The following is a 65,286-nucleotide window of genomic DNA, read 5'->3' on the forward strand; positions in this document are numbered from 1 at the left end:
GGTCAAATCAACTTCTGCACGAGCTTTCAAGTCATGGATCCTGGAGCTGCAGGATTGATCCATGTCAAAACACCTGGAAACAGAACGGACAGGTCCAAATCAACTTCTGCAGGATCGAGTCATGATAGATCAATGATATAGCTGCAGGATCCATGCCAACATGCCTACAAACGGAACTTACAGGTCCAGGTCAACTCTAGCAAGATCCTTCACGTCATGATAGATCCCAGAGCTACTAATCCAGATAAAAAATGAATAGGAACTGACCGGTCCAAATCAACCTCTGCAGAAGTTAATGGATCATGTAGCTGCAGGATCCAGACCAACACGCCTGGAAACAGAACTGAGGGGTTTAAATCGAATCTAACAGAACTTTTAAGTGATGCTAAGTCCTGGAGCTGCAGGATTGATCCAGGTTAAAGCACCTAGGAAAATAAGGGACAGGTCCAAATCAACTTCTTCACAAGCTTTCAAGTCATGATAGATCCCAGAGCTGCAGTATCTAGGCCAGCACGCCTGAAAATAGAACTTGCTGCTCCAAATCAACAGTTGTGAAATCTTTCACGTGATGAAAAATCCTAGAGCTTCATCTCAAAACACCTGGAAAAAGAACGGACAGGTCCAAATCAATTTCAGCAGGATCAAGTCATTTAGCTCCAGAATCCGGACCAGCATGCCTATATAGAAACGGAACTGAGAGTTCCAAATCATCTCTAGTAAAGATCTTTCATGTAGATCCCAGAGCTACATTATTAATCCAGATCAAAACACTTTGAATAGGAACTGACAGGTCCAAATCAACCTCTGCAGAAGTCACAATAGATCATGTAGCTGCAGGATCCAGACCAACACGCCTGGAAACGGAACTGAGTGGTTTAAATTGAATCTAAAAGACATTTCAAGTGATGCTAAGTCCTGGAGCTGCTGGATTGATCCAGGTTAAAACATCTAGAAAAATTAGGGACAGGTCAAAATCGACTTCTGCACAAGCTTTAAAGTCATGGTAGATCCCAGAGCTGCAGTATCTAGGCCAGCACGCCTGAAAACAGAACTTGCTGCTCCAAATAAACAGTTGTGAAATCTTTCACGTGATGAAAAATCCTAGAGCTTCAAGTCAAAACACCTGGAAAAAGAACGGACAGGTCCAAATCAATTTCAGCAGGATCAAGTCATTTAGCTCCAGAATCCGGACCAGCATGCCTATATAGAAACGGAACTGAGGGTTCCAAATCATCTCTAGTAAAGATCTTTCATGTAGATCCCAGAGCTACATTATTAATCCAGATCAAAACACTTTGAATAGGAACTGACAGGTCAAAATCAACTTCTGCACAAGCTTTCAAGTCATGGTAGATCCCAGAGCTGTAGGATCTAGGTCAGCATGCCTGAAAACAGAACTTGCTGGTCCAAATCAACAGTTGTGAAATCTTTCACGTGATGAAAAATCCTAGACCTGCAGGATTGACCCAGGTCAAAACACCTCGAAAAAGAACGGACAGGTCCAAATCAACTTCAGCAGGATTAAGTCATTTAGCTCCAGAATCCAGGCAAGCATGCCCGATATAAAGACGGAACTGACGGGTCCCAATAAACTCTAACAAGATCTCCCATGATAGATTGTGGAGCTGCAGGATTGTTGCAGGTCAAAACACCAGGAATCGTAACTGACAGTTTCAAATCAACTTCTGCAGGAGTCATGATAGATCATGTAGCTGCAGGATTCAGGCCAACAGGCCAGGAATGTAACTGAATGGTCCCAATCGATTCTACAGATCTATCACGTCATGATAGATCCCGCAGCTGGATTGATCTAAGTCAGAATGCCTGGTCAAAATCAACTCCTGCCCGTGGCATTTGATTTGGGAACGGAATGGAGAACTAATATGATCTTCATTGCAGCCTATGGAAGAGAGCGGGTAAATCAAGGCAAAGTGTGTTTGCTTTCAAGAGACCGACTACTGTTAACAAGGGATAAAGTGGTATCCAACCATTCATTTGAACATTAACTTCAGGCAAGTTTTTGGTGTTTGAACTAATTCTAAACTTAGTTGACTCAATCAATTATTGGTGGAAATTCTTAAATCTCTCCAAGGTCAGAGATATTTATGTTGTAAGTACCCATGCTCTTGTAACCGTTCTTCTACAAGAGTGACCTCTTGCTAAATGTTAATATTGTTGAATTCCTTCCTAGGGTCGATCTTTTACATAATTATGTCTAAGTTTATCCAGAATAAATATGGTTTTCCAAATGGATGAATATTGGGGAGGTTCTTAAACATGCAATAGGTATTATTATACCAGTAATATAGAACCCATAGATATAGTCTTTGGAAATATGAACCCTATCATATGAGCTAGTTTGATTTGTGCAACGTTTTACTTTTTAAGTACCTCTATGATTTACACACATCAATAATCTTACCTTACGGCTTTAACCATTGGTTGCTACAGAAAAGATATTACTTGGCAACTGGTACTTCGCATGGGCTTGTACATGTAAACATGGTATAATTGTTCTTGGGTTATTGTGATTAATGCTTTAATAAAAGATGCGATTTATAGAAATTATAATTATAAAAAAGATATCTTATAATAATTGGTTACCATGGAAAATGTTACTTAGCAACAGTTGCTATGGTGCTCTCTCTGTCTACCTATGGAAGCATTCATCACATGAGAAATCTATGGGGCAGATTTGATTTCTGAGCTATTCCGAGTAAATAATAATGATCTGAACTAAGATAAAGAATTTGTTGCTACGGAAGAGGGTCACTTAGCAACCGTTGTTATGAATAAATGGATCAAAATTATTGTGATACAAAGGAAGATGCTTTAGCTTAAAATTTTGTATGACATTTCACCTGAAAAAAAGGGTTACTCAAGCCCAATTAAGCTTAGTTGCTAAGGTAAATATGTTACCTAGCAACCGTTGCTATTTTTGATGAACTCACGTTGGCATCCCCTGCTAAAAATGTTTAGAATAACTTTCTCTACCTTTTTGCCGATTTTCATGCTTGTACCATTTTCTGAACATTTTTTTCACCAATCACCTGGACTATATTGCTATACACATGCTTGACCAAATTATTTTCAGACACCCCCTAAACGAGTTGTTCTGTGTTCCAAAATAAAATACCCCAAAAAACGGTTTTCGCGGGCTTCACTTACACATTTTGGGTCCAAAACAAGTTGCCGCCGGTATATGACTCCTAAACAAATTTTGTACGATCGGGAATCATTTGCACTATTATCCTAACAGTAATACAACAGTAAACACGTTATATTGGATGGCTAATTTTTTATACTAGCTTATGGGATACGGAAAAAAATCAGTCCTTTGTCCAATACGCTCTCGTATTGATGCAGACCACTGATGTAGACAATAATGTGCACTTATAATGCATCGCTAAAACACTCTTTATAGATAACAATCCATATCATCAGTATTTATTAATACTGATTACAATAATTGTCAAAATCATGATCAGTTATCATTATAACTGTTTTCGTATTGTTAAAAATCATTAGCATTATTATTGCATTGACGCCCAATGGCGACAATGCATTGTTCTTGTTCCATATTCCTATTCCGTAATCTTCTTCTTCTTCTTCTTCTTTGCATTGACGCCCAACGGCGACAATGCATTGTTCTTGTTCCATATTCCTATTCCGTAATTGCATTGACGCCCAATGGCGACAATGCATTGTTCTTGTTCCATATTCCTATTCCGTAATCTTCTTCTTCTTCTTCTTCTTTGCATTGACGCCCAATGGCGACAATGCATTGTTCTTGTTCCATATTCCTATTCCGTAATCTTCTTCTTCTTCTTCCACCAAAATCCCATTTGTTTAACACATGGTTTTGTTAGCTCTACCCTGACTCCGTCCCTCATCCAAATTCATCCAAATTTGGTACACATGTTGTCCAGCATCCTTAGTTGTGCCTCTCGTCTTCCATTTTCCAAAATCACTCATGCATGACCATCCAGGCGCCATTTTGTCCATTTCAAGTCCATTTGCATACCATTCTTCATTCTTTCATATCTCAATTATCCTGCATGCTACAGACTTCTAACAAATTGCTATAGATAGTCCAAGAGTTTCTCTATCATCTGCGACGCATAAACTGACCTTCAAAATGCCATCTTCATATCCTTAATTCAAATCCGAAATAGCCTTCCTTCAAAAACTTCATATTTATTGAAATGTAAAGTAAAAAAATCGTAAAATGGCCATAACTTTCTTGTTTTGATTCATTTTGAGCTCATTTTTTCAGGAATTGATTACGGTATCATAACATACATGCTACTGAGTTTTCACGCATCATTGATCTTCCGTCATTGAAATAGCGCCCTCTAAAGTTTCAAAAACGCTTACCTTTGAATGCTCCTCATTGCGTCATGCACGGCCAAACCCGTACCCTTTTTTGAATTTAAGGTCTTCAAGAAATGATCTTTCATGCCATTAAAAAAAATATATACCTTACAACTGACCAAATATCTCAAAAATGCTCCCGAAAATCAGCAAAATACCCAAAAATGCACTTTACTGCAAGCACAACTTCAACTTGCTCTTGTTTCCTTATTATTGAAGCTAATTCTTTCTAACTTGGCTGATATGAGTATTGATATATACTTCAACCGTTCGTCAACCTTTTGTAACAGAAACTGACAAAAATCTGACGTCAGCTTCAAATTATTGTGCAAAACCTTCATTTTTAATGTCTTTCTTTATATGGCATTTACTTCCGGTCTATTGCCTGCCTACAAATAAAAGTGGTATCAATGTCACCGCATTGGAATACTCTTTCCAGTGATACCAAATACGACATAGGTTACAACAGAAAATTTCAAGATAAGTCAATCTGAACATATGGTATACTGCTCACAATGCACACATTTTCAACAACCACGTATGGGGCGCCAAATGGTCTAAATAATTTTACTCGAGAATGTAACTTCCTATGGAATGCAAAATGTGCTAAAATCCACTTTGATTAACATGTAATTTTTGTTAGTCCTCCCCTGCCACCGTTCCTCATCCAAATTCATTCTAATTTGGTAGACATGTTATCCATAATTAGTGACCATAACTTTAGAAATAGCGCCCTCTATTGCAAAGTCTTAAAATAGTTGGATTGCCATAACTTCCTTGTTTGAATTTATTTTTGTCTCATATTTTCAGGGTTTGCCAATTGTATCATTTCACATAATCCAACTGTGTTTTCAGCATCGTTGACCATTCCTTTAAGAAAAAGCGCCCTCTAATATTTTGAGAATGTATATCATCTAGAGTTTTCTCTCTATCTCCTTCTGTTACTTGCCCTCTATTAAATCAGAGGCGTCAATGCATGTACATCGTTCTGAAACGATTGCAGTTCTAGTCTTCTTCTTCTTCTTCTTCCACCAAAATCCCATTTGTTTAACACATGGTTTTGTTAGCTCTACCCTGACTCCGTCCCTCATCCAAATTCATCCAAATTTGGTAGACATGTTGTCCAGCATCCCTAGTTGTGCCTCTCGTCTTCCATTTTCCAAAATCACTCATGCATGACCATCCAGGCGCCATTTTGTCAATTTCAAGTCCATTTGCATACCATTCTTCATTCTTTCATATCTCAGTTATCCTGCATGCTACAGACTTCTAACAAATTGCTATAGATAGTCCAAGAGTTGCTCCATCATCTGCGACGTATAACTTGACCTTCAAAATGCCATCTTCATGCCTTAAATTCAAATCCGAAATAGCCTTCCTTCAAAAACTTCATATTTATTGAAATGTAATGTCTAAAAGTCGTAAAATGGCCGTAACTTTTGTGTTTTTATTCATTTTGCGCTCATTCTTTTAGAAATTGATCACGGTATCATAACATACATGCTACTAAGTTTTCACGCATCATTGATCTTCTGTCATTGAAATAGCGCCCTCTAAAGTTTCAAAAACGCTTACCTTTGAATGCCCCTCATTGCGTCATGCATGGCCAAACCCGTACCCTTTCTTGGATTTAGGGTCTTCAAGATATGCCCTTTCATGCCATTTAAAAAAATATATACCTTACAACTGACGAAATATCTCAAAAATGCTCCTGAAAATCAGCAAAATACCCAAAATGCACTTTACTGCCAGCACAACTTCAACTTGCTCTTATTTCCTTATTATTGAAGCTTATTCTTTTTAACTTGGCAGATATGAGTATTGATATATACTTAAACAGTTCGTTAATGTTTTGTAACAGAAACTAACAAATTGCTGACGGTAGCTTAAAATTATTGTGCAAAACCTTCATTTTTAATGTCTTTCTTTATATGGCATTTACTTCCGGTCTATTGCCTCCACACAAATAAAAGTGGTATCAATGTCACCGCATTGGAATACTCTTTCTAGTGATACCAAATACGACATAGGTTACAACAGAAAATTTCAAGATAAGTCAATCTGAACACATGGTATCCTGCTCACAATGCACACATTTTCAACAACCACATATGGGCCGCCAATATGGTCTAAAAAATTTTACTCGAGAATGTAACTTCCTATGGACAGCAAAAAGTGCTAATATCCAATTTGATTAACATGTAATATTTGTTAGTCCTCCCTGCCACCGTTCCTCATCAAAATTCATTCTAATTTGGTAGACATGTTATCCATAATTAGTGACCATAACTTTAGAAATAACGCCCTCTATTGCAAAGTCTTAAAATAGTTGAATTGCCATAACTTCCTTTGAATTTATTTTTTTCTCATATTTTCAGGGTTTGCCAATTGTATCATTTCACATAATCTAACTGTGTTTTACGCATCAGTGACCATTCCTTTAAGAAATAGCGCCCTCTAATATTTTGAGAATGTATATCATCTACAGTTTTCTTTCTATCTCTTTCTGTTTCTTGCCCTCTATTAAATCAGAGGCGTCAATGCATGCACATCGTTCTGAAACGATTGCAGTTCTAGTCTTCTTCTTCTTCTTCTTCTTCTTCTTCTTCCACCAAAATCCCATTTGTTTAACACATGGTTTTGTTAGCTCTACCCTGACTCCGTCCTTCATCCAAATTCAACCAAATTTGGTAGACATGTTGTCCAGCATCCCTAGTTGTGCCTCTCGTCTTCCATTTTCCAAAATCACTCATGCATGACCATCCAGGCGCCATTTTGTCAATTTCAAGTCCATTTGCATACCATTCTTCATTCTTTCATATCTCACTTATCCTGCATGCTACAGACTTCTAACAAATTGCTATAGATAGTCCAAGAGTTGCTCCATCATCTGCGACGTATAACTTGACCTTCAAAATGCCATCTTCATGCCTTAAATTCAAATCCGAAATAGCCTTCCTTCAAAAACTTCATATTTATTGAAATGTAATGTCTAAAAGTCGTAAAATGGCCGTAACTTTTGTGTTTTTATTCAATTTGCGCTCATTCTTTTAGAAATTGATCACGGTATCATAACATACATGCTACTAAGTTTTCACGCATCATTGATTTTCCGTCATTGAAATAGCGCCCTCTAAAGTTTAAAAAACGCTTACCTTTGAATGCCCCTCATTGCGTCATGCATGGCCAAACCCGTACCCTTTCTTGGATTTAGGGTCTTCAAGATATGCCCTTTCATGCCATTTAAAAAAATATATACCTTACAACTGACGAAATATCTCAAAAATGCTCCCGAAAATCAGCAAAATACCCAAAAATGCACTTTACTGCCAGCACAACTTCAACTTGCTCTTATTTCCTTATTATTGAAGCTTATTCTTTTTAACTTGGCAGATATGAGTATTGATATATACTTAAACAGTTCGTTAATGTTTTGTAACAGAAACTAACAAATTGCTGACGGTAGCTTAAAATTATTGTGCAAAACCTTCATTTTTAATGTCTTTCTTTATATGGCATTTACTTCCGGTCTATTGCCTCCACACAAATAAAAGTGGTATCAATGTCACCGCATTGGAATACTCTTTCCAGTGATACCAAATACGACATAGGTTACAACAGAAAATTTCAAGATAAGTCAATCTAAACACATGGTATACTGCTCACAATGCACACATTTTCAACAACCACGTATGGGCCGCCAATATGGTCTAAAAAAATTTACTCGAGAATGTAACTTCCTATGGACAGCAAAATGTGCTAATATCCAATTTGATTAACATGTAATATTTGTTAGTCCTCCCCTGCCACCGTTCCTCATCAAAATTCATTCTAATTTGGTAGACATGTTATCCATAATTAGTGACCATAACTTTAGAATTAGCGCCCTCTATTGCAAAGTCTTAAAATAGTTGAATTGCCATAACTTCCTTTGAATTTATTTTTGTCTCATATTTTCAGGGTTTGCCAATTGTATCATTTCACATAATCTAACTGTGTTTTACGCATCAGTGACCATTCCTTTAAGAAATAGCGCCCTCTAATATTTTGAGAATGTATATCATCTACAGTTTTCTTTCTATCTCTTTCTGTTTCTTGCCCTCTATTAAATCAGAGGCGTCAATGCATGCACATCGTTCTGAAACGATTGCAGTTCTAGTCTTCTTCTTCTTCTTCTTCCACCAAAATCCCATTTGTTTAACACATGGTTTTGTTAGCTCTACCCTGACTCCGTCCTTCATCCAAATTCAACCAAATTTGGTAGACATGTTGTCCAGCATCCCTAGTTGTGCCTCTCGTCTTCCATTTTCCAAAATCACTCATGCATGACCATCCAGGCGCCATTTTGTCCATTTCAAGTCCATTTGCATACCATTCTTCATTCTTTCATATCTCAGTTATCCTGCATGCTAAAGACTTCTAACAAATTGCTATAGATAGTCCAAGAGTTGCTCCGTCATCTGCGACGCATAACTTGACCTTCAAAATGCCATCTTCATGCCTTAAATTCAAATCCGAAATAGCCTTCTTTCAAAAACTTCATATTTATTAAAATGTAAAGTCAAAAAATCGTAAAATGGCCATAATTTTCTTGTTTTTATTCATTTTGAGCTCATATATTCAGGAGTTGATTACAGTACCATATCATACATACTTCTCAGTTTTCACGCATCACTGCTTTTTCGTCATTGAAATAGCGCCCTCTAAAGTTTCAAAAACACTTATCTTTGAATGCTCCTCATTGCGTCATGCACGGTCAAACCCGTACCCTTTCTTGGATTTAGGGTCTTCAAGATATGCCCTTTCATGCCATTTAAAAAAATATATACCTTACAACTGACGAAATATCTGAAAAATGCTCCCGAAAATCAGCAAAATACCCAAAAAGGCACTTTAATGCCAGCACAACTTCAACTTGCTCTTATTTCCTTATTATGTAAACTTATTCTTTCTTACTTGGCAGATCTGAGTATTGATATATACTTCAACAGTTCGTTAATGTTTTGTAACAGAAACTAACAAATTGCTGACGTCAGCTTAAAATTATTGTGCAAAACCTTCATTTTTAATGTCTTTCTTTATATGGCATTTACTTCCGGTCTATTGCCTGCGCACAAATAAAAGTGGTATCAATGGCACCGCATTGGAATACTCTTTCCAGTGATACCAAATACGACATAGGTTACAACAGAAAATTTCAAGATAAGTCAATCTGAACACATGGTATACTGCTCACTATGCACACATTATCAACAACAGAATTGTACACAGTGTCTATTGCATTGATAAACTCAGTTCATGCATGCACATCGTTCTGATATGTACTTAACACTGGGTTACGTTAATGAATTGTCAGTGAATTTGTATGCTTATTTCTACTACACTCTGTACGTCTTTATCTCTCTCTCTCTCTCTTTGTTCAGCGGCCACATGGTCTAAAAATGGACGAAATCTGTTTGACTCGAGAATGTAACTTCCTATGGAAGGCAAAATCTGCCAAAATCCAATTTGATTAACATGTAATTTTTGTTAGTCTTCGCCTGCCTCCGTTTCTCATCCAAATTCATTTTGATTTGATAGACATATTGTCCATAATTAGTGACCATAACCTTTAGGAATAGCGCCCTCTCGTGCAAAGTCTTGAAATAGTTAAATTGCCATAACTTCCTTGTTTGAATTTATTTTGGTCTCATGTTTTCAGGGTTTGCCAATTGTATCATTTCACATACTCCAACTGTGTTTTATGCATCAGTGACCATTCTTTAAAAAAATAGCGCCCTCTAATATTTTGAGAATGTATATCATCTAGAGTTTTCTCTCTATCTCCTTCTGTTTCTTGCCCTCTATTAAATCAGAGGCGTCAATGCATGCACATCGTTCTGAAACGATTGCAGTTCTAGTTATTACTAGTATTATCATCTTTATTAAGTGTTATAATTTGACCTTTCATTATTATAATCGTAATTATCAATTAAAATGGTGACATGATCATGAAATACAATAGATGGCACTATCACTACTTGTATGTTGGTCATTATTGTCATTGAATATGAACAATAATCTAAATATCTAATTTTATTACAGAAAAGGCTATTAAAAGTATAATAACAAAAAGTCTTAAAATTTCAAGGGTTAAAATCATAAAGGTCTAGGCCAATGCTCTGAAAAAGTATGCCTCAAGGCCAAGGCCGATTATCAATGCACTACAACACTGGCCGGAATAAATTGATTTTTTTTTGTCAAATGATACTCCTGTTTATCATTAACCAGTGATGTTATTTGTCAATATTCTGAAATGTTAGTTCATTGACCTCTGCCAGCTCGTGATGGTATACTGTTAAGACTTATGATACACGAAATCTGTCTAGAATATCAGGGTACCTTGAAAGTCAATACCAAATAACCCTTTTTTACTAAAACAATATTTATTATGAACAAATGATGCAAAACTTCAATTGTATATTTCAAGGTCGTGAACCTTCACGTCATTCAGCTCTAAATGTGTTAGTAGAAGTCAAATATGAAAATTTACATCTCAATTTTAAAATGGATATTATGACAAGATATGTCAATAGTGAAAGGTTAATGCTTTAATCATGTTTTTAAAGTGCTAGTATCAGATAAGTGTTTGTACTACTACGATTTTAATCATGAAAGATTCTCACGATGGCAGAAATTTTCATTTTGGGGGCAAATCAGACGTTTCCTACCAATTGGATTTATAGACTGGTACTTTTGGGGACTGTGGTGATAATTGATAAAGGTCTGCAAGCGTAGACTATACTTTGTTATTACACGTGACTACTTGCATGGAGAAAGTTATGGCTGCTGTCAAGATGACGTAGTAGTGATCATCGTTGTTGCATCTCACCTAATAAATGTCTGTTGTATATACGTTTAAAGAACTGCCTACTGGACTTTTGATTTATATAACCTAAGTTCTAACCATGGTGTCAGATCCTGCATTATTATGTTGAGTAACCCACCGAGCTTTGAGATGGAGGAATCATTGAAATCAGGCCAGTTCATTCCATTTTCTCCCTAACCCCAGTGAGGAGAGAGATGGTGAAAGAAAAAGAGCTTATTGTATTGTGTATCAGTGAATGACCATTGCTGTATGTGTGATGTTATGTCCATAGTAATTGGCTATGTCGTTGTATGGATTTGGAGTGCATGAATGTGCCTGGCCAAATTACAGTATGACGGACAGTTAGCGTGACGTTTATGGGACATGAACATTACATCTCAGTGAAAGTAGTAATAATTGAGCAAACATAATTGTTGGAAAGATACATATTCTTGCTAATTATTATACTGTTCATGAGTATATGCACAAGTGATATTGGTATGTTAAAGAGGGTGGATAGTTTTGGTAAATTCCTCGAAATCGGCCTGTCACCATTCTAATTAATTTGTATGTAATATGAATGTGTATGCCCTAAAACAGTCATGATGTAGATGATATGAAATGAAATGGTATTTTTCATGATAAATTATGCTCTTTTTTGTGTGAATTTAACACTGCGGGGATACCCGATAAAGTTTCAAAGATACCATAGGCCTAGGTCCTGCGGGCGGATCACCACTGCTGCCGTGCGTGTGCTACGCGAGAACGACAATGTAGTCCGCTACACAATTTAGTTGTCACTCAGCTCAGTTTACAATTACAAGGCTCGTTGATGTTGATACATTGCGTTTTCCTTTTTTTTTTCTTGCATCAGATTAGACTTTAGATCTAAAATCCTCGATCGCATATCGATATTACTTTACGTTACATGCAACATCACTCTGTTTTCCTACCTTCCTTGCTCTTGCCTCGGCTGGGGCTTGCATTCGATAAACAACCCGATCGTCCTCATTTAAAAAAAAAGAAGTGGAACCACGGTGTGATACGCTGTTGCACATAAATATGCTCTCTAACTGTCGATATAACACGGGAACAATTTGTAAAACTGAATATAGAATGAATACACAACTGGCACAGAACTGGAAAAAAAACACATCTTTTCGGTTCTTCTCTGACTTCCCGCGTGTTAGTCTCGGCTCATATGTTGTTTCAGATCGTTTAATAAAAAAAGTTTATTCTATGATTCTGATTAATAAAGAGAAAAAAGGGGAAATAAAACCAACAGAAAGAAACCCTTACAAACGAATTTCCAAGATTATGCATCCTGTTTTATTTTTTGGAAATGCACCGATTTCTCAATAAAATTATATACAAACCGTCTTTGGGTTACCAGTATTTGAATTTATAGACTAGCTTCACTATGCACGTTGGCTATATGTATCGGCCTGGCCTATGGGAATTTCATTCACTTGCATGATACGTGTGTGTGTGCGAGGCCGGGATGTGTGTTTTTGTGTTGAAGAATCACTGCAGGTTACGTAAGGAGGTTTGCCCTGCACGCTGAATTTATACTGTACTCGTAGTAATAAAAGGTCATGGACAGTTCAGTCCACTGGTTGTACACGTACATGTAGTTAGAATCCATGCAGGATATGCAAATCCCTGGTCCATGCATGTTCACTTTTCTCAGTCACTGATGTTCTGTCAGGAGAACATATGAATTCATCTCCTACCCAGAGATAATCGAGCTCTAACTAAAACTGAGTATGTAATCATTGTCCAATTTTGGAAAACTGGCAATCCTATGGAAATAGTAATGAACTTGTACATAAAGTTATGGAATTTATTACAGAACGTCACCGGCAATTGCCAACATTTTGTTCAAAACAAGAATATATATATATAAACAGATAAACAAAAACAAAAGAGTATTTTTTGTCAAACAAAACATAAAATGACATTCAGTTTGAAAGTATATTTTTCCAAAATTTCACATGGTAAACCACTAACTAAATAGGCCTGCCAAAAAAATGAAATGTTGGTCGATCGTCATACTTTTCTCCATATTTCTGTTTTCTCCTTTCTCTTTATAACTGCCATGGGGGGGACACTGCATGACGCCATATTACTGTTATGAATATCTATCTCACTTTTCAGATCTCTATGCATATATTCAGTGATCGATGTGCGCAGATTTTACCTTCTTATAACTTTAGACTGAATGAATATATTATTTTTATAACGTGTTTTTTTGTGGGGGCGGGGTCATTTTCATATGGAAAAAATGGCAACGGTCACTTGATCTGCAACTAACTGTCCTATATCCACATGAGAAGCATAGCGATCAATTGAACGGAGTCCATCGCAACAAAAAAGTTTATTTGAATAAAAAGAAAAATCCAAGCACTGAACATTTCATCAAAATGGGATGTAAACTTTTTTATGATCATAATTTCACATAACAGTAATTTATATGCACATCCTGGTCTGTATATGACTGACGCCCTGACGACGTGTATGAAATATGACTATCTAATTTCCTCCTCATTGAAATGTGTCAAAAAGTGTTATTTGTTCCTGAATATGTGGATAACCGTTGTGGATTACATTTTGATGGTTGCGTTCAAGTTGGTCCTTATTTTCAAATATCTAAAACTATTCAAACAATTTCTTTTCTTTCATTTTACATCCGGTTTTCGTGGAATTTTCAAAATTATGCAGTGTTTGATTTTTTTAATTAATTGATTCAAATCAATACTTTCTGGGGTGGACATTGAACCATGTGCGCAATGCAAAAATAGCAGGGACAATGATTTAATTATAAGCACATTGTTCCAGTCATTATAAGCACAAGAAGAAGAAACTGAGAACGAGAAGGAAAAATTGCAAGAGAGAAATTAGTAGATAAAGAAAGAAAGAACTGAAGAAGGGGGAGGGGCTAAAATCGCGTCGTTGGGAATTTCTTCTGACAACGATGGCCTCAAAACTTTATTGCAACTTTCCGTTTCTAACTTTACAAACAAGTCATGCACATACACATGTACGTCCCTCATTATAAAATGGATAAATATCAGGATATTGTCAATCGGACTGTATTTATGAGAGAAAAGCTAAAAAAAAATATGGTGCGTTATCGGCCTAAATTATTAATTGCAACATAATTCATAGTGCATTGAAATAGGACCTGGCCATGGAGGATGATCTATATTGTTACTGGGGGTGCTGTGACAATGCTCAATGTTCATTTTACCCGTTCTAATAAATAAAAAAAAATCTTACTTGACATCTAACACGAAACGAGTGACCATTTCAAACTTTCTTCAAAACGTAGAATTTTATAAGAACCTTTTTACTGTAATTTTTGAGCTTGCCTGACACATTCATTCCAATTTGATATTGACTGAACATTATACTGATAAATCGTTCTTGTCCCAAGATTGCTAAGAAACAAACGTTGTTCATGCACCTATACCCTGGTCAAAATAATGGCAATGGGTACATGCTCAGTTTCAAGTTTCCAATTTGCACCTTCCTAATGAGTCTGAGCAGAAATACAATTTAGTAAAGAAGAACATAGCTCTTTTAGAGGCATCTTTACAACTAATATATCGGAGACAGACATGGTACCAGGGGCGTCGATCCATTTTTCAGATTGGGGGGGGGGCAAAATCATTAATGTTCCAAAGGCGCTCGATCGTACAAAACACTCACCCACACACCACACACACACACACACACACATAAATATATATGCATATATACATATATATATATGACTCATGAGACCCAGACACGTATCTCACAAATTAATGCGAGCGCGAAGCGCGAGCTGATATACTGACAGGAAAAGCGTGCCTGTTTAGGACTGTTTGTAGTAACTCATGAAGAGGATGCATATCTCACTACACAGATAGTACGAGTGCCGAGAGTGAGCTGAAATTTCCTTATATTCTGACCTGAAAACTTGATATTCTAAGCATTTTTGGTACCAATGATAAGATTTGTATCTAAAAGAACAATAGATGCGAGCTGAAAATTTTGATATTTCGATCTGAAAAACAGTTTAGTGGACATTTTTGATGAAGAACAAGATATATATCAAAGAAAGAATGATTGCAAATCGAAGCAGAAGTTCTTAGAACTGAAAGTGGGACATTTACATTCACCTATTTAATCATGAAAAGTATGGGTTTTTGCTACAGAAATGATGCGAGCGCGAAGCGCGAGCTGAAAATTTGTATATTCCAATCTGAAAAGCGGACATTTTGAGCACGATTTTAAATAAAGAACGAGTTGTGTATCACCATCTCGCTTGCTGAACATTACAATCTTGTTTTTTTAATGCATATCCGGAATTATTGGGGGGGGGGGGGGGCAAAATGATATGTTTGCCCCCCCCCCAATATTTTCATTGGTGGGGCGATCGCCCCCCTGCCCCCCCCCCCCCAGGATCGACGCCTCTGCATGGTACCAGCCTTCGCTGATGGGGGTGGGGAGGCGGATTTGTTTCTGCCATATTTTTCCCGATTGGCAGCTAGAAGCTTGATTTGTGTACTATTTGAAGGGGAGCACCACTATACCTTTATTCTTAAAAATTGGCATGAATATATGATAATCTCATAAGCTTTATCTAAATAGTTCGAGCGCGAAGAGCCAGCTAATTTTGTTTTTTAAATTTTATGTGTTTTGTCCTAAAATTTGATCAATCTAGGCAATTAATGTTTGTGGTCCTAAACAAATTGTGTATGCAACTAAATAATTATTGCGAAGAGTGAGTAGAAATCTGTAATATACGTTTTGATCTGATCGAAAGGGACCTTGTCAAGGACTTTTTGCATTTAACAATGAATGCGTTACATGTTTCACCAATCAAATAGCGCGAGCGCAATTTTTTTTACCTAAAGAAGGGAACTCGAAGGCTTTTTTTTGTAAACGCGAACAGGATAGGTATATCACTGAACAATGATGCGAGAGCAAAGCGTAATAGGTAGGCGTATAGGTATAGAAAATAATATAGGTATATAGGCCTATTACCTATAAACCAATCAAATTTTACACAGCGCGAGTAGAAGATACTAATATTCAGACCATAAAAGTGACATTTTTACAGAACACTTTCTAAAAATCAATTTGTAACTTTTTGAATTAAAGTTCGATTACTGAGCTGAAGTATGTTCTGAATACAGACTTTAAAAATTTGATACTTCAAACTCCATATTGTGCATGATATGTAAATCACCTAGCATGCAGGCTATGCGAGCACGAACAGTGAGCAAAAATTTTATAAAGTGACATGAAAGATTTGTTTATTTTCCAAGTCTTACTCATTTTATTTCATTCATTCGTCTTCCTTCTCTAATTTATTTCACTTATTTCTCCCCCCCCCTTTATTTTGGTTATTGCTCCGCCAAAAAGGGGGACGATCCGTCGACCTCTGTGAAAGTTTAAAGTGAAAATATTCTGTAATGATCATGATGATGACAGGATCATGTATAGGCAAGGCTTACAAATCCATGGGGGCGAAGCGGCCACTTATAGCCCCCTCCCCCTCTATTGGCGGCGAAAAGGGAAGCTATGAGAAAAAGAGGGAATGAAAAGATGAGTTAGGGAAGAAAATTATAAAAGAAGGAAGAAAGTATCATAAAACTTAATCGGGAAGGGATAGATAATAAAAAAAGAAATAGTTCATAATATAAACAGAAAATTTGCTCACGCTTCGTACTCGCATTGACTTGAGCGACATAACAATCTGTTCAACATGTTCAAGAGGATATCAACTGCCCTAAACTATTTTTCAAGTCTAGTCAATAAGTACAAATTATTCTGCTCACGATTCGAATATTAATTGTCTTTTTTATTCAGCAATACACATACTCTTCATGAAATACAAGAAAAGTTCTAAATTCATATTCCAAAATATCAGTTCGCGCTTTGCGTTCACAAATTGCGTTCAATATCCGCTTCACAATTCTCCCATAGTGCTTGAAGGTAGCTGAAGTAACATTTCTCTATCATTTTTCATAATACCATATTCGTGAATTTTCATATACACCAAAAAAATTAAGATATACCCTAAAATTACATTATACTGTACAAAAAACACCGAGAACGAAACATAAATAACCCACTACCATCGATTGATATCGAGGACATGACCTCTTCCCCCTTTCAAATAAATTGAGATCCATTTACGCGCATGCACATCTAATACTCCCCTCTCCCCATTTCTCTCCAAAATAATACGAGTCCGATACCCTCCAGGAATTGCTCGGAGTTCGGGGAGGGGGGGGGGGGGGTGAGTGTCGATCCAGGGGGATAGGGAATACATTAACTTCCCTTAATTCGACAGTCATAAGTTTTTTATGAATTATAATGACAAGTATGTTCATGATAAGGAGGGAGTACATTATTATGATCATAATTCTGGTACCATCGAAACTCCCGCTAGCATTGCTGATATAGTCCTTTTAGCACTTATTAGACTTGGTCTTCCCCCATCATGGTGCATTTGACCCCCCCCCCATTGAAGAGAAAAGAATAGTAAAAGAGAAGGGTGAAACATGAGTATCACGTCAAAATATATCACAAAGTTATATTTTTGTATTGAATTCAAATGGTAAAAAAAAGATTGCTCGCTCGTAGCTTTTCAATAGTAATAATTTTATCCTTTTATGCACTCGTGCCCCCCGTACAAATTTTGGACTGGTTATGGAACTGACCACCCCCCTCAAAAAAATAATCATAATGTTAATAAAAAATATATAGGCCTTAGACTGGTTATGGAACTAACCACCCCCCCCCCCCCTTTAAAAAAGTAATCATAATGATAATAATAAATTATAGGCCTAAATGTAAAAAAAAATTAAATACTCCCATCAGGGACCAAACTTAATTGTGTCAGTTATCCAATCCCATGAAAACCGACACTGGACACCCATACATACATGGCAGTAAAAACGAAAATGGGGGGGGGTGCATGGGGTATGCCCCCAAATTCTTTGGCTAGGATTTACCATTTAATAACTAGGATAAAATGCTGGGTTGGTACCTCCGAAACCTCGCCGAAATTCAGCAATAACAAATTAGCAAGCTATTCCAGACATTATGGCACATACGTCATCACATTTTTTTTCCTCCCGTTCTTTTTTTTTATACTCCTCGATCGTCAATCCGGAGGTGTTTTTCTGGGCCTAATTCCACTTTCCACTTTTCCTTATCCCTTTTCTTTATTTTTAAATTCATCTTCATCGTTATCACATAGGCCGATCCAGGGGCGAAGTACCCTGGTCCCCCTATATAGTGGCGGAGCAAAATATCACGATACAAGTTTTTCGCTCGCGCTCGCACTTGCATGTTTGATGTCGAGATACAAATCTTCCTCAACAGGCCGATATGGTATGCTAGCTAGCATTATTTATCAAGTACCCATTCTCTAGTACTCATAATCTCATGTATTCCATAAATTCTCAAAATAATCCTATTCAGGTCTAATTGTCAAAACATATATATATATATATATATATATATATATATATATATATATATATATATATATATATGATATACAAAACCTATTTTAGCTCGGACATCGAGCTGTTGTTATTTTGTTTGATTTACATTTTTTAATTGCAGCCGTAATCCGTTTTATGGTATCATTATCAATGCAGCTCACGCTACGCGCTACCTAGCAATTTTTGTCAAGTACCCATTCTCTAGTACTCATATATTCCATAAATTCTCGAAACATTCCTATTCAGGTCTAATTGTCAAAACCTATTAGCTAGCGCTGCACGCTCGCAATTTGATTGGTGAGAAATTTAACTCTAAAACAAACTATTCAAAAATTCTTTTATGACAATTTATCAAAATTTTCGGTTCGTGATTTGTGCTTTCTATTCATAAATACGAAAATGCTTAGAATATCCAATTTTCCGAACTTGATATCAACAAATTTCTCGCTCTCATCGAGCTTATGAGATAATTAACAATTTCATGAATTTCCAACAATTATATTGTCCTTTTTTCAGAATGTCGACAAGTTTCAGTCTCGCGATTAGGGAGACTAATAGGACGATAATTACCATTTTCATATGATGACAAAAAATAGAATATCAGCTCGCGCTTCGCGCTCGAATCTTAAGTGCGATCTAACTCCAATTTACAATTGTCATTGTCAGTGTTTGAATCTAGTGCTTATATATTGACGTTTTCATATCTAATATCAAAAATATTCTGCTCGCACTTCGCGCTCGCATTATAGATGTAGGAAGATTACCTAGTTAGACCCATCTTGTGTACCGTTTTTAGCTCTAAATCTCAATTTTTCCCATCGCACTTAGCGCTCGTATTGTATATACCCATCCAGTTCAGGATTAAAGAAAATGCATAGAACTGTAGAATGCCAATTTTCTTAGTTTGAATGTCAAAATGATCGGCTCTCACTTCGCGCTCACATTACTCGATTTTTGAAAATAGGCCTACATGAATGTATCGTCATGGCTATACTGCAATCAGAACAGGTCCCCTTCTATCAGGCTAGCGCTTCAGATTCATGTTCGCAGTAGTTATTAGTTAGATATACGAATCTTGCTCAGGATCAAAATCACTACTAAGAACGTTTTTTCAGGAAAAAATATGACATTTCCAAAGTAGCTCTCGCTTTACGCTCGCACTATTGAATAGGGGATTATAGGATTAAACATTTATGCTGTTGAGAATAAAGTTGACTATTACAGGGGCCGCGGAATGGTTTTCAAGGGGGGGGGGCTGACCATTAAACAATCGCAATCATATGGTAATTTTTACGTTTTTGTACACGGTTTTGGAAAAAATTGGGGGGGGGGGGGTAAATCCCCCAGCCCCCCTCCCCTCCCGCTTATAGCGATCGATCGTGGAAAATATGGGTGACCCCCCCCCATATTGGCGAAAGCTGGATACGCCCCTGCTATCATAATAGCTCGTTCCATTCTAATTTCCTGTTTCCTTATTCCTCATTTCCTTCCCCTTCACGAGACAAATTCCCGTTCCATTTTCCAATTTCTTATATATATATATATATATATATATATATATTTTTTTTTTTTTAATCCCCATCATTTATTAGTATTTCGCGATTGTCTCACTTGCAGGCCTACATCTCTTCATTTTCCTCTTTCCTTCCCTTTCTTCTCGCCTTTCTTCTCTCCATGTTCTTTCTTTTCCTTTTCTTATCAATTTCATTGTTTTCTTCTCTTCTTCCTTTTGTTTACCTTTCATTTTCATTTTCTTTTCTCCCTTTTTCCCATTTCTCTTTCCCAATGCATGCGTTGAAATATGACGTGAAAATCATGAACACAATCATCGTACACCATACGTTGTACACGCAAAAATGTGTATGTGACTGTTTTGCTCAGCGAGCGTGCCAATGTCGATCGCAGTGTAGTTCAATGCATGGAGAAGATGTATCACGTGGTTCAACCAATCTTGCACCTTTTCGTACGAGAAAAATTGTAGCCAAAATTTTCACAGAAACATCTCCAATACGTACGTTTTCATGAACATACGTTTACATGAACGTAACATGAAGGTAACATGTGAACTACAGGTTGGACGGACAGCATAAGGGTAAGAAGGTCCATATATTTGTTATTCTCTATGCTAACCAATCTATTTTCGATGTTACGTTGCCTGTACTGTGCTCGCTGGGGGAGAAACTCGACGGATGCATTGCTGTAACAGCTGATTGACGAGCGTACACGGAATTAGCAGACGATACTCGCAGGGATATTTCGGGTTGGTAAAAGTGGAATGACCAGCGATCGACGAAATAATCAGTCGTGGACGGTAGTGGGCGCTATGTGAGTGCTCGTAAATTCAGCAAAATTCAGCGAGGAAAATGAAGTCATTTCTCAGCATTTATTTGAAATTTTGATATTTCCAAGAAGAAATATTGTCAATTTCTCATTGAACTATTATCAGCAATTGTTATTCAATGGAAAAGATCCACTCAAGCGCAATTTTTGTATCCTTTACCAACACTATCCACGAGCTTTAAAGTTACTAAACTAAAAAGTAAGACAAAGTTACTAACATTAACGATACACAGAAACAAAGACAACAACAGACAAAATGACAAATCTAAGTCAACCTCTTCCACTTGACTTAAAGGGAAATATTTCCGAGAATTGGAAATAATTCAAACAAAAATTCACTCTATACAATGTTGCCTCAGGAATGTCAGAAAAAGATGACAAGTCACAAACATCAATGCTTCTACACGTAATTGGTGATGCTGCCTTGGAATTGTATAATACGTTTGTATTTGCCGAGGATGAGAGCATGAAGCTTGAGAAAGTGTTGGACAAATTTGAGGAATATTGCATGCCAAAACGTAATCTAACGTATGAGAGACATAGATTTTTCACAAGATCACAATTAGAGCATGAGAGTGTTGATCAGTATGCAACTGAATTGCGAAGTCGTGCACAGTCGTGTGAGTTTTCTTCGTTGAAAGAGAGTCTGTAACGGGACAGAATTATCTGTGGTATCTTAGATGATGGTCTAAGAGAGCATTTGTTGAGGCTAGATGATCTCACATTGAGTTCAAGATAGATACTGGAGCTCAAGCTAACACTCTCCCTGAAACAATCTATCACAAATTGAAACCGAAACCAAAACTACAAAAAGCCAAAGTGAAGTTAACAGGTTACTATGAGACTAACATTCCAGTAAAAGGTCGTTGTTATGTCCAAATGGAGTACAAAGGAATTAAACACAGTGTTCAATGTTTCATCATTCCTGGAAATCGTCAACCATTGCTAGGTCTCAGAACGAGTGAAGACTTGTGTCTAGTAAAACGCGTCTGTCATGTTGATAAACAAAAAGAGATAAAAACAGGCAAAACTGTAGTGCAAGATTATGACAATGTATTTGTAGGATTAGGATGTCTTCCAGGCAAACATCACATTACATTGAAAGACAATGCACAACCAGTTCAACATGCATGTCGCAAAGTTCCATTTCCACTCCAAAAGAAACTAAAAGAGGAACTAGATAAGATGGAAAACATGGATGTAATCAAACAGGTTGATGAACCGACAGATTGGGTGTCTTCTCTTGTTGTAGTCAAGAAAAAGAATGGTCAACTCAGGGTCTGTCTAGATCCGCGTGATCTTAATCGTGCAATCAAACGAGAACACTATAAATGGCCTTCTAGAGCTGAAATAACCTCTCAATTTGCTGGAGCCAAGTATTTCAGTAAATTAGATGCATCAAGTGGTTTTTGGCAAATCCAACTAGATGAAGATAGTTCCAAGCTTTGTACATTTATCACTCCGTACGGAAGGTATAGATTCTTGAGACTACCTTTTGGTATCTGCAGTGCTCCTGAAGTATTTCACAAGATAATACATAACTTGTTTGTAGATATACCTGGTGTCAATACCATGATGGATGAGATAGTGGTATGGGGACGCACTCAAGAAGGGCATGACGATCGTCTGAGAATAGTTCTAGACATTGCACAAAAATCAAACCTGAAACTCAATCGAGACAAGTGTGAGTTCAATGTGAACCAGATGACTTTCATTGGTGACTTGATCAGCCAAGATGGAGTCAGACCAGATCCTAAAAAGGTGGCTGCCATCAGAAACATGGCAAGACCAACCTGTAAACAGGACATACAAAGGTTCTTGGGGATGATAAACTACCAAGCAAAATTCATTCCAAACCTATCAACAAGGTCAGCACCTCTACGTATTTTGCTTGACAAGAAAGTAGAGTGGATGTGGGAAAATGAACAAGAAAAAGCATGGTGCGAACTGAAAGAAGCTCTAATGAGTCAACCAGTGCTTCATTTCTATGACTGCACAAAACCCACAAAGATATCAGCTGATGCTTCATAAAATGGACTAGGAGCAGTTCTCCTACAGCAACATGAACAAAATTGGCATCCAATAGCTTACGCATCAAGAGCTATGACTGATGCAGAAACACGTTACGCTCAGATAGAAAAAGAACTCTTAGCTATCACTTACGGATGTGAAAAATTTCATCAATATATCTATGGTCAAAAGATAGAAGTTGAAACAGATCACAAGCCACTTATCCCATTGTTTGTTAAGTCATTGGCAGATTGTCCTTTACGCATTCAAAGATTACTAATCAGAGTACAGAGATATGATCTGAAAGTGTCATATACACCTGGAAAGTACATGTTCACTGCCGATACACTGTCACGAGCAGTAGATCCAAAAGCAGAATTGAATGTTGAAACTGAAGAAGATATCAGAGTCTATGTAGATATGATAGTACAAGCAATGCCAGTAACATCAAACAAAAGACAAGAAATTGTTGAAGAGACCAAAAAAGATGTAGAGCTTCAAGAGTTGCTAGCCACCATCAGAAATGGTTGGCCAGAAAGTAAGCAACAATGTCCAGCTAGAATAAAACAGTACTGGAACATTCGAAGTGAACTCTCTGAAGCAGATGGAATCATATTCAAAGGTTCTAAGACAGTAATTCCAACTTCCATGAGACAATATATACTAAACCAAGTACACGAAGGTCACTTAGGCATTGAGAAATGTAAGAAACGTGCTAGGGAAGTAATCTATTGGCCAAGAATCAATGCAGACATCACTGAAATGGTCCAAAATTGTACTTCATGCCTAATGTACAAACCAAAACAACAGGCTGAAAGCCTAAATCCACATGCCGTGCCTAATCGTCCTTGGGAAAAAATTGCAGTAGATCTATTCACTTTGAACAAAAGAGAATATATGGTCGTCGTCGACTACTACTCCCAATTCATTGAAGTATGTACTTTGACTTCAACTACAAGCAAGGCCGTGATTAATCACATGAAAGCGATATTTGCTCGTCATGGTACACCATGTGAACTGATGTCGGATAATGGTCCTCAATTTGCAAGCCAAGAATTCAAAAGCTTTGCAAAAGAATGGGATTTTCACCATACCACATCGAGTCCACATTATCCACAATCAAATGGCCTCGCAGAAAATGCTGTGAAGATTGTCAAAAATCTCATACTGAAGTCACAACACAGTGGACAAGATATCCACAGAGCTTTAAAAGTCTATCGAAGTTCACCAACAGCATGCGGAAAATCTCCAGCAGAACTTCTGTACAATCGTCAGATTAGGTCAAACCTTCCCATGCTTGATACTTTGCTCAACAACCAACAGATTGATACTAAATCTGTGAGGGGAAGAAAGGATGAGCAGAAGGTGAAACAAAAAGAGCGATTCGATAAACATGCTCATGACTTGCCAAAGCTAAAACCTGGAGATCATGTGATACTCCAAGACATGAAAACTAATACCTGGTCACAACATGGTATCATAAAGTCTGTCAATAATCATAACAGATCATACCAAATCGAAACAGCCACAGGCGAGATACGTCGCAGAAACAGACGTCACCTCAGGCCAGATCCCAGACACCAAGCCGAGTCTATTCCATTACCAGTACAGGATGACTTCGAGCTAGATGACAGCGCAGAAGCGGAACCAGCATCTGATGTTCGCGCATCTTCGTCACCATCCCGAACAACCAGAAGCGGACGAGTCGTTAAACCGCCAGATCGTTTAAACTTGTAAATAGAGGAAAGCGAACTAAACAGAAAAACTTTCGCGTTTCGTTTTGTAAATAGCCACATGAGTTCAAAAATAACTTTGAAACTGTAAATGGTTTGAACTCTAATACAACCCCATGATAACTGCATGATTGCATGTGCATGATATAAATTTGCATGTTAAAGTTAATCAGCAATACGGGATTGAATTTATCGCTATCACAAAACTCAACAGATGTCTCTACTGGTTCAACGAATTGTCGCATCATACAAACAGCAAAATTGAAATATATATGAACTGTAATGTTGCATGTTAAAATATTTGACAACGACAGTACTCCAGCTTTAAGGGGCAGAATAATCCCCTAGTACTGTTGTAAGTGTACAGGTAGTCCACCCTGTCACTCTGTAGTTTAAGAAGTATTATATATGTGTATATAAACCTCTTTAAAGAAAGGGAGGTGTGGTGATAATTGATAAAGGTCTGCAAGCGTAGACTATACTTTGTTATTACACGTGACTACTTGCATGGAGAAAGTTATGGCTGCTGTCAAGATGACGTAGTAGTGATCATCGTTGTTGCATCTCACCTAATAAATGTCTGTTGTATATACGTTTAAAGAACTGCCTACTGGACTTTTGATTTATATAACCTAAGTTCCAACCAGGGACTTCATGGAAATGCATTGTGCTGAAATTAATTGTACTGCAATATTCTAAAAGTTTATTGACCTTTGCCAGCTCTCCTGGGTCAAAGGTCGAAAATTATAATACACACAAATCAGGGTGACCAGACGTCCCGTATTTCCCGGGATCGTCCCGTCTTTTGCTCCTCTGTCCCGGTGTCCCGACAAACCCTTCCGGGTTTCAGAATATTGAACAAAATATAGTTAATATATCTAAAAGTGAAGAATTTTCATCAATTACCCAACATATGACGAAGCAGAAACAACAATAAAATTGATAACTGTCAACTCTTGCAAGTTCTGCGGTGATTTTCTTGCTAACCCAATACCTTGCAAAGGAACTGGCCTCCTGCATGTGTGTGACAGGCTACTAGCTCGGCATGTAGGATCGGAGCAGATTTCAATTGTGCAAACAATCTCACAGTCATGATAAACAGGTTTCACACAAAAATAATCACAAAATCGGCGGGAAATTTGTATAAGTATATTTTGGATTCTCAGATTACTGATTTGGCGATGTAATTGGAGGAACAAGTTTTAATCTAACTAGATCTAATTGTTTCATCTAACTAGATCTAATTGTTTCAGCTTTCGTTTTGAGTCTTGTTGTATTTTGTGATCATGATGCGAGCTTGTAACTGGGATGGGAGAGACGGGGGGAGAGATGACTATGTGTAATGCCGCGTTGTTTCATCTAATTTTTAAATTTGACTATGTTTTTCTTTTAAATTTTATTCATTCATAAAACATTTTAGTCCTTTAAAATAAAAAAAGTATATTAAAAAACACCAAATATCATTAAGATTTTTGTTAGATTCTTGGATTTGTTTGTCTGCTTGAAATTTGATTTTTCCCTCTTTTTCTTTTCTGTCCTTCTTTCTTCATCCTTCTATCATTCTTGCTTGCCCCTTTTTGTTCCATTTATCTTTATTTCCTGATCCTTTCTCTCTCTTTCTGTTCATTTTCTATCTTTCCTTCTTTCTTTTTACTTATTTTTTTAATTTTCTTTCATCGATCCTTTCTTTCCTTAAACTTTTATTTGCTTCCTTCTCCCTTACTCTCGTTCCTATTTTCATTATTTCTCTCCTTCCATTTTTTTCTTTCATTCTTTCCTCCCTTCATTCTTTCCTCCTTTCTTTCATTATTTTATTTTTTTCCTTCTAATTATTTTCCCTTCTTCTTTCTCTCCCTCCTCCCTTCTTGTTTTTTTCTTTCTTTATTTCTTTTTCATTCTATGAAAGAAACCTTTTTTGTTCCTTCATTATTTCTTTCTTCCTCCTTTTGTCTAATACTTTTTTGGCTTTCTGTCGTTCATTTCTTTTCTTTCCAATATTATTTTGTTCACCTTAATAATAATAATAATAATGCTCAATTCTTGTATAGCGCATCACACATAGCATAGCATGTCCCTATGCGCTTAAAGAAGAAATAGTGAAAGGTATATAAGAATAAAGTAATCGAGATATTTAGATTGGACCATTAGTTCAGTTATTTTTTTATGCATTGAAAAGATATGTTTTGAGGGATCTCCTGACTGTACACAAATCACTTTGGTATCTCATTGAATTTGGTAAAGCATTCCAGAGGACGGCAGAGGCATGGGTAAAAGCACGCTCACCATATGACTTTGTAAAGACAGAGGGAACAACAAATAATGCTTTTGAGCTTGATCTAAGATTTCGGGATGGCTGGTAATAAGAAACTAAATCAAGTAAATAGGACGGGGTAATTTTATAAAAACAGTTGTGTGCAAAAACTAGAAGTTTGAATACAATCCAGGAACGGACAGGGAGCCAATGTAATTCTGTGAGAACTGGACTAATTGCTTCATACTTGCGTGTTCGTGTTACTAATCTCGCAGCTGAATTTTGAATGGTTTGAGGTTTTTTAATTTGTTTATAGGTAATCCTGAAAGGAGACTATTGCAGAAATCAATGTGACATAAAACAAAAGCATGTACCAATTTTTCAGTGGTGGGTTTGTCCAAGAATTCACGAAGTTTACCAATTTTGTATAAGGCATATGATGCAGAGCGACATTTTCCCTTCCTTTCTTTTGTTTCCTTAATCGTTTCACTTTTGACGGAAACCTTTTTTCTCTCTTTTCTTCTTTTCTCATCCTTCTTTTACTCTAACTTTCTTTTACATGATTTTTTTTCCTGGATTTTCCCCTTCATTTTTTTCTTTCTTTCTTCTCAATTCATCTCTTTTCTTTCCTCATTTCTTTCTCTTTTTTTCATTCTATCGTTCATCCTCCCTTCCTATTCTACATATTTTTTTAACAGTCTAACACTGTCATGACTGCGTAGCCTTCTTTGTTGATCTTTTTTAAAGACCTGGCTCGGTCGATCTCCTCGTGGAGCCTCCTTTGTCGATTGTCCCGTATTTCACTTTGTGATATCTGGTCACCCTGACACAAATTTTCTCTCGAATATAAAGACGCCAAAACAATCAATATTAAATACATGAAGCTATTTTTCAACGAAAACATGTTTACCATGTTATGATAATGCAAATACACCAATATTTTGATATTTGGATTTGGGTTACTGAGATCAATGTGTAATATCAACACACTCAATCTGGAATAATAGTAGTAACAGATGATAAAAAAAGCCAAAAACATCATCCACCACTACACTCTATTCTACCTTCAGCAGAATAGAGTCGAGCTGGAAGGCATCCCTTTCTTATTTTACATCGATAGTATACTCATGAATGTTAATGAGTGTAATGGACAGAATAGGCCTATTTCATGAGGTGAAAGATGAAATGATCAATTCACCAAGGCGTAGCCAAGTTTAATTTATCATTCATTTCACCCTTCACCAAATGAAATATTCTGTCCATTGCACGAATGATTATATGTTTAATTATTTGGTTTATATGATACCTACAAATAATTTTTTTTAATATGAAGTTTATGAATTCCGATGCAAAATATGCTCGGTCTGTTGATTGTCGCGTACCTACAACATGCGCAAGTGCAATGGACAAAATCGTATGGATACAAAATTGCACGGTTGATGACGTCATTGTAAAATGGGCTGAATGATTGATATCAACAACCAATTAAATGACAATGATATATCAATGTGTCATATAACCATGTCTTAACATTATGTTACATACAGAATAAAAGAGTGGTCATTTCGTATAATGACCAGTACTGCATAACGACATAATCAACCTTGTATAAATAGAAATGTGCACATAAATTGCACATTAAACAGATGTGAATATGGACAGATGGAAGGTAAAATTAAATCATGATTATCAGAATAATGTGATCATCCCTTGTGGCTGTACTAATTAGGGCAAATTTTTATTTAATTTCCGTTAAAAAAAACTGAGAAGGTGGAAAGGATACCTTTGCAGATGGTGCTAATGATGACAACGTTGAATAGAATTCTTCATGAAGTGAGGGACTGGTGTTTCCATATTCATCACCGAGACGGAGTTCCCTGAGATTAGGCATCTTACAAATGAACTCAGCGAGATCACGTGATGCAGACAGACGTTGGCTGAGATCATTGTACTTTACATCAAGATGCTCAATCTGGAATAATAGTACATGGTGAAGAAAGAAAAATACGTCATCAGACAAGGGCCTCAATGAGCCATCATACAAATATACCAGGCTTTGAATGAAAATAGTGGGAATTATTTGTCCGATTTGCTATTTTCAGCAAAAACCAATTTTGCAAGTAAAAGCAAGGGTGAATAATCCCTTCTATTCTTTTAAATAAAGGCTTGGTATATTTGTTTTATATTCTACTTTTTATAATTTAGAACGATAGATCTTGGTAAACTAGTTCTTGTACTCTTAATTCATCAATTTTAATCTGAACCTGAAGCCACGCACTCACTGGATCACTGATTAAAACCTGCGCCGTCCTTTCACGGGACTTGCCTCGTCTAGACACCTCGCTGACCGGTGCGTATGAGCATGGTCGAAGAGATTGTGGGTCTATTTCTATTCTGTGATGTTATCGACGGAATAGTGCACCATTTCACTGATATCACAGAATAATATATATTCTTCAGTGGGCATTTTATTTTCAACATTATTGTAAAATAGCGAGACTATGTTTGGTCACATGATGTTATTTAGACCAATCACCATACTGGATTTAATTTGTATGATATATATGTATATATTGGCGAGTGCCAAGCGCTTGCTGATTTTATTAGAAATACATCTGAACACATGAAACACTCTTTGTAGTCATTGCAATCATGATTATCATACGCATCTCACCAATCAAATATTGCGAGCGCGAAGCGCGAGCTGAAATTTTAGATAATTCAGACCTGAAGTGGCAGGGGCATTCTAAGGTTTCATTGTAGGAATTAACTAGGACCATATAGGTATTTCATTAACCAAATGATGCGATCTTTTTTATTTTTTTTTTATTTTTTTTTAAAGTTCCTTCGTAAAAAAGGGTAATTATCCCCCCCTTACTCTTACAATGACATCAATATTGATGTTATACATTTCACCCCTAATATTGTTCTTAACCACATATTTTGTAATTAAAATCCAGTAAAAATGGACAATTAAAAATAAATTTGAGGAATCATGTATCTGAACTTAATTCTATCATACATAGGCCTATGAAGGAATATTCCATAGGGAATTCCCAGTGAGTAGAGAAAATTCCCCTCTGGGATATTTCTTTCAAATATTTAAAAAAAATCCATGAGAAAAAATCCCTTTTCGCTTATCAAAACTGCCAACAAACCCTTTGCCAATCACTAGTATTCATGTATATTGTAAGAGAAATAATTCAAATCAATGATTTTTTTCAATTAGTCACAGCTTTACAATAGTCAAAGAGACTACAACTGTATATTTAGGATCTTTTTGATAAAAGCTCTTCTCTTGCTACATATATAGATGTAAAACTCTTAGTTTTGGAGAACAATATAGGAGATAGCTTAGTCAAAGGGTGACTATGCTACATTCTGTTACTGTGATTTTTTGTCTCACCTGCCAAGCAAAGTGAGACTATAGGCGCCGCTTTTCCGATGGCGGCGGCGACGGCGGCGGCGGCGTCAACATGAAATCATAACCTGAGGTTAAGTTTTTGAAATGACGTCATAACTTAGAAAGTATATGGACCTAGTTAATAAAACTTGGCCATAAGGTTAATCAAGTATTACTGAGAATCCTATCAGAGTTTCATGTCTGGATAGCACAGAACAAGCCGAGATGTGAACCATGGAATTGAGATATTTCTACAGTAGATTTGTAGATTTTATTCAATCTGAAATGATAAAACAAAACAGCATATTTTGAGTCATCTCATCCTGAATTAAAACATGCACTTGAAAACGAATATTTTGTGTAACCTGGTCTTGATGCATTGTCATTTGTCCATCAAAGTATTACTAAATATTCTGACCAAGATTGACTTTCATTGTTTATAATAAAAGCATGGATTAAGACTAATATAAACCAGCTTAATGTCTGAATGTAGCAGACAATATTATTTTCCATCAAAATCACTCCTCATACAAAAGGCAGAAAAAATCATTGCCCAATTTTGGCAGGGCGCCATCAACGCATAGTTGAGTCCAACTTTGCCGAAACAAATCCCCAATAGCTTTTAAAACTGCTTTTTCCTACATTAAATGTACATGCAATTATTCATGAACCAAAACTAGTTTTGTCAGAAACTAATTCTATTCTTTTTTTAAATACACTTCATGAGTTCACCAAACGTTTATGTATCAGACTCATGACCATGTTTTTGTATCCTTTTGTATATATCTATATAAATTTTTGTAATTTCACCTCACAATGAGCAATTTGTCTTAAGCATAGATATGTTTTAAAATACATCCAAACTTTGTAATATGAAATTAAACCCACATATTTTGTCTCTCCATTCTCACTAAAATGTCTTATATTTTCATGCTCTTGCTAAGATTATAAATCCAAACAGAACTAAACTTCCTGGAAATATTCATATATTCACATTCTCCAACATCACAAATTGCTCCAAAAAAACTAAACAAAGCTTTCAACTGAAGCTTTTCATTAATTAAATATTCAGATTTTCAACATCTTATATCTTTTACTTTATAACACAAGTTTCAGTTATGTGCATTTAAGACAACTGTGAATGGATTTAACACTAGCATTTCAAGCCAAAATTTGTCTACTAACTTCAACCTCTTTTCACGTGTACATTTATAATGAATTTTTACTTCTGTTTTTCATCAATAACTCTTTTTGACTTTCTTGACATAATTACATAATCAACACATTATCTCCCCTATTATCTGATTAATCTACGAAACTTACTTCTATGACGGGACACAAATGAACATTGCTGAATTTTTGACATAAAGGTGACGAACTGCAACACCTCCGTTAACTCATGAACGTGAAAAATCTGACGCTGAAGATAGCGCACTGCTGTAAATTGACGTGTTGACAATTTTACTATGGTATCTTTGAGATAGATAATTAAAACAAACGTTATAACAAATATGTCGTTTAATCCAAAACAAATCCATTTTTTCCAAAGTTTAATCTCTCCAATTTAGTGTTTCTGAAGAATTAAATTTTCTCATATATTCGGGTTCTTACCAAAACATCCTCCCCGCCCAATGAGGGGATTGTCCTCATTACAAATTGAAACAAAAAAACAGTCAAATTCGCGCTACACATAAATTTTCTCGAAACTTACAGTCTTAATGTACTAATCTTCGTATCCCTCAACAGGGTAGATTACCGCTAACTTGGTTACTGGACGACGATATTCAGAGTTCATAGTCTTTACTTTCACATTCCGCACTTTACCGTCGTCACCTGGGTAAACTTCAATCACGCGAGCGATTGTCCACTTGCTGCGTACAGAGTTCATGTCGGCGAGCATTACTACATCCCCAACGCAGACATTGCGTCGATGAACATTCCACTTCCTTCTGGGAGCTAACAGTGGCAAAACATCCCTTGTCCACCGTTGCCAGAAAGAATCTACAATGCGCTGAACCAGTTCCACTCTGTGCCTTGGATTTCGCGTCTTCAAGAATGGGCCTTGCGCTACGCTTCCCGAAGCTCGTCCTAGAAGCATGTCGTTCGGTGAGATATAGCTGCCATCATCGGGATCAGTTGGAAGTCGGCCGATGGGTCTTTGGTTGACAAGGTTCGATACCTCCACTAAGCATGTATACAGTTCAAAAGGCGACAACACTTGATCACCTATCGCCCTTTTCAATGCATGCTTGCAGCTCTTGACCAAAGATTCGGCGCACCCGTTTTGATGTGGTGCCCCTGGAGTTACAAACTTCCATGTAGTGCCTCTTTCTGCACAAAAGTCCTTCAGCTCGTTGTCAGAAAGTCCTTCCGTCATCTTCCTTAGTTCTCGTTCTGCACCTATGAACTGAGTACCATTGTCGCTCATGATCATCGTCGGTTGTCCTCTGATAGAGAAGAAACGTCTTAGCACCTGTATGAATTCCATCGTACTACAATCCACTGCCAGTTCAAGATGAACAGCACGAGTGTTCAAGCAGGTGAATATTACGCCGTAATATTTTGATGTCTTGTTACGTCCCACTTTCACCGTCAGCGGTCCGAAATAGTCACATGAAGTAAAGTGGAATGGCGGTGTACCTGGGGCCAATCTCTCTTTTGGTAGGTCTGACATCTGTTGGGTCTCTGTCTTGTGCTGAAACACTCTGCACCTGGTACATCTATACTTAACTGTCTTGGCAAGTTTGTGACCATGAAGAATCCAGTATTTCAGTCTTATCTTTGCCATGGTTGCAGCTACCCCACTGTGACTCGTCTCATGACTCGTCTCATGTACATGACGAGTAATCAGTCTGGAAACATGATGTCCATATGGAAGCAGGGCAGGATGCTTCTGCTCGAATGACGTAATCGCTTTATCTATCCTGCCTCCAACCCGTATGATACCGTAGTCATCAATGAATGGACTCAAAGACTTCAGCTCTCCTTTCTTGATCCGAGACTCCATGCCATTTTGTACATCTCTGATGATGTACTTTTCTCCGTCATCTAGTTCTGTGGGCGTAAGCTCTATACTGGTCTCCTTTTCCTTATTCTGCCGTCTGGCCTTGAGTTTCTTTACAAACTTTATCACCAATGCTGCTACTCTGACCAGTTTTCTCCAGTTAGAGAACCTCTCATAATCAATCAGATGATAACTCTGAGACACATTTAGAACTGTCTTCTCATGACGCCTCTCCTTCTCAACATCAGGAAGGTCCTCACGAACCTTGACTTCATCAGGCCAATCAGACGTTGACTTTTGAAGAAAGTCCGGACCCTGTTGCCATGACCCTACCAGCTCACTTGCCTTCAGTCCTCTTGATAACACATCTGCTATGTTGCTTTCTCCAGAGATGTGTCTCCATTTGCTGGGGTCTGTACTGGTCTGGATTTCTCCCACTCTTGTTGCAACAAACGTCTTGAAGGTTTTCGCACTACCTCTAATCCACGAGAGGGCGATCGTACTGTCTGTCATTAAAATGACATTCTCAATTTCAATCCTCAGCTCCTCCAATATCGTCCTATACAACCTACTTGCAAGAACTGCAGCCTGAAGCTCAAGACGGGGAACTGTTAGTGGCTTGAGTGGTGCCACTCGTGATTTTGCTGCCACAAATCTAGTCATGTAGCCTCCACCATTCATTTCCCACCTCAGGTATGCACATGCTCCAAATGCATGCATCGAAGCATCACTGAAGATACAGAGCAGCGGCTTACCCACTGCCTCCTTCGGAGTCAGACATCTCTCAAATGTTACCTCCTTGAGCTCTTCCATTTCTTGAAAGAATCTTTTCCACTCCATCTGACATTCATCTGGAAGAACTGCATCCCAGTCATAGCCAGTTTCCCATAGCTGCTGTAGTCCAATCTTAGCCCGGATGACAAACGGTGCTGTATAGCCAATCGGATCAAAGATTCGGGCAACCTGACTGAGGATGATTCTCTTGGTAAGTCTCTTATCCATGAACTTGTCAACTTTCACTCTGTAAGAGAACTTATCCTTCTCTCTATCCCAGAAGACTCCTAGCACCTTTTCCTCTGCTAGACTTTCCATCATAGTTTTCTCCGTTTCGTTTTCCTCTGGACCTTTTAGCTGTGTGTTGGAAGTCCAGCCTTTCACCTTAAACCCATCATCAGCAAGAATCATGTCAATGTCCTTAGTTAAGGCTTTAGCTTGCTCTATCGTATCTGTAGATGTGCAGATGTCATCCATGTATGTATCTCTTTTCAATACATCTGCAGCCTCTGGAGACTGAGCACGGCCTTCTTCTGCGGTGAGTCTCAGTGCTGTCTGCGCCATTGCTGGAGCCGGCTTATCTCCAAACGTCACGACTTGCATCACATACGTATCAGGCTTTCTGTTCACTTGCAAGTCCCTCCATAAAAACCTGTGTACGTGCTGATCAGACTCGGGTATCAGCACCCTGTGGTACATTTTTGAGATATCTGCACAAACTGCTACTGACCTCTCCCGGAAACGTAGGATGACTCCAAACAAGTTATTTAAGAGGTCAGGGCCTTTCATCCAGAAGTCGTTGAGACACTTGCCGGCATACACTGAAGAGGAATTGAAGACAATTCTTATCGGTGTGCTCTTCTTTTCAGGTCGCAACACTGCATGATGAGGAATATAATGCACAGGGCCCTCATACGACTCCATTTCCTCATTTGTCATTTTCCTTGCGAAACCCATCTGTACCATTTCTTTGATCTGATTATCATAGGCTTTGGCATGATCAGCATCCTTCAGCAACCTTTTCTCTGTAGCACAGAGCATTTTTTCCACCAGTACCTTGTTGTCTGGCAGTTCCTTTGGGTTTCTCTGCCATGGATATGGAACCAGCCACTGTCGTCGTCCTTTCTTCTGACAAGCCTTGACGATAAACTTCTGTTCATCTACCTCTTTATCTGGACAGGCGACTCCCATAGACTCTGTCGTCCAAAAATCCTGTAGATCAATGGGATTCCTGATTACTTGTACATTGAGCACGTTTCCACCCTTCTGGCCTGGTTTACCACCAAACACCACCCAGCCTAGTGGTGTTCGTTTAGCAACTAGATGTCCTCTCTCTCTTGGTTTTCCATCCCCAAGATGGAGCTTGGCATAGTCAGCACCGATGAGTACATCAATTGGGCCAGAACTCCTGTAGAGTTTGTCAAGATGGAAAATCCTTGCTAGCTGTCTAACATCGACACCTGCGATGTTATCGTTGATGACATCTAGTCCGATAGCTTGTACCACAATGACTTCATGGGTATCCAAAGACTCAAGCTTAACCCGATATAACTTGGAATCAGCAGTCTCTCTATCTCCGCCAACTTTTGTGATCACGACTTGGATTGGATCACCCTCTAGGTTAAGCCTCTTTGCAATCTCTGTCCTGATGAGTGTCACTTGAGACCCAGAGTCCAACAAACAGTTACCAATGACCGCTCCCTTTGTACCTCGAACCTTGACTGAGAGTATTGGTAAAAGAGTATCCTTTGATCCGATACTTGCCACGTCCACTGTCGACTCCCTTTTTTCTATTGTTGAATGCAGCAAAGGATGATGATATGAGGGGCATTGGTCGCACTTTTTCCTTCGTCTACACGTGGTCATGCGGTGTTCCTTGCCAGCACGCTTCAGACAGGAAAAGCAAGCTCTGTTCGCCTTCATCAGGTCGTACCTTTCAGGTTGGCTCATACTGATAATCATTTGACACTTATCAATCCAATGATCATTGGATTTACAGTGCCAACACTTAAAGTCCTGCTTACGAACCACATCATTGCCTTTGTCATGGTTCATAACTTGGTGTACGGATGCACCTTGCTTGGTCCTGTTATCTGACCTTCCTTCTCGAATGGATGCAGTCGCCCGAATGCGAGTCTGTAGTTCCTCGCTCATCCAGTCCATCAAGCCCTTTAAAGTGGGTGACCTCTGCAGACGTAACCAAATCTTACGATCTTCATTTGTAAGCTTCCGTTCTATCAACGACAACATATGAGAATTGTTCATATCCTCTTCCTTATTTATCTGTTTCAGAGTGTTGTAGCTCCTCCTAACTAATCCTGCAAACTCGATGAACCTTGCATCCTCACCGTCCTTCAAGTTCTTGAACTTTGTGATGTCAGATATGATAGCATCGGCGAGATTCCTCGGATCACCGTACATGATATCAAGTTGCTCCCATGCTGCTTGATAGTCAGTTCCTATCCCTTGAATTATTTCCAGTGGTTTCCCTTGTAGGCTAGTACGCATAATTGTTATGCAATCCCTTTCGGCATATCTGGTTTCAATGAGATGCTTGAAGTCAGACTTAAAAGTTTGGTATTCTCTAATATCTCCTGAAAACCTGGGTAACTTAGGTTTTTCAACCTGCACCTTACATTGAGTTGCATTTCTTACTCCTCCAGAGCTGGCATTTCCAATGCTATCTCTTTCGAGGTAGTCCCAAACCTTCGCTTTCACTAGCATGAATTTATTCATGCAATCTTCTATCCATGCCTGCTCTGATTCATATGCCGAATCGTCAAGAAGCTCACAGTATACATCATGCTTCTCTTCCAGATCTTTGTAGCATTTCTGACATTCTTGAAAGCCCTCATCAACCTCTTTGCTGGATCTTTCACTGTCCATCAGGGCCTGAACTTGATTCAAAGTCCTTGTGAACTTCCCTTTTGCTGACCTCCGCTTCACCTTCAGTTCGCCTGCTGTTTCAGCCATCTTGTCCTTCTTGTACTATTCCCGGAGTATGCGTAGAAATTGAATTGGTGGATAGCACAGAACAGGCCGAGATGTGAACCATGGAATTGAGATATTTCTACAGTAGATTTGTAGATTTTATTCAATCTGAAATGATAAAACAAAACAGCATATTTTGAGTCATCTCATCCTGAATTAAAACATGCACTTGAAAACGAATATTTTGTGTAACCTGGTCTTGATGCATTGTCATTTGTCCATCAAAGTATTACTAAATATTCTGACCAAGATTGACTTTCATTGTTTATAATAAAAGCATGGATTAAGACTAATATAAACCAGCTTAATGTCTGAATGTAGCAGACAATATTATTTTCCATCAAAATCACTCCTCATACAAAAGGCAGAAAAAAATCATTGCCCAATTTTGGCAGGGCGCCATCAACGCATAGTTGAGTCCAACTTTGCCGAAACAAATCCCCAATAGCTTTTAAAACTGCTTTTTCCTACATTAAATGTACATGCAATTATTCATGAACCAAAACTAGTTTTGTCAGAAACTAATTCTATTCTTTTTTTAAATACACTTCATGAGTTCACCAAACGTTTATGTATCAGACTCATGACCATGTTTTTGTATCCTTTTGTATATATCTATATAAATTCATGTAATTTCACCTCACAATGAGCAATTTGTTTAAAGCATAGATATGTTTTAAAATACATCCAAACTTTGTAATATGAAATTAAACCCACATATTTTGTCACTCCATTCTCACTAAAAAATGTCTTATATTTTCATGCTCTTGCTAAGATTATAAATCCAAACAGAACTAAACTTCCAGGAAATATTCACATTCTCCAACATCACAAATTGCTCCAAACAACTAAACAAAGCTTTCAACTGAAGCTTTTCATTAATTAAATATTCAGATTTTCAACATCTTATATATTTTACTTTATAACACAAATTTCAGTTATGTGCATTTAAGACAACTGTGAATGGATTTAACACTAGCATTTCAAGCCAAAATTTGTCTACTAACTTCAACCTCTTTTCACGTGTACATTTATAATGAATTTTTACTTCTGTTTTTCATCAATAACTCTTTTTGACTTTCTTGACATAATTACATAATCAACACATTATCTCCCCTATTATCTGATTAATCTACGAAACTTACTTCTATGACGGGACACAAATGAACATTGCTGAATTTTTGACATAAAGGTGACGAACTGCAACACCTCCGTTAACTCATGAACGTGAAAAATCTGACGCTGAAGATAGCGCACTGCTGTAAATTGACGTGTTGACAATTTTACTATGGTATCTTTGAGATAGATAATTAAAACAAACGTTATAACAAATATGTCGTTTAATCCAAAACAAATCCATTTTTTCCAAAGTTTAATCTCTCCAATTTAGTGTTTCTGAAGAATTAAATTTTCTCATATATTCGGGTTCTTACCAAAACAATGTCACATGACTAAGGTCAAAGGTCATTTAGGGTCAATGAACTTAGACCATGTTGGAGGAATCAACATCGAAATCTTAACCTGAGGTTAAGTTTTTGAAATGTCATCATAACTTAGAAAATATATGGACCTAGTTCATGAAACTTGGACATAAGGTTAATCAAGTATCACTGAACATCCTGCATGAGTTTCACGTCCCATGACCAAGGTCAAAGGTCATTTAGGGTCAATGAACTTTGGCCGAATTGGGGATATCTGTTGAATTCCCATCATAACTTTGAAAGTTTATGGATCTGATTCATGAAACTTGGACATAATAGTAATCAAGCATCACTGAAAATTTTGTGCAAGTTTCAGGTCTCATGATTAAGGTCAAAGGTCATTTAGGGTCAATGAACTTTGGCCGAATCGGGGTATCTGTTGAATTACCAACATAACTTTGAAAGTTTATTGGTCTAGTTCATTAAACTTGGACATTAGAGTAATCAAGTATCACTGAACATCCTGTGCGCGTTTCAGGTCACATGACCAAGGTCAAAGGTCAATGAACTTTGGCCGAACTGGGTGTATCTGTTGAATTACCATCATAACTTTGAAAGTTTATTGATCTGATTCATGAAACTTGTACATAAGAGTAATCAAGTATCACTGAACATCCTGTTCGAGTTTCAGGTCACATGATCAAGGTCAAAGGTCATGTAAGGTCAATGAATTTTGGCCATGTTGGGGTTTTTTGTTGAATAACCATCATATCTCTGTAAGTTTATTGGTCTAGTTCATAAAAAAGGGAAATAAGAGTAACCATGTATCACTGAACATCTTGTGCGAGTTAGAGTAGTATTCAAAGTGTGCACTGCTGCTATATTGAACCGCGTGATGCAGGTGAGACGGCCAGAGGCATTCCACTTGTTTACATTAATCTACAATTTTTATTCCCATATTCTCTACAAAAAAATATGTCTGATCCATGAAGTATGAAAAAAATCTACTTACTTTTAACTTAAAGGATAAAAACTGCAAGACTGCTTAAATTACAACATATGTATTACAAAAAGAAGTATTTTATTTTAAATGAGACACAGCTTACAACTGCCAATGATTGTAACTGAAGTACCTGCATCTTAACATTAAAATGCAGTGTTAAATGTTTATTCTGAGTTTTGCAAATTGTTGTTATAGAGCTCTTTCCATTATTACATGCAGATACAAAACTTCCATTATTTGTAGCACTGAACATAAAATGGGCTGCAGTGACTTATAAGGTTTATAAGAGAAAGCTTTTCTCAACAGTCCAAATTATGACTGTACTACATGTACATTATGTTAATGCGATTTTTATAATTATGTTATTCAAAACATCAAATGTATGATAAATGTAACAATACGAAATAAGAGGCATGTTAAATATGGTGATTACATGCAGGTATCATTTTTTTATTTTACATGACAGAAGTAGTTATGTGTAGGCGAAGGATCAAAACTGAAAAACTGCCAACAAACCTTTTCTCATTGACTTTTATCATGTTTATATATTATATATTTTTTTTACAAACTGCTCTCTGAAAAGTCTTTGGATTATGTGAAAACTTTACGTTGAGAAAGAAATTGACTAATAATAACTGACAAAGAATGTAAAATTTCAGAAGAAAAACTCGACATAATTTACAAAAAATGAGTACCTATTGACAACATACATCTGTAGTTTTTAAGGAATTACCTGATTTTATTAATTTGATTTTAATTTGTTTTAAGTAGATATGAAGACTTTGTTGATCTTTTATTGATATAAAGTTAATTCAAAGTTTTTCAGTTGACTTGAAGAATTAAAACTGCATTGAACAAATACTTTGTCAATGATTTGTACATTTTTCAATGGAAGTGATTTAAATCAATGATTTTTTTAAAAAAATCATGGTGATTTAAATCGCGATTTAAATCACGATTTAAATCAACGTGATTTAAATCCGCCAACCCTGATTATAATAAAACATTATAATGAATTATATTTTCTTCTTTCCCACTACGTTTCTGTTCCTTTCTCCCTCATTTCTCCTTTTCCCGTTTTTTTTTTTTTTGGGGGGGATGGTCAGCCGATGGGGAGGGGAGCATGTGCCCCTCATGCCCCCCGGTAGTTACGCCACTGTATGTCCACATGGCAAATACCCCCTCCGATATTGTTAACTTTTTACCCCATGATGGTTTAATGGTTTTATTAGATATTACATTCAAAATGTTTTGACATTCCATCTTAATCCCTCCCCCAAAACCCCAACATTGATGAATTGGAAGAAACGGGGGTTTATCTTCAATATTATAATAAGGACAAAGGTATTTTGTTTGCAAATGGTGAACTGGCTCCTTTTTTTGCATTTTATGATCCAATGATATTGTTTTATTTGTTAAGCGGTATTTTAGGAAGAATTTTTACCAACAAACATTTCTTCCGTAAAAAGTGGGGGATGTTTGTACAGGCCACCCCCCCCTCCTCGAAAAGTGGGGGGATATCTCCCCCAATCCCCCCGGGATTTACGCCAGAGAAAGAGATGAGTTTTTAATGACTTTTTGAAGATTGTTAATGATGGAGACTAATTATTAGTGAAAGGTTGTTCCAGGATTTTGAAGCCTACACCGTAAAAGTTCTGTCACCAGCTAATGTACGAGTTAATGAATATGCAACATATTGCATGTTGTACCAGGACATCAAAACGTGTGGTTGGAAAATGGAAAGCACGAGCTTTCAAGTCATGGATCCTGGAGCTGCAGGATTGATCCATGTCAAAACACCTGGAAACAGAACGGACAGGTCCAAATCAACTTCTGCAGGATCGAGTCATGATAGATCGATGATATAGCTGCAGGATCCATGCCAACATGCCTACAAACGGAACTGACAGGTCCAAGTCAACTCTAGCAAGATCTTTCACGTCATGATAGATCCCAGAGCTACTAATATAGATAAAAAAAATTGAATAGGATCTGACCGGTCCAAATCAACCTCTGCAGAAGTTAATGGATCATGTAGCTGCAGGATCCAGACCAACACGCCTGGAAACAGAACTGAGGGGTTTAAATCGAATCTAACGGACCTTTCAAGTGACGCTAAGTCCTGGAGCTGCAGGATTGATCCAGGTTAAAACACCTAGAAAAATTAGGGACAGGTCAAAATCAACTTCTGCACAAGCTTTCAAGTCATGGTAGATCCCAGAGCTGTAGGATCTAGGTCAGCATGCCTGAAAACAGAACTTGCTGGTCCAAATCAACAGTTGTGAAATCTTTCACGTGATGAAAAATCCTAGACCTGCAGGATTGACCCAGGTCAAAACACCTGGAAAAAGAACGGACAGGTCCAAATCAACTTCAGCAGGATTAAGTCATTTAGCTCCAGAATCCAGGCAAGCATGCCCGATATAAAGACGGAACTGACGGGTCCCAATAAACTCTAGCAAGATCTGTCATGATAGATCGTGGAGCTGCAGGATTGTTGCAGGTCAAAACACCAGGAATCGTAACTGACAGTTCCAAATCAACTTCTGCAGAAGTCATGATAGATCATGTAGCTGCAGGATCCAGGCCAACAGGCCAGGAATGTAACTGAATGGTCCCAATCGATTCTACAGATCTATCACGTCATGATAGATCCCGCAGCTGGATTGATCTAAGTCAGAATGCATGGTCAAAATCAACTCCTGCCCGTGGCATTTGATTTGGGAACGGAATGGAGAACTAATATGATCTTCATTGCAGGCTATGGAAGAGAGCGGGTAAATCAAGGCAAAGAGACCGACTACTGTTAGCAAGGGATAAAGTGGTATCCAACCACTCATTTGAACATTAACTTCAGGCAAGTTTTTGGTGTTTGAACTAATTCTAAACTTAGTTGACTCAATCAATTATTGGTGGAAATTCTCAAATCTCTCCAAGATCAGAGATATTTATGTTGTAAGTACCCATGCTCTTGTAACCGTTCTTCTACAAGAGTGACCTCTTGCTAAATGTTAATATTGTGGAATTCTTTCCTTGGGTCGATCTTTTACATAATTATGTCTAAGTTTATCCAGAATAAATATGGTTTCCAAATGGATGAATATTGGGGAGGTTCTTTTAACAAGCAATAGGTATTATTATACCAATAATATAGAACCCATAGATATAGTCTTTGGAAATATGAACCCTATCACATGAGCTAGTTTGATTTGTGCAACGTTTTACTTGTTAAGTACCTCTATGATTTACACACATCAATAATCTTACCTTACGGCTTTAACCATTGGTTGCTACAGAAAACATATTACTTAGCAACTGGTACTTCGCATGGGCTTGTACATGTAAACATGGTATAATTGTTCTTGGGTTGTTGTGATTAATGCTTTAATAAAAAATGCGATTTATAGAAATTATAATTATAAAAAAAAATATCTCATAATAATTGGTTACCATGGAAAATGTTACTTAGCAACAGTTGCTATGGTGATCTCTCTGTCTACATATTGAAGCATTCATCACATGAGAAATCTATGGGGCAGATTTAATTTCTGAGCTATTCCGAGTAAATAATAATGATCTGAACTAAGATAAAGAATTCGTTGCTACGGAAGAGGGTCACTTAGCAACCGTTGTTATGAATAAATGGATCAAAATTATTGTGATACAAAGGAAGATGCTTTAGATTAAAATTTTGTATGACATTTCACCTGAAAAAAGGGTTACTCAAGCCCAATTAAGCTTAGTTGCTAAGGTAAATATGTTACCTAGCAACCGTTGCTATGTTTGATGAACTCACGTTGGCACCCCCTGCTAAAAATGTTTAGAATAATTTTCTCTACCTTTGTGCCGATTTTTATGCTTGTACCATTTTCTGAACATTAATTTCACCAAACACCTGGACTATATTGCTATACACATGCTTGACCAAATTATTTTCAGACAACCCCTAAACGAGTTGTTCTGTGTTCCAATAAAATACCCCCCCCCCCCAAAAAAAAAGGTTTTCGCGGGCTTCACTTACACATTTTGGGTCCAAAACAAGTTGCCGCCGGTATATGACTCCTAAACAAATTTTGTACGATCGGGAATCATTTTCAGCATTATCCTAACAGTAAAACAACAGTAAACATGTTATATTGGATGGCTCATTTTTTTATACTAGCTTATGGGATACGGAAAAAAATCAGTCCTTTGTCCAATACGCTCTCGTATTGATGCAGACCACTGATGAAGACAAAAATGTGCACTTATAATGCATCACTAAAACACTCTTTATAGATATCAATCCATATCATCAGTATTTATTACTACTGATTACAATAATTATTGTCAAAATCATGATCAGTTATCATTATAACTGTTTTCGTATTGTTAAAGATCATTAGCATTATTATTATTATTACTAGTATTATCATCTTTATTAAGTGTTATAATTTGACCTTTCATTATTATAATCGTAATTATCAATTAAAATGGTGACATGATCATGAAATACAATAGATGGCACTATCACTACTCTTATGTTGGTCATTATTGTCATTGAATATGAACAATAATCTAAATATCTAAGTTTATTACAGAAAAGGCTATTAAAAGTATAATAACAAAAAGTCTTAAAATTTCAAGGGTTAAAATCATTAAGGTCTAGGCCAATGCTCTGAAAAAGTATGCCTCAAGGCCAAGGCCGATTATCAATGCACTACAACACTGGCTGAAATAAATTATTTTTTTTTGTCAAATGATACTCCTGTTTATCATTAACCAGTGATGTTAATTGTCAATATTCTGAAATGTTAGTTCATTGACCTCTGCCAGCTCGTGATGGTATACTGTTAAGACTTATGATACACGAAATCTGTCTAGAATATCAGGGTACCTTGAAAGTCAATACCAAATAACCCTTTTTTTACTAAAACAATATTTATTATTATGAACAAATGATGCAAAACTTCAATTGTATGATATTTCAAGGTCGTGAACCTTCACGTCATTCAGCTCTAAAGGTGTTAGTAGAAGTCAAATATGAAAATTTACATCTCAATTTTAAAATGGATATTATGACAAGATATGTCAATAGTGAAAGGTTAATGCTTTAATCATGTTTTTAAAGTGCTAGGATCAGATCAGTGTTTGTACTATTACGATTAATCATGAAAGATTCTCACGATGGCAGCCATTTTCATTTATTTTGGGGGCAAATCAGACGTCTTTCTACCACTTGGATTTTATAGACTGGTACTATTGGGGACTTCATGGAAATGCATTGTGCAGAAATTATTGTATTGCAATATTCTAAAAGTTTATTGACCTTTTCCAGCTCTCCAGGATCAAAGGTCAAAATTTTAATACACACCAATTATCTCTAGAATGTAAAGATGCAATAACAATCAATATTGAATAGCTATTTTTCAACAAAACCATGTTTATCATGTAATAATATTGCATAAGCACCAATATTTTGATATTTGGATTTGGGTAACTGAGATCAATACGTGTGATATCAATACTAGTAGTAACAGATGATGGAAAAAAAACAAAATACGTCATCCACCACCACACTCTATTCTACCTTCAGCGGAAAAGAGTCGAGCTGGAAGACATCCCCCTTCTTATTTAACATCGATAGTATACAAATCATCAATGTTAATGAGTGCAATAGACAGAATATTTCATGAGGTGAAAGATGAAATGATCCATTCAACAAGGCGTAGCCGAGTTGAATAGATCATTCATTTCACCCTTCACCGAATGGCGTATTCTGCCCATTGCACGAATGATAATTAACGTTCATTATTTGGTTTATATGACATCTGCATATATATATTTATTCATATGAAATTTATGAATTTCGATGCAAAATATGTTGATTTGTTGATTGTCGCGTACATACAACATGCGCGCGTGCAATTGACAAAATCGTATGGATCCAAAATTGCACGGTTGATGACGTCATTGTCAAATGGGCCGAATGATTGATATCAAACAACCAACCAAATGACAAGGACCTATCAAGGTGTCATATAACCATGGCTTAAAATTATGTAACATACAGAATGAAAGACCGGTCATTTCGTATAATTTATGCATGCTGCACAGCTGCATAATCAACCTTGTATTAAGTAGAAATTGTGAATATGGACAAATGGAACGTAAAATTAAATCATGATTATCAGAATAATATGATCATCCCTTGTGGCTGTACTAATTGGGGCAAATTGTTATTTAATTTTCATTAAAAAAAAACAATAATGAGAAGGTAAAAATATACCTTTGCGGATGATGCTAAGGATGATAACGTTGAATAGAACTCCTCGTGAAGTGAGGGACTGGTGTTTCCATCTTCACCACCGAGACAAAGTTCCCTGAGATTAGGCATCTTACAAATGAACTGAGCGAGATCACGTGATGCAGGCAGACGTTGACTGAGATCAACTCGTTTTATACTAAGATTCTCAATCTGGAATAATAACGACATAATGAAGAAAGAAATATACGCCATCAAACGAGGGGTTGAATGAGCCATTATAAATAGACATATACCAGGATATGAATAAGAATACTGGGAATTATTTTTTCCCGAGGTTTGTTATTTTTAGCCAAAAAACATTTTGCAAAGAAAACCAAGGAAGAATAATCCCCTCTATACTTTCGAAATAAAGGCCTCGAATATTTGTTTTATATTCTCCTGTTTTAAAAGTTACAACGATAGATCTTGCTAAACTAGTTATTGTACTCGTTATTCATCCATTTTAATCTAAACCTGAAGCCACGCAATCAGTGGATCAAGGATTAGTACCTGCTCCGTCCTTTCACGGGAATTGCCTTATGGAGACACCACGCTAACTGGTGTGTCGGACCATGGTAGGAGAGAAAGCACGATCTGCGACGTCATTGACGGAATAGTGCACCATTCCATCATTGACGTCACAGAATACTATATATATCCTTCAGTTGCCATTATATTTCTTGCACGCGTGGCCCGCCCACAAAAACAGTAAAACATACCTTTAAACGTGTCTTGTGTATGGGTGTGTTTGTGTGTGTGTCACGCATGTGTACATCAATACGGGATAAGTGGGGTGATTTAGATTTAGATTTATGTATTGATAATACAGCCCCCCCCCCCCCGGTACTAGAATATATCATATTCCTCCAGGATCGACACATGTAGTTATGCATATGATTATGTTCTTCCTAAAACCATAATCAAGCAAAATTCACTGTCAAACCATATTGACACAAAAAGTAAGCATTCTTTGATGAGTACCAGCACATTTTGAAAGCAGATAAATTTGGTGAATGATGTTCATATTGTAGCTTACTTAAAGAGTTATTAATATGAGTTAGTTCTGCTTACTAACGATTTGTAGCTTTCGGAAAGACTACACCAGTAACCAGGCGCGTACGCAAGGGGGGGGGGGGGTTCAGGGGTTCAAACCCCCCCTTTTGGTTTCCTTTTTTTTTTCTTGTCTCCCCAGAGGTCGGTCTGGTCAAGGAGTTATCGGGCAAGCGCCTGATAACCTGATAACTCCTTGGTCTGGTGACGGACAGTTCCCCTACCCAATAATGAACAGAATCTCATGTTTCCGACGAAAAACACAGAAAAAATTTCCGCTCGCTTCGCTCGCTCCATTTTATTATATCTTTTATTTCCGCATGTCGCCGACATGATCACGGTATCGCCATTAACAAGGCCATACATGATTATCATGATGTATACTTATGAATACAAGTGAACCAAGACAAAGACATACGTTTTCTTACAAAATATGTTTTACCAATATGAAAACCAAAATGACGGAAAAACGCTAAAATGTCGGTTAGCTCGCTCCGCTCGCTCGTAATAATTTATGAAATTCCATAAGTATCTAGTCTCCTGTTCAAGGCCGTATTATGAGTGTTACGAATAGAAGGACATGCAGCATCGACTAATACTTGATTTACTAACAAACTATTGACAAGAAATGTATGTTTTGACGGGAAAACGCGAAAATTTCGGCTCGCTCACTCCGCTCGCTCGTAATCATTTATGAAATTTCTTAAGTTTCTAGTCTCTTGATCAAGGCCATATCATGAGACTTACGAGCATAAGGACATGTATCATCAACTAATATGTAATCATATACCAACAAGCTATTGAGAAGAATTGTATGTTTTGACGGAAAAACGCAAACATTTCGGCTCGCTTGCTCCGCTCGCTCGTAATTATTCATGACATTTCTCAAGTTTCTAGTGTTCTGATCAAGGCCATATCCAGGCGCGTAGCCAGGGGGGGCGGTCGCCCCCCAAAAAAAAACGTCCCCAAAAAGAAAAAAAAAGAAGGGAAAAAAGGAGAGGAGAAAAGGAAAAGGGAAGGAAGGAAAGGGAAGAAAGGTAGCTTTGTGTTTTTTCTATTTATTCTTTATTTTTTTCTCAAAAGAGAAACTCCTTCACTCTTCTTGCTTTAAATTCATATATGAATTTTGCTTCCGCGCTGCGCGCGGTTAAATGACAATATTGAAGTTCTCCATTGTTCCCCCACCTTTTCTCTAACCCTGTTTTTCCACCTCAGCTATGTGCTTCTTGCCAGTTAAAGTTAAAATTGTATACATTAGGGCATGAATTTGAGTAAGGTTAGGCCGAAGTAAATGTATGAAGTTATCTTTTTTTTTTCAATTGATCGCGCAACTTCTGGTCTGGTCGGCTCCGAGCGGGTAAAATCTTTATATCAGTTTCTGCCGTCACCTCCATAAAGTCAGCTTCTCCCGCTTTTCAGCTCATTACTATAAACAACCATAATTTGGGGGCAAACAGGTTCCTAATTTAAAAAGAGGAAGGTATGGAATTCGTGTCGTATTAAATAAAAAGTACAATATTTTTTTTATCAAATTGTATTAAACTTCATGTCATTTCCCTGTATACATTCATCTCCTGTCCTTTTTTGCGCCCTCAGTTTGAAATTTTGAATGACACTTAAGTTTCTTTATATTCAAAATGAAGCGCTTCAGGATAAGTCAAAAAAATTAATCATCCTTTATTATATAGATAGATAATTTCAATAAATCACTGAAGTTTCAACTTTATGCGCACTATTTTCCTTGTAATGAAGTTCAATAATCTTAGAAAATCAATTGAATTAGAAACGATTGAGTATTAGAGATATCTACGTTTGATGAAACGTCCGCCCTTTGAAATTTCAGAGTTTCATTGCTCATCGCGGGGAGGAATATCTTCCTCTACCAATCTTCTCCTCTGTTTTGCGAGTTAAAAATATGCACTGATGCTAAATTGTTTGTAATCAAATCTGATCTTTCCAAAGAAAGTTTCAATATATCTTTGAGAATACCCTTTTCTCGGGACCCTTTTTATGGCAAGAAAAATTGATAAATAACTTTACCTTCCGCGCTTCGCGCGGAGTTATTATCATTTTTTTTTCCTCCATTGTATACCTCTTTTGTGCGTTTACAATCACTTTTGAAAACAAGGTTCAAAATCGCAATATAGTCAACCAAATTGGAGGTACTAGAGACAAGAGAAACGGCTCCTTTTCATTTTAATTTATGAAACACTAAAAGCTTCGCGCTTCGCGCGGGAGGGGAAACTCCCCCTCCCTGCACCCACCCCCTAGGGAGCGCGCTTCGAGTGCATTTACCGCCCCCTCCAAAATGAAATCCTGGCTACGCGGTTGGCCATATCATGAGTGCTACGAACCGAAGGACATGTAGCATCGACTATGATACCAACAAACTATTGACAAAAAGGTTATGTTTTCAACGCAAAAACGAGAACATTTCTGTTCGCTCGCGGGTCATGACCGCACTGTTACATACCCATCCCCATTTAAATGTTATTGTCTTATTTGCAGCGCTGAAAAAAAAGAAAAAAAAATCATCACCTCCCCCCCCCCCCCCCCGCTCATCACTTTTTAGAGACTGGGCGGGAGATTTAAAAAAAAAATCAGCTCGAAACCCCCCCCCCCCTTTCAAAAATCCTGCGTACGCGCCTGCCAGTAACGTTTTGAGTATCATTGAAAACTAGGTACCGTTATTATTATAAGATTAATATTTCTATTTTAAATTTCATTTATGTTACATGTATATGTTGTCTATGCATTACACCCTACCAATGAAACAAGTATATTGTTATTGTTATGTACTATGGACATGAGATGAATATGAAACTTTTTTATTTGCTAATGAAGATGAAACACGTACATTCGTTCGAGCATTCGTGGACTTTCTTCCTACCGAGTACCACTCACCTGGGTTGAGTGCAGCACAGTGTGGATAAATTTCTTGCTGACGGAAAACACGCCATGGCTAGGATTCGAACCCACGACCCTTTGTTTGAAAGACGAGAGTCCGAACCACTATGGACCACGACGCACCCACATGATAATACCCACATGCAATACCCACATGCTAAAACAATAAGCGACATCGAAATCGGACTAATTGAAGTTCACCAGTCCTTTGTTCTTATGAGCCAAACCGAAGAAATATGCAAATGAGGTCATTAGCATGCATGTGCCCCATCATCACTTGGCACAGGTAAAATTGAATCAGACACCACACACATACTAAGCGACATCGGAATCGGAGCTTACTTTCTTGGTCAGGTTCCTTTTTTTAGGGGGGGGGGTGTTGAAATGACGGGAAACAGCCCTCTATAACCTATACATACGTCCAACCGAACGCTAAATCAACATAAATAAACCGGTACTACAGTGTGTATAAAAAAGGGAAAGATTTGAAAAGTCTGTAAAATATTTGTTTCAAATTTTAATGTTTCATTGTATAAGAACGATTTGGGCCAAGATGAAAAAGAAAGGCATAGGAAGGAACCTGAAAATTTAAACAGAATGATATATTTTCTGAAAATCATCGATAAAATAAGTATTTCACATTTCCATTTTATTTCTAATCGCTCACGGATATTAAAGGAAAATACGCCACTGATTACCAGTAAATATTGTGTTTAAAGCAGCCACAGTTTAAGCAAATTAACCTTTAGAAAACAGATTTACCATGTTTACTCTTAAAAGTGCTCTTATTTCCTGGAGATAGATGTAGAGGGTATTACAAAACATTCCCGATAAGCTGACATGATAATTATGTATGATTATTTTTACAACGATTATACACATTATGATAATCTATTGAAATTAACTGTAAACTGCCAACACGTCACTTGATAGGTGAAACGACCCCCCCCCCTTCCCCCATTAGATCATAACAATAATTTTGAATAAATAAGTATGAAAAATGAACAAATGATAATAATTTCAATACGTACTTTCGAATGAGTGGCGTTATGAGCAAGCATCGCGGAGAAATTATCATTCATATCCTCTCCTTGGCCCGAAGAGATAGCGATCCATGCTGATCTCAGAGTGGATGAGGAGCACATGAAGTCAGCCAGGTCCTCTGAAGCAGTCTTTCCACATGCCTTTTCAATGACAAGATTTTCCAAGTATGCACATCATTTATAAGAAAAGATAACGCCATAGTATGTGGGGGAGATAATCAAAGATCGATTTTACTCGATAATTCAATTCATTATTTACGTGTATCTTGTTAAATTATGGTGTGGAGTAATTGTCCAAAAGATGGTACATGTACATTGGGCTTTACCTTGATCATAATAGAGATGAAACATTTCGGGTTGATCATCTGGTGCATGTAGGTACTGAATATGGAAATATTGAAATTTGACACAGACCACCTGGCACTGATGACATTCAGAAAACAATTAAGCAACAGACTGTGCCTGTCACAGTCTCTGGAGCATGGGACTTCTCTACACGGAAGCCGATTTAGCATTTTTAAGCAATGCCTCAAATATTGAAGATTCGGGGGGATGGCGGAGATAGCTAAATATCAGTCTTTGAAACTTTACCAAATGACGTAATTTTTATGGTACTGTCATCTAGAGGGTCCTATCAACTCGATTCTTAGGGCTAGTCATAGATGAACAACTATCTTGGAAACCGCACAGTCGACAATGTCTGCAAAATCATTGATCGGAAAACTGGTATCCTTGATAAATTAAACACTTGCTACCAAACACTATTATGTTATCCGTGGATTCTGCATTAATCATTCCTTACCTAAATTACGGAATTATAGCTTGGGATAATGCAGCAAGTTTGCTAATTAATGGATTATTTATATTGCCCCCCTTAAAAAATGAATAAATAAATAAATCAAAATAAATAAATTAATAAAATAAAAATGGAAAAAAAATCGTATAACACATACACGTAATCTAACCCTTTTCATTAACCGCGAAAAGGGACATCATTCGCTAAAAAGACGTTTGTTCGACTAATGTATGGGTCCTGAAGTATTTATCATTTTTGAATGATAAAAAACAAATGAATTGAATTCACATTAAAAAAATTGAATTATTTCTCTGAATGATTTCTCGACAATTTGATTACCTAGGTATAACTTATTGCGCTAATTAGGAAGCCTATACTTAATAGCGTACAATATGATTTATTTTTATACATAATTTCAGACCATTGACTTATATTAAAATATACCCATTGCTTAACTGTATTTTTGTTTGTTTGTTTTTTCATTTAAAAAATGAGAAAGATGCAATACACGATGAAAGCTCTGCTTTTCAGATGGTCCTCCCTCCCTTTCAGTTTATTTCTCATTTTTATAATAAAATTGTCCACTGTAATATGTTATTTTTTGGTGTATACTTCAAATGTGATTATATATGTCTATGTCAATTATAGATATGCAAAATCGAAAGTGGAAAATAAAAACAATTGACATGAATTTTGATGGATTATAGTCAATCCAACGCAATGGCATTAAGCCATTCTGGTATGCATAAACAGATAGCCTGACCCCAAAAAACATAGGGTGAAACACAACAATCAGTTTTTAAAAAATATCCAAATGAAGAATTGGCGAAAAAAATGTGATGTACATGTCATATGACATACATGTAGTGTTTTATATGCCATTTATGTTACATTTGGTAACACCATGTACATCAGCTGAAAGGCATTCATGACAGATATGTCATATATAATGTTTAACATCAGAAGCCCACTTCTAATGACACTAGTATATATGTATATATATATATATACTGTTGCCTGAAGATCGCATCTGCGTGAAACTTCGAGTAGCAAATCAATAAAGTACTGATGAACCACACGTTATCTGTGTAACTTTATTTATTTTATATATATGTATATATATATATATCCAATGAACCATAATATGATTAAACCTATTTTTAGCATTAAAACAGGGTTTGGTAATATTGCCTTCAATTCTACAAAAATATGTTTTAATTTGGAAAAGCAAATTGTCTTACCCCAAAAGCATATAAATAGACAGCAAAAGCATAGAAAAGGCCCATCAAATAAAGAAATTGCGGATAACTTTTTTCCCCTTTTGGTTCGGGAGTGTGTTACACCCACAAATGTAATAATCGCCCACAAATGTAATAACGCCCACAAATGTAATAACACTTTACCCACAAATGTAATAACACTTTACTCAGAAATGTAATAATTTCACCCACAAATGTAATAATGCACTTTACCCACAAATGTAATATTTTTTTATCCTACACAAATGTAATAATGACTTCACCCACAAATGTTATAAATTTGAAGGGATCTTTGGCAAATCCGTTCTAAACTAAAATCCTATAGTAATGCGTTCATATAGCACACAAGTGCAAAGTCTCTTTTCTTGACCCGGTTAATTAAAAAAAATGTAATATAAGTCCAAAGTCTTTATTCCAGACCCGGTTGTTTAAAAAATCACAATATGAGCCCAAAGTCTTTATTCCAGACCAGGTTGTTTAAAAAATGATACATGTATTAAATATACGTATTTATATATTTATGTATTAAATGTTATGTTTTGTTCGTTTTTACATAGAAAAAAGGGGGGAAAATAAAATTATAATAATGAATAAAAACAAGGAATGGAATGGATAATATAAGTACAAAGTCTCTTCTCTAGACCCGGTTGTTTCAAAAATTGTAATATACACTGTAAACCCAAGGTCTCCATTCCAGAAGAAGGTTGTTTAGAAAAAATATAATATAAGTCCAAAGTCTTTTTTCCAGACCCGGTTGTTTCAAAAATTGTAATATACACTGTAAGTCCAAAGTCTTTTTTCCCGACTCGGTTGCTTCCAAAAATGTAATATATGATTGTGATCGTAAACAAACCACCACAAACATGCCGTCGGAGCCTATTGCTTGCCTCGCCTTGGCTGAGAAAGTAGATCTATGCACGTGTTGCACAGCTCTCAATCAGCAAGGCGAGCAAGGAAGGAATACCATTACATGTGTTTGAGATGGTTTGTTTGCAATGACATACAAGCACGGACCTATAATAGCTCTATGCATACAAGCTCCGCATGTTAGGGGTGATACATCTCATTTTAATTTACCTAAACGTTTTCCTTCAAAAAGGTTTTATCGTAATTTAAAAAATAATACGAGATGTTAGTGTATTTTTATATAGTTAAATAATTCCCCGATTTTCGTCATTTTGTCAAATTAATGAGATAAAAACGTTTTAACAAGTTCTTTGGTACTTTAAATTGTCAGTGTACCAAGTGCCATTTGTAATATATTCAGCATTTTCTTTGCCACAATTCCAATAATCCCAATGGCCTAAGATATTATTTCTGGGGTTATATTGGCCCGTCAAGTAAAGCGAGAGAGAAAGAGATAGGATGTATGTGATCAATAAGTGAAAAGATAGGAGAACAAATATTTGAAATGACCGAAAGAGAGACAGGCAAAAAAAAGAAAACCGTCGGCGGATTCAGGTCCATCAACATCTTGAGGTTTGATCTTTCCAGGGGACAAACGTCTTTAAATATGGTGTAGTCTTTTCTCTAGACCCAGTTATTTCAAAATAGAAAATTATTAGAAACGATATAAATAGACAAACAATATTAACAAAGACGCCACAATATCATTGATGTAGAATAACGTTATTCGTGTTTTTTTTTGGGGGGGGGGGTTAAGGCGCGTACCATTCAGATCTGAATATTTACGCCTTTTATTAATTTGTCGTTTTTGTGGTATGCGTTATCACAGGGTTTTCACAGTTTGGGAGTTGCTGGTGTCTAAAGTTTTAATATTAATATTTTGCTTAATTTGTATTTTTAAGAGAACTGGGTGTGGGGTAAAGACAACTCTATAAACCCAAGCATTTTAAGTGGGTTTAATTTTAAAGATTGGTCTTAGCTTTGATTTTTTCTCTCAATCATTTGTTTATCTTTTAAATAATTGGGTCAAGACGAAGGTCTAAGCATAATACTAATGTTATTCAACAGGAATAAGAATATGAAAAAGGCTTATTTAAGATTGTTTAAATTCATTTATAAATGACTGGGTCTGGAATAAAGACAAAGCTCTAAAACATGTGCTTTTTTACTTGGTCTTAATTTGGAGGATTGTTGGTTCCTACATTCGTTGTGGGGGTTGGGTTTTATTGTTTTTTTTATTCTCGAAATAAATGTGTGTTGAGGAAAGTCTACAATTTATCTGCATGTCATTCCACAGTAGTTAGATTATTGGGTAGTCGATTTAGAATATTTGTAAAAACTTTTTTTTCTTTAATAATAGCCAAGTCTGGAGAAAGGACGTTTGCTTTACCCATGCATAATTGCAATGGTTTGTAGGGGTCACAGTATGATTATAAAAAAATCTGGGTGTGGGGTAAAGACATAATTTTTTATAGGATATAACTCTTGAAAATTGGTTTTACATTTTATTTTCTTTTTTAATTCATTTTTAGATAACTTGGTCTGGAGGAAAGAGTACGTTTTAAAACTCTTGTTAATTCCAAAAGAATATGATAGGGTCTTATGTTAGAAGATTTTTTTTGTAATGATTAGGTCTGGAATAAAGACAAAGTTCTAAACCTCTTTTTAAAAAACAGGTTCTTAGGTTAAAGGATTGCTTGGTCTTAGATTTGGAGTTATTTCCATTTAATTTTAACGTTATTTTGAAAAAAAAGCAAATGACTGGGTTTGGGTGAAAGACTACGCTATATGTCAATGTTATCCAGCATTAATAAGATTATGGGGTCCTTATACGTTTTTTTTTTGTATTGTTATTTATAATTTTTTAATAACAAGGTTTGGAGAAAAGGCTAAGCTCGATTTTCTTTTTTTTCACTGGAATATCATTATGGTATCTTAGTTTGGACTTATATTATTGATTTTTTAAACAACCGGGTCTGGAAAAAAGACTTTGGACTTAAATTATTATTTTTGAAACAACCGGGTCTGGAATAAAGACTTTGGGCTCATATTGTTAATTATTAAACAATGGGGTCTTGAATAAAGACTTTCGATTTATAGTATATTTTTTAAACAATCGGGTCTGGAATAAAGACTTTGTATTTATGTTATAATTTTTGAAACAACCAGGTCTGGAGAAAAAAACTTTGGGCTCATATTGTTAATTCTTAAACAATGGGATCTTGAATAAAGACTTTGGATTTATATTATGGTTTTTAAACAACCGGGTCTGGAAAAAAGATTTTCGACTTATATCAAACCACCGAGTCTGGAGAAAAAACTTCGGACTTATATTATCATTTTTTTAAACAACCGGGTCTGGAAAAAAGACTTTGGACTTATATTATAATTTGTTAATTGACCGGGTCAGGAAAAGAGACTTTGCACTTTTGTGCTATATGAACGCATTGCTATAGGATTTTTAGTTTAGAACGGATTTGCCAAAAATCCCTTCAAATTTATATCATTTGTGGGTAAAGTCATTATTACATTTGTGGGCGATCAAAAATTATTACGTTTGTGGGTAAAGTGCATTATTACATTTGTGGGTAAGGTGTTATTACATTTGTGGGTAAAGTGTTATTACATTTGTGGGCGTTATTTCATTTGTGGGTGTAACAGGGTGGCGGCCAGTTTGAATTTAGGCCCGGCACACTTCTTTCTCGGACGCAAGACAAACAAAAAATATTGTCATTTCATGTTAAAATACATAAAAAGGAATTAAAAACAAGTGGAACGACTCTGGCAGTTTCGTGAGCATAACGCAATTGGATTTAGCTGCAGTGTTTCCTTTGAAAACAGCTAATGAATAATTATTCACAGAAGAAGACACTAATATGATGATAAAATATTATGTCCATTGACCCAAAATGACCTTTGACCATGATCATGTGACATAAGACAATGTGCTAAACAATAATTCATACTTGCTTACCCTAACGTCGATGTTTCATGAGCTAGATCCATAAACTTCGTTAGTTAAGATACAAATTTAACCTATACTCCCAACACGGCCAGAGTTCATTGACCTTTAAATTACCTTTGATCTTTGCCATGTTCCTGAAACACACACTGGTTATTTAGGAATACGTTGTTGCTCTTATGCACAAGTTTCATCGAGATCCATAGACTTTTGAAGGTATAATGACAATTTCACAAATACCCCAAACACTACCAAAGTTTATTGGCCCTAGATGAACTTTGACCTCATTCATGCGATCTCAAACTCACACATGATATCTATTAAGGATCCATCGTTGTTCTTACGTCCAAGTTTTATGAACTAGATCCATAAACTGTCAAAGTTAAGATAACATTTCAAAAACTTAACCTCGGTTAAAGTTCATTGACCCTAAATGACCTTTGACCTTGGTTGTGTGACCTTAACCTCAGGCAGGATGTTAAGTATACTTGACTGCTCTTATGCCGAAGTTTCATGAACTAGGTGTATATACTTTTTAACTTATGTTGACATTTCAGAAACGGTCAAGATTTGAATGTTGACGACGCCGCCGTCAGAAAAGCGGTGCCTATATCTCGCTCTGCTTTGCATGCGATACAGAAAAGTGATGGCGTATCGAAATTACAAAATTGGGATGTTTGATCCATATATAGCCCACTTTTGATTTTTTTGCTATTTCATCTGCAATTGTTAAAACAAATTTGTCGTCAGAGTAAGTTTCTTTAAAATTTGACTGTTGCAGTTCCTAGAGAATTGCTTTGAAAATTTACATACCATTTTACGATGATTCATGATAAATATATGCCCCGCTACTGTGTGCGCCGGTATCTCCTCTCCGATCACAAGTGTGTTGCTGGATGAAGTCGATAGATGATCTGCCACAGCTTCAGCCACTGTTTGGTCTTGACTCTCATATGCTACATCAATAATGAAGTCATCATCGTTATGCCAATATACAATTGATCGCGTTGTCGTTGATGCTATGAGACGAGTTATGATATCCAATCCGACCTCTTTCTGTTGGGCCGAGGTGAAGTACAGAAGCTCACGGAATTCCATTGCTTTTCCGACTATATCCTCCATCAACCTGTCGTACTCGCTTCTGTTTGAGTTGTGAAGAGATGTCAGATACATTCCTGCTAGATACTCCTGAAACAGCTTATGAGGGAACTGGACAGATGAGACTGCAACATGAAAATGGTGTGTTCTCTCTCTCCGAGAAGGAGTTTGCGTTTGTTTAGTGAGTACCCCAACTTGGCAACCTGTATCCACAGAACCCGGTAAGCTCTGAAAGTCCTGTTCAGTGAACACTAACTTTCGGTCATGAAGCCCCTGCAAGGCTATACAACCGATATCGGATAGATGACGTAGAATGTCCTTCCGTGTCCTATCCATTTTTCCACCGACATCAATTGCAGACGTATCGAGCTTGGAAAGATAATGGTCAACCAAGAAGTGGACCATCTCCTCAAAAAGTTGGGAAAATGTTTGCAGTTTGGACATTGCAGTGCGGCGTTCACCGTCAAAGTCTTTCCACATGACGCACAACATTGCTGCGTATATTGGAAACGGGGCCATGTTTTCTCTGATTACATCGTTGGTTGATATGAATTGGTTCAATTGCTCAGCTGAAGCTCTGTCTGGATGAAAGAACTTAGTGATGTAGGAAGACAGGTTGTCAGCAGAAAAACCTTCGACGGCAATAAAAGCATATAACTTTCTAAGCTCTGTAATCTTCCTTATCTCATCTGATCTCCATCGTCTTGATGTGATTAGTACTTTCCCCGACTTGAACACCCGATTGAGGACGATCAAAGCGACTTGGTGATAGTTTAGATCGCTAGCTAACTCGTCAAGGCCGTCCATAAGAAGAAAGACGTCTTTCTGGTGGGAGAAGACATACTTGTTTAGCTGCATTGCTGTGACATTAATGTCGTCAGGGAGGTAAGACATTATAATCTCTCCAATAGTTTTTTGATTTACTTCACGAAGGAGGATGAGAAGTACTAGTTTGAAATCTTGGTAGCCTGCTCCCCGAATCCAGTCCCAAACGATCTTTGCACAAAGAGTTGTCTTCCCCACACCACCTTCACCTTCAACTAGCAAACGTCTAGGAAGGACTCCGTTGACTTCAGTCTTGAGCAGGTCAGCGTAGAGTAGCGGTGCTGCCTTGCGGGTTGTTCCTTTATCTTCTTCTATCAACGTTAAATTAGTGAAGATCCGGTCTAATTGAAATAAAAGGGCGTTGTTCAGTGGATCGGCTTGAATCTGACAGTGATGAATTGAAGAATATTTTTTTACCTCTTTGATGACCCGTTGGATCTCATCTTCTGTCAGTGAGGGTATATGATTACCGACCTGGCCTATTACGAGAGAGGGGAAAAAATGTGTAAAGTCATAGAATAATGCAATCCGAATGAATATGAGTGGCCATTCTGTGATGTGTTTTATTCAAGTGACTTTGTCACATGTTTTTTTTTTTGAGGGGGGGGGTTGAATGAAGTATATTTGGAAAGTACTTATTTGTAGCATATATGGACTGAGAAAGAATAACTTTAGTCTCTTAAGATCATTGTCCTGTTAATTCAAGATTTATTAAATATCACCAGATCGTCATTTGCAGTATTCCTGTATTTTTTTTTTACTTATTCTTTTAATATTAATTTTATCGTTATCATTATTATTATTAGCATTTAGAATTTCATCATCATCATGACTCATCTTCAAGCTCTCACTGTTATCCCTAAGATCGTTATCAGGCTATCATTATTATCATTTCTCCACGTGACAGTTACGGAGGTGGTTGAATAATACTGACAGTGGTAATCACCTTTTTGTACACTGTCGGCCAGTTGTACCAGACTGATGTCTTTTAACTTGTTTGATAGTATCTCCCTCGCTTCTTGTTGCCGTACTGTCTTCAACCACTCGCAAAGCATCTTGTATGTAGATAGCATTATGTTGCCAATGTTGTCTTCCTTGAATCGACTTAGTTGAGCCTCAGTAAATCCTAAAGCTAGTCCAACCTTCCTGAAGTCTGATGGATCCATACCGTCAGCAAGGAGATACAATTCATGCTCACTTAGATATCCAAGCCTAAATTTTATAAAAAGACATCAGAAAAAACACAATAAGAATCAGAAAGTTGTTCCAACGTTACTCTTCTATTTGTTCACTATGTTTTGGGAAAGATCCTTAACATGGATTATGAAAAAAGAGCATTCCATGTAAATAAATAAAGTTTTACCCTCCTGTTATAAAAAAAATAATATAAAATAATCTATGCACAAACTCGACTAAAACCAGCCTTTACAAGTGTTTACGTAGTTAAGCGTTACCTTTGAATTCCGTCGAATATAATTTGGACTATACACGAATGTGATCATCCATAATTGAAATTAGTCAATTAATTGTGTAGTCACTGTCACACTAATGACCTAAATTCTAAATGCTTACTTGGTATTTGGACCCGGGTTGGGCTCCACGTCACCAGACCTCAGTGGGAGCACGTTCGCCATATCGAAAGAGCAATTCATTTTTATGTCATATTCATCATCATGGGATAAAGGTGATATGCCATGTCCACTGTGTTCAGAGATATGTATTCCATGACACTCTGCGACCTTTTGAATATAAAGAGAGGAAGAGATAGATGGAACAAAAAGACAATGGTAATACACAATATCCTCTGCAAAATGTATTATGTACTTGTATAAATTACACATATTTCCCACTGTTTTTTTTTTTTGTTTTGTTTCAGGAGATGTTAATAAACCTTATTACACGACTCTTTAAAGGACGATTTGTATTAATCTGTGTTTGTGGGGGGGGGGGGGTTAAGTGGCTGTACCCAAATAACGAACTATATCTTAAATTATATTAAATGTATACTTTGATACGATGTCCAATATATCGAATTGGTACAACCATTTTGTATTGTTCACTAATAAGTCTAGAAGTTCTTATTATCGATAATAATAACCTATATTAGGCGCTTACAACAGGCACTTCTTAACGCACTGTATAATTCTGCTTTTACAGTGGACTTTGATATTGGGGCGTAGGATGAATGACACAAATCTAAATACTAATATCCAAAATTGGTGTACCTCTCCAATTGACCGCCCCACAACGTTAAGCTTTAAAAACGTCAGACAATCCCTTTTTTAATAATTGCTTGATAGACATGTCATTTTATGCATGTTTTTTAATATCTATCGTATATTTTCTTATAAACCAATGGCTTTGATTACAGTGATCCATCCGTAAAAGTATTTAATCTTAATATTTTTTTACATTATTTTTGTACAATAAAATAGAACCAAAACCAAAATATCTCGCAGTACAGTGCGTCCCACAAAAGGGGCATTGAGATTTTCAGTAATTCTTATTTTCGACAAGTAAACCATATGGTGAGTGAACGGAATAGCAGTGGCCAAATTGGCGGTTTACCCTTAAAAGTGATATTTTTCTTTGCCGATCTTTCTTCAGGCGAGATGTGTGAATGCAATCATTGAGGTTAACATAGATACGAGATACGAGCTAGCATGGATGATAGATGGAGTGTCTTGATTACATTGAGAGATAATTTTGTCTATTATTACGTAGATATTAGAAAAATTAAAGTATTTATAACGAGTAAATGATGTGGATTAATAATCAAGTGTTATTTAAAACAAAATGTTAGGACTTATTTTTTTAAATAAGATCGCAAAATGTATTCACTAAAACATATTTTTAAGATACATATCATGAATTCAATCTTTAATCATGTATTTTGTCAGTTACTTTATTTCTGAATGTGAGATGCTGGTTTTGGACAGAAATCAATTTTACAATATTAGAACGCGAACTGTTTGAAAACAAAGTGGATATGCCAGCAAAGTAAGGATTATACATTTTTTTCCGAAAATACAGGCATTTTTTACAGATAAATTGCTATAAGAATGAAGATGCGTCGGTTAAAAAGGTGTGTGGTTAAAAAATGATGAGGAAAAACGAAACGGACGGCAGTTTCGGTTCTATAACGCAAGTTAAGGCCACTTTTGAAACGTTAATGTGTATTATGTTTCCCTTTCTGTAGCTAGCTATAGATCCAATAGTAACGATAGCTTGCCATGTTGTCATGTAAGTGCATCTTATACCAATGCAAACACATAGATTAACGAATAACGTTTTATTGACAACAATTATCATTATAAATTATGAGCGGGAATATATAATCATTTTGTAAACTATATTTCTTTCTTGAATACATTAAAAACACATCGCTAACTCCTTCCCCAAATAATCGAAGCCCTTTAAATTACACCAATGCCACTTTGTAAGTAACCATTAATTTTATTTGGTCAATTATTGTTTCATTTTTAGCTCATAGACCATGTAATAAAACGTGATATTCCAGTAATTATTAACTGGGTTGGAAAAGATAGTGAAACAATACACATCATTTATTTCGATTTGCTTTTATCTAAGTAAACAGGAACTTTGAATTTAGTGTAAATCAATAATCTGAAATCTCTATCAGGCCTGGGGCAAAGTTTGTTTTTGATAAATATAACCGATCGATATTCAAGGTGAAACTAAGAATATAACATATAGAAGAAGTTTTAAAATCTTAATTAAAGATAACCATTAGTTGTCGTAACGATCTAAAAATTATTTCGAACAGAATCAAATAAAATAGCACCCAAATGTATGTATGAATACTATAATGAAATATGTGCCAAATTGCTCTGGAAGAACATGCGAATAGCTGAGAAATTAACAAAATAAGCCCGGAAATCGTTATTTTTCCAAGCAATATTAATGCACTGTTCCACATTATACTTTTAGGCGTTAGTGATCATTGGAATTATCGGTAGTGAGCTAAACTTTCATGATTTCACAAAGGGGTGACAATTAACTTTGATTTCAAAGGCTTTCTCATGATATATTTGATTGCTGCAACTACTTTATTTTTAGCTTTATGATGAAAAAAATAATTAATTTTCTGAATGCCCTATCGTTTAACCATGATTTATATGACTTATAATAATTTTTATTTAAAAAATTGTCAATTGATTCAATCGAATGAACAAAATTCGCTATCGAATCAATTGCTGAATTAATAGCGATCAAATATATTGTCAAGGCTTTGAATTGATATAATGTGATTTATTAATAAGTTTTGAAAGTAGAGGCGTTTACACGATGCCAGGTTTAAAAAAAAATAATAAAAATGGCAGGGACATCAAAAGGCAGATAAAAAGCTGGCAGAAGTCAAAATGGCAGAGGCTTGAATACAAAGGTGGCAGGGGAAAGACTTGCAGGTCTTAGATTTAAAACGAATGGTTTAATTTCCGTCATGTTTTGGTTAATCCTGGGTAAATAGTTGAAAAATAAATATCATAAAAGGCGATTTTTTTAATAATTATATCTGACGGTCTGAAAGGGGTTTAAGATATTTCGTCTGCACCTTCTTCGATATGGATTAATACTGTGTTCTGAATGAATACGTTTCTCAACACGACATAATTCGAACGGAAATTGTTTTTTATAACATTTTCCCGCCTTAACAAATTACTCGCCAGTTTGGAAAATATCATTGTTAAATAGCTTTGCATGATCACGCATAACAAACATACTAGAATTTTGTATCTTAATCTCACCCCACAAGCGTTCAAATACCTAAATTGAAAATTTGATAAATCACAGTCTTACGGAAATGACGGAAAATACTAATTGATCAGGTTTGTGTGAAAATATAGACCTTAGCTAGTATAGTTGGATGCCACTTCATTGCAAAACGGCCATTTCGGTCAAAGCTTCATTTTTTTCTACCAAGGTCATTTTTACCTCTGCCATATGCATTTTTACCTTTGTAATTTTGGTCTCTGTCATTGTTACCTCTAATGTTGCAATACAAGTTGTCATCCCTGACAATCGGGCGACAATTTGTGCAAAAAGTGACACCACAAATTGTCACCCCTGCAGAAATTGTCGGCGCCTAATTTAGGCGACAAATTTGTGGAGGAGAGGACACCACACATTTTCTCCCCAGATCACTGCAACACTAACTTGACCTTTCTTTATAAATAGATATACACACAAAGAAAAATAGGTCTACCTTAGGACGCTTTTGACATGATTTTGAAACTTGTCGCAGAGACGTCTCCCGAATTCTTCTGATGTTTTACAAGTCTCGAAAATATCAAAACCGTCTCAAAAATAGTCCCAAATCCTTCTCAGAGACGTCTCCAATACTTTTTATCATCGGAAATACGAATACTTTTTTCCGTCGCAAAGACGTATTTTGGATTCACGAAACGTCTTTGGGTGAATGCGTAAGCTTACAAAGGTTCCGCAACCATTTTTGTTCACTTTCAGATTGTTAAATGTCTTAAAGAATAACAAACACATTCTGGAATATCGAGAACCTGGAGAAGTTAAAGAAAATGGTTGAAGTGCAATATAAAACAACAAAACTCAATGAAGTGTGTACATATCTTATATCTGTCTTTCTCTAGCTCCCTCTCTATGCCACTGCACCGCCGCCATGACGAAAATCTCCCGTTTGGGAAGTAATTTCATGCCCTCGAGCAACCTATAAAACATCTTTTGATTGATCCTGGTCAGAAAGGCTGATTCTCTTTTGCTTGTAACCAGTCGGTCTAACTACCTTTTGGTCTATGTAGCACTTCGCCTATTCCCAATTCGTCCAATGCCCATTTCGTTTACCGTCCATTTGATCTATCATCTCAGTAACAAACTGGTAATAGACTACATATTCTCTGGGCATAATACACGAAAATATGAATTAGGCCATTTGGCTATTAGATGAATTGGCCATTATACCAAGTGTATATTAAACTATTTGCAAATTAGACCAAATTATTAGTAGACCAAATGGGTTAAGGCCATATACGGAGAATTAGTCCAACTGTTGTTTCTTTAGACCAAGCGAATAGAAACAGAATTTTCCACAGGCTCTGCTGCTGTTCTCTATATTAGCCTCCCCAAAGGTAAATTGCCCGTTGATCTAAACCCCATTGACTAATGGGCCGTTTAGCCTCATCCTATACATGGTCTAATTCCGTTTCGTCAACAACAAGTTTACCTTTTGGTCTAATTGTCATTTTGCCTATTTACCATTCCGTTTAATTTCCATTTGGCCTAATATCTGATGAGTATAACACCACTTGGTCAAATCCTGTAACAGACTGGAAATATTAATTTAGGATTTAGACGAAAAGGCGATATGTGGTTCTAGGTCTCTTTTTGCCGACACAAATTGGCACAATATACTTAAAAATTGAGTCCGGCGGGTGCAGCACAGATTGTTATGAGGCGAGAATTTGTGCAGGGGTGACAATTCGTGGTGTCAGTTTTTGCACA

At 36.6% G+C, this 65,286-nt stretch overlaps 3 protein-coding genes across 3 annotated transcripts; 1 reads left to right on the plus strand and 2 right to left on the minus strand.

Annotated features, from left to right (window-relative positions):
- Window positions 1–23,175: 23,175 nt before the first annotated feature.
- On the plus strand, window positions 23,176–24,819 carry LOC121413042 (uncharacterized protein K02A2.6-like). The gene has a single exon (XM_041605805.1). The coding sequence runs from the start codon at window positions 23,176–23,178 to the stop codon at window positions 24,817–24,819; it is 1,644 nt and encodes a 547-aa protein (XP_041461739.1).
- A 3,218-nt stretch (window positions 24,820–28,037) lies between these two features.
- Window positions 28,038–60,529, minus strand: LOC121414199. Its single transcript, XM_041607279.1, has 6 exons — window positions 60,367–60,529; window positions 59,741–60,006; window positions 57,685–59,273; window positions 50,937–51,077; window positions 45,931–46,119; window positions 28,038–29,038 (listed from the first exon to the last, which is right to left on the minus strand). The coding sequence occupies exons 1-6, from the start codon at window positions 60,444–60,446 to the stop codon at window positions 28,805–28,807; spliced, it is 2,499 nt and encodes an 832-aa protein (XP_041463213.1). The 5' UTR covers window positions 60,447–60,529; the 3' UTR covers window positions 28,038–28,804.
- LOC121414200 lies at window positions 30,674–33,285 on the minus strand. Its single transcript, XM_041607280.1, has 2 exons — window positions 31,793–33,285; window positions 30,674–30,749 (listed from the first exon to the last, which is right to left on the minus strand). Exon 1 carries the CDS (start codon window positions 33,255–33,257, stop codon window positions 32,193–32,195), a length of 1,065 nt encoding a protein of 354 aa, XP_041463214.1. The 5' UTR covers window positions 33,258–33,285; the 3' UTR covers window positions 30,674–30,749; window positions 31,793–32,192.
- Window positions 60,530–65,286: the final 4,757 nt, after the last annotated feature.

Source organism: Lytechinus variegatus, chromosome 4, assembly GCF_018143015.1.
Source record: "Lytechinus variegatus isolate NC3 chromosome 4, Lvar_3.0, whole genome shotgun sequence".
Lineage (NCBI taxonomy): Eukaryota > Metazoa > Echinodermata > Echinoidea > Temnopleuroida > Toxopneustidae > Lytechinus > Lytechinus variegatus.

What these genes read in the sequence shown, in the direction of transcription:
- LOC121413042 (XM_041605805.1), top strand. Translation starts at nt 23,176, where the DNA reads ATGACTGATGCAGAAACACGTTACGCTCAGATAGAAAAAGAACTCTTA.
- LOC121414200 (XM_041607280.1), bottom strand. Translation starts at nt 33,257, where the DNA reads ATGGCAAAGATAAGACTGAAATACTGGATTCTTCATGGTCACAAACTT.
- LOC121414199 (XM_041607279.1), bottom strand. Translation starts at nt 60,446, where the DNA reads ATGAATTGCTCTTTCGATATGGCGAACGTGCTCCCACTGAGGTCTGGT. An exon ending in GGCCGACAGTGTACAAAAAG is followed by an intron (nt 59,274 to 59,740) that starts GTGATTACCACT and finishes CTCTCGTAATAG; the next exon opens with GCCAGGTCGGTAATCATATA. An exon ending in CCTTAGCATCATCCGCAAAG is followed by an intron (nt 29,039 to 45,930) that starts GTATATTTTTAC and finishes CTATTATTCCAG; the next exon opens with ATTGAGCATCTTGATGTAAA.